The sequence below is a fragment of the Necator americanus genome, chromosome II (genome assembly GCF_031761385.1).
Source record: "Necator americanus strain Aroian chromosome II, whole genome shotgun sequence".
Lineage (NCBI taxonomy): Eukaryota > Metazoa > Nematoda > Chromadorea > Rhabditida > Ancylostomatidae > Necator > Necator americanus.
This window is the reverse complement of record NC_087372.1, coordinates 8,239,230-8,294,948: the sequence shown is the minus strand read 5'-3', so window position 1 is coordinate 8,294,948 and position 55,719 is coordinate 8,239,230. Positions and strand designations below refer to the sequence as shown.

Genomic DNA, 55,719 nt, shown 5'->3' with positions numbered 1-55,719 from the left:
TGAAGATGCTTTTAACGATGAACGCTGACCTTGATATAAGTGTAGGATTAGAGCGGAATTTTGTTGGATGAAAGAAACGCCTATAATTTGGCATAATAGAAAAATAAAAAGACAAATATGTATACTTTTTATATAAGAGAGGGAGTTTGCGCTATAAAATATTCAAATCGCCGTTTTGGAGGTATTTCGTGGTACTTATTACTTTTTATATCATTTTTTTTTTGAAAGTTACATAAGTTACTTGTTAGCTTCAACTTCTTCTCAGCTTTATAAGGTATTCACTGTTTTCCTCCCTGCTGGACTACAATAGTGCAGTTGAAAAATCGGCCCTCACTTTCTGATTATCGAAGAAAATCCTTTTACTCGCAAATATAGTTTAATCTCTTTTCAATAATTACTTAAATTTAATTTATAATAGTTTAGGATTTATTTTATATTTTCTAATATCTCTTATCTCGGCAGGTTCCCTGGTTCTGTCTAAAGCTAGTTGGGAAAAAGACTAAAATAGGAGGGAAATTTTGTCATTTTTCTCAATCAGGTTCCGGAAAAAACCTACGAACATTAGAAGAATTTTGTTCTGCAGAAACATAGACAAAACCTATCTCAACATTACTGCAAAATTGTACAGCATGAAATTTCCTGTGAATTCAGCATTCAGCGTTATTCAGCAACTCGTGCGCTCAACTTTACACTAGTTTTATTAGCAATTTTCAGTTGTAGATGTCTCTTTTTCGCAGAGTAATGGCACCAAAATCCTTTTTTTTTGACTGATGACGTGAAAAGTCATTGTTAAAGGAAAATATGCCTTCAATTAAAAAAAAACGCAAACAACTGCTTTCGACACAACTTCAACGTTGCATAACTCTTCACCAGCCACTCACAGCAACCTCGCTAAGATGTACTTCAACTATCCGAATAAGTAGACAGATCTTCAGTATATTGAAGTGGACGTAATGAAGGAGTGCTGGAGCCGTGTGGAAGCTTTGAATTGAATGAAGTTTAGTTAGTTTCATTTTTCTTATATAAAGCGAGTACGCAAGAAATTATAATTATTCTATTGCAATTGGAATTATAATCAGATTTGATAGTTGTGGTATTAAATTAGTTTTTTGAAACGATTGAAATTTCTGGGTAGTTACGCGTTTTATAAACGATTTATTTTTGATTTCATTACCTTCACAACTTTTATTAGGTCTTTTATTAAGATTATTATTATTATCATTATCAATTATTATATTGCATCGTATTCATAGATTGGTGTTCGATGGTTTGTACTCATATTAACAGCTCACTGAAGTAAACAATAAATACTGAATAAAGTTTCGCACAGTTTTAGCCAGCGAAACGAGTAGTTTTAGTCAAGTATAGCTAATAGCGGCAAGAAAATGCCAAAAAGTCATCTGTAGCCAAGACTGACAGGAAGAGCACCCGTATTCCATCAAAAGAAGATGTTTCTGAAAGGGAAGAAAGAAATATCTTTCTATCATTTTGTGGCTTGTGATTGCTTCCATCTCAACGAAACTGTTTTCGCTTTACAGACTTTCAGTCTTCCTCACTCATTTACCCAAAGACCAGATGGTTTTGTACGATTACGATGGCAGGTGTGTCAAATCTGACCTCTTAGGACCCCTGCTTGATCCCATCCACCTCTAACGACCCCCTATTGGGAAAATCCTTACGTACGCTTGATCCTTGTTCTGTCTGTGTTCCAAAGTTGCGCACACCGCAGTGAATGTAATAATGTGAAGCATGGATTATATATTTATTTATTTATATTTACTTACAAACGTTATAGTACGATAAGTTCCAGTATGTGAATGTGTTTTGAAAATAGATACGTCAAAAGGCACACGAGGGTGAGGGGCTGTGGACGTAGCTAGCTAACTGCTCGCAAAACTCTTACTCGTTTTAAAGAAAATCTTGAACGGGACATAAAATTTAAGAATTAAATAAAAATTGATTGAAGAAATCAAATCAAATTTTAAAATATTCAATATTTGAGTCCACTAATTATTTTGATAGTGCTTTCAATACTTCATTTGCTTTTCTGCTAAGGATTCCTGAATTTTCCGACAGACTAATTCAGTTCACCAATTAGAAGCTTTTCCCATATACCCTATAGAAAGATCATCGCAATTTTACTAAAAACTAAATATTATAACATGGTTTATTTACTATTTAGTGAATAATATTTTAGGTTTTCTCAGTTATCTCAAGAATGTTCTGCTCGGTCTTCTTCTTTGAATCCTTCTTTTTTTTTGTTTATGATCGCATTTTTGTTTTCAAGACAGCGAATTGATTCTGCCCCCGCGTTGGAATCCAAGAAGTGCTGCTGATCGATTTGAAAAATTAACGGTCAGCTCTTGATCGTTGACCATTGCAGGCTCTATTGCTGACTTAGGCACATTGTTTGTCAAGCATTATCCGCTGTTTTGCTTCATCAGTTCGATTTCCAGAATTAAACCCTACTGATCTATCAATTAGATATTAGATACGATTAGAATGTGGAAGATCTGAACTAGCGGTTGGAACCAGTTATTATTTTAAGGTTATTTTTTAGAAACAGTTCCACGAAAGGAGTTCGAATGTTCTCCTGTCTTGAAACCTCGACATATTCTGTCTGTGTTTTTTTTATAGTGTGCCTGCGAGGTTTTTAGATTTTTAAAATTTTAAAGTTCCACGAAATAATTATATCACTCCTGACAAGTTCTTTATACTGGATTTGATCAGATTTCCTTTCACATAGATTACAACTCGAATTATTTAGTTTTTTTTTTTTGCTATTCTTTGAATAGTCAACATTTGAAATTGCTGCATACTATTAGATGAACTTCTGAAAGGGAATAAGTATAGGTATTTACATAATAAGTACTTGCAAATTTTATAAAAATGAGGGAGAAGATTGTTTAATACTCATTTCGTACGTGAGCCATCATTAACTAAAGAATAATTTTAGTTTTCTTCCGCTATCTTCGGTAAGCTAGAGGACTTTTCTGAGGTATCAAGGATCAAAAGATAGTTAGGATGAAGTAATTTATTATATTAGCTATTATAGTTCATTCTAAAGGTTAACAAAAAAGCAGCACCATCCTAAAATGTGTGTAGGTCGTACACTATTCTTATAACATCTTAGTAGAACAGATAAATAAATAGTAAGCAAATATCCATACATATGTAGTATGTAGAAAACTTCATGGTCGCTTGTGAATTCTTCTTGTCACAATGATTATCGAAAAAAAAGATCAGTTGTCAAAAGAAACCTAAAACCCTGAATTTATTGCCATTTTCTAGGGGAAGCGAGTCTGATGCGTTCCTTTTATCTCTGTGACAGCCGAAAAACAGATTTATTTCTCGCCTTAGGAACTGTAAGCACCAGTCAGTGGATTGGTATTTTTTCCATAACGTCGGTGGCACTTAGAAGAATTTGTTCAGAGTTTAATCATAAGTGATTAGCTGCAAAGATTGTTTGCCGAATTTTGTTCTATGACCTTCTGCCATTCTTTTTATTGATTCAGTCACCTTCTCTATGAATTTGTTTTTTTTTGCTGTGAAAATTAAAAGTCCTATTTTTATAAATATCGTCGTTACATCTTTAATTTTTCATGCCTTTGATCTTTTGTTTTGGCGCGAACGTCTTGACGAATGAGGTATGTGATTTTCATTTTCTTTAATCGTTTTACATTTTTATTGCGGAAAAAGACTTGTTTACAAATTCGAATGTTTGAAAAATAACCAAGACAATAGGAAAAAAGAGAAGGGATTATTTCTTGAAGAGTTTTCTCGTTTCTAATCAAAGTCTCTTTTTGTTCCGTCGTTACTCGCTTTACGACATGCCAATAGAACGCTGAAAATTCTCGTGATACTGGAGAAAAAATGAATTCGCTGATCGTTAAATTCTGCACTGATTTGCCCACGAACCGGTGGTGGCATCATTCTCGAACCGGTTTTATTTGAATTGAATTTGCTCAGAGATTTTAACATTATGATGCGCATTGACCACTAATTATGTTCAATCAGTTCTGGATTAACATTGTTCTTTCTCCGTACTACCTGTGACTCCTTGGTTGCACGATTCGAATGCGCGTCGCGGCAAATCGGGTGAACATGTGATTACTAGGCATTTTACCTGACGATTACTGGACAAGGCGTTTTGCCAAATTCTGTTCAGTTGGCCTCTTACCTTCATACCTTCTCCTTTCTTCCCATCGTAGAGTTCTCACGTCTAACGATGTTTTTATCTTAGAGGGAGGTCACGGAAAAGTTTAATTTTTTTTTATTTTTCAATTGTTTTTAGTTAATTTCCTTTATGGTAAAAAAAAGTGTATTCTGACATTTTTCATCCTATAATCTTTAAATAAAGTCTTTCAGGAAGTTGCTTGACACAGCATCCTGTTGTTTCTAATAAATGAAACCTTGTTTTTTTTCCTCTGAAATCAAATTGAGCTCACAATTATGTCGGACAAATTCCTTGAAGGAAGCACAACATGCAATTGGCGATGTTCGAATCTCTTCACGATTAGATAGACGAATACATTCACGAATATTAATGTTATCGTTAAATTCACTCTAGTAATCAGAAAAAAGCGCGTGGAAGAAATTCTGTCTACCTAACAATGCAACTTATTACGGGTGATAAAACGCATGCTATCCGCAGCTTGGGCATGACTGTATGTGTGCACCAGACTCTCGTTCATATTTAAGTTATTCCAGTTGGGTGCCGGACGTTGGACGGCTAAGGAACGCGCGAGGCTGTTTCACATGGTTTTTTATGGATTAATGGAAAGGCAGGAGATTTATCACACTCTTGAAGTACACCCCCACCCATATGTGTTACTGAGGTGCCAACATCGTCAGTTTTGTGATACATTGCCTTTAAACGGTGTTGCCAGCAAGCAAGGACATTTTTTTCGGATTAAAAAGTCGTTTACACTGCTTCAGCTATTTCCGCAATGTCGCCAGCCGACAGCTGTTCGATAAAACCTTGATATCACTTTATTAAACCATGACCTTATGATTCCCGGCCATTTTTTTTTGTGGGATTCGTTTCAAATAGAACGGAGGCGGAAGAGGAAGCAGAATCAAGAAAAGGTCATAAAATAAGAAGGAAAAAAAGAGCTTTCGGATGCACTGAATGTAATTTCCTGGAAACGAAACTGTACTATGCCTTTGCTGCTATCAGTAGCTAACGATATAAGGATTAGAAACAAATTTTTGACGGAAAAGATTCCATTGTTCAGAACATGTCATTTTTTTCCAATGTTGTTTTTCCTTTTGAAGTGCACAGTTCCCAGTAGTGCAGTTAAAGGAAATCTCAAATAAAATAGACCGAATCCATTGATTCACTTATGAGCTACTTTTCTAATTTGTGTTCCTTTTTTTCTTATACAGCTTTCCTTTTTTATCGGGATATGGATATTTTCGGGGAAATCAGTTAGGAAGATATGTCCTACAATTCTGAAAGATTTGATTGTAGAACGATTCTGCTTGAAGAACACTTTATGACTGAAGACTCTAAGATTTGCTCGGATTTAATGAAATAGCAGAAAAATCCTCAACTTCCTATATCTCTCTAGAAGTTTCACATTAGTAAAAGCTCCAAAATGAATAGGGTTTCAGTGCAAACAGAGAAGTACATAGTTTTCTCTCGTACCACGTAAGTGAACACATCAATTTTTCGTTCAGCACACCGCGTATTTCTTTACATTTCCACTTTTTGCAAAATAGCAACATTGAAAATTTCATGCGAATGAATTGATGATGACATTCGAGCGCTGAAAATTCCACTCAACAAATACGTAGACGATTTGCCATTGAGGTCTTATTTTAACTCTACTACTCTTTTTTTATGGTCAATTTCTTATCAGTTTAACTGTCCCGAATCTTTACTGAACATTTCGAAACCTAAATTCAGGAAACATCTGCAGGAGCTTATTTTATACTTCTAATCGTGCTTCTGAGCTATTTGATGTAAGAATTAACAGGCGCCAACAATAAATCTTCAGAGATCCTATTTTTAAGAATTTCGTTCATTTATTTCTCATCGATTTTCTGTTTCGTTCCATCCACTTGATCCTGTTATTAAAAATATAAGGTTGATAACAAAGCATTGTCAGGATTTTTTTTTTGAAAATTCCTGAACTTTCGATTCTTTGTCACACCCATGATGCATCGTGTGGAAGTTGTAGAACCGGGTATATATACAATTCTCGAAGCTTCTCCGCTAATGGTATACAGCTGGGTACCCTTCCTTAACTTTAACCACAAGCTCATTTTCACAAGAACAGCCATCGTCTTTTGTGGAAGGCGCTGCGAAAGTGGAGCGACGACGGTAGTCGGCAACATGAACAACGAATTGAAAGAGGGGACTTCTACCATAAGGACCGTCCACCGCTGGCTCGTTCACTTAGCAAGAAGAACATCAAGAACGACATCTACAAGATCATCAGCGCAACGACGTGGGGCGCGACGACGAGCCTCACAGTTCATCGCTGGTTTACTCGTCCTGAGGAACCAGACTTAGAGCGTGAACCTCAGTCGGGACAACGTGGTTGTGCGATTTGAGGGGAATGCTGTACTTCGAGCTGCTCTCGCAAGGATACACAGTCACCCCTGTCATTAACGTCGCTCGTTCGCTGTCTCCAGAAACTCGTGGAAGCTGTTCGAGAAAAGCAGCAGAAACGAGCTTTGGCGCATCACCTTCAGGATAAATCGAGACGTCGAATTGCTACGAGGATGCATCAAAAATCGAAGAATTAGGCTGGAACACACTACCCCATTCTCTAATTCTCCGGGTATAGTCCACTCTGACTTATTCTGCCGTCTTAAGGTAAGGTAAGTTGGTAGGGGTTTCCTTGCTAAGAAAACCTTCAGCAAGTTCGACGATCACAGTCGAACCGTCGCTAACCTCTTTGACTCCTACCCTCCCCAATTTCGAGAGAATGGGATCGCTGACATTCCCATTATCTGGAGCACAGTAGCGGCTAGAAATGGCGGCTACAATGTTGATTGATTTTTATTCTATGCTAGATAGAAAAAATGGAAAAGACAAAAATTACTTAACTGACAAGACTTTCTTATCAACCGATTTATCAAATTAACATTCATTCCCCTAAATTGAAGGTCTACGGTTCTTATCATGTAAAGGCATCACCCCACAACCTGAGGTGATACGGATTTCAGATGGAGCATTATGCGGGATCGTAGATTATGGAGAGAATGGTGATATTGTCCATTTCTTCCTAATTACCGTAAAAAAAACGGCCCGGAAAACGACTTCCGGCGTTCCGGCGCGCTATTTTCTACAAGGTTTTCGATTGGAGCGCGCCAGCCTTGTGCCAGCACCGCATCTTCCGGGTTGTTTTTTTACGGCAGTTAGCGAGAAATGGACGGAGTCACCCAACTCTCCATGATCTACGATCTTGTATGCGAATACTCCACCTAAAATCCGTACCACCTCAGACTCGTGGAGTGATGCCTCAAAAAAGTGGACATGTTAGGTTCCTGTCATTCCCCTCCAGACATTTCCAGAAACTTTTCCCTAGCACTACGTATCATTAAATTGTAGAAGCGGAATTAAATTTCTGTTGATTTTTACTTTCACAACTATTTCCGTTTCTAAGAGAGAGGTAGGTTTAACAAATAACGGTAGCTCTAAAATTTCTGCTTCAATGCCTCTGGCATTTCCAGGGAATTTTTCCCGGTGCTACCTATCATTAGTGCTACCTATCATTAAATTGTAGAAACCGCATTTCTTCCTGAAGCCCTCATATTCAAGTTCACATGCTGTGTGGCGATGGTAAACATTGACGCCTTATCTCGAGCAAACAGATCACGCGTAGCAGCCATCTATCTGTGCTAACACCCATTTTCCGTGACTTTTGAACGATTAGAGCAGGAATTTTGAAACTACCGTTATTCGTTGGACCTACCGCTTTCCTAGAAACGGTAACTGTTGAAGTGAAAATCAACAGAAACTATATAGGCGAGAACTGCTGGTGGAGAACATGAAGATCTTGGTATTCTATTTTTCTTTTCATTCAGTTAAATGAATGTTAGATATATGAAAAAAGCGCTCAGAATTCCATAGGAAACCACCACAATTATCTCTAGACGAACAAAAATGTTTGAAAAGAGGTAGAACTCTAGAAGATAGGGTCAGTTGCTCAATTTTCTACTACTCTTCTCCACTTCTAAATTAGTGTATTTTTTTTAAATCTCGTTTCAGGTCTTCTAATGGAAACTTCTTGCTTCTTCATTTATTAATGACCTTCTCAACACACCCATTAGAAAAAAACTTCCAGAGTGCATTACGTGGTTATTGTTATTAGATAACGGAATAGGGAAAGTAAGCAGGAACGGGAGAAAAAAGTTTTTCCATGGTTTTTCGACATTGTTGATTCATAAACATATGTTGTATGCTTTTATTTAGCTGACCTGTTAATGTACTACACATTTTGTCATAACAACTGGAAGTACAAAAAATACGATGTAAATATTTAGTAAATATATGTCTTCGATGTTGGTTTGAGTCTCAGAACACTATGAGGAACAAAGTAAATTTTCAATGAAAAAAAACCTGAAATACTTTTAGAGGTGGATTTTTTTACCTTCACCTTTAAACCTTTAATCTTTTTGAATGCTCTCATGAAAAAAAAAAAAAAAGAATTCGTTGTAAGAACTTCAATATTCATATTTAGCAATTAATAATAATTTTAATATTTAGAAGTTAATCCTCTTGGGAAAATCAATACGTTGCCATCAAATTTTGAGAAATAAATTAATTCCATATGAGATTTCACCGGTTCAAGCTGTACTTCCATCTTCAAATGCGGGTGGTTTTCCGATTCCTAATTTCGTAAGGTTTGACTGTGACTTCTTCTTGAATCTGCCGCATACTTCAGGAGCTCATTGAAAACGAGCAGCACTCATACTTGTACTCCTGAAACTTATACTAGTAGATTTCATGTTTTCCTGTCCCTTCCCACCATAATTTCTACGTGATGAATCTTATAGTTCGTTTTATTTCCAGCTGCTGACGTTCTCGTCGAGATAGACCGCAACAAAGCTAGTAAATGTCATTGCGTAGTTCTTCTACACATTCAAAAACTTTTTTAACGAGTCTAAGAAAATAAAGCGGATAACGAATAACATTTCTGCAAATTTATAGAGTGCGGTGTAGTGCATCAATGTGAACTGTCATAATTCTCTCATTCTCGGATTACACTGGAAACTTGTTGCGTATATAATACATACATGACCGAAGAAACACGTATCACATTTCTTCGCTGCCACAGAAACGTCTCCTATTCTTTTTTAAATCCTTTCTCTCATAATCACTAACATTTGACCTACTCATCCCATGTGATGTGTTAAATAGTGTGTAAATTGTGTAATTTAAAACCACTAGTTTCAGTAAATAAAACGACCGGAGTTTGATCACCACAACACAACAATGATTAGGTTAGTCATTTCACAGTTCCCAGTTTCACAGTCTTTCAAAATTTCTTTGGAATTTTTTTTAAATTTCAGTAGCTGGTATGCGATGGTTAACCTCGTGAAGGCTATGGCCGGTGTAGGCGCGTTTGCGGTGCCGGCGGCATTTCAACAGGCTGGACTTTGGGTAGGCATTAAAAAAGTATTTTTAGGAACCATAAATAACCTATCTGGCCACATAAGTGCTTAGTCAACATATTCACAGCTTCCTGAAATTTTTTTTGAATATTCGACATAATATATTTGAATACTCGTACGATTCCTAGACTTATAGACTTGTACGACTGATCGGTCGAATGTCTTTTCACTACGGATACAGTTATAATGACAAGCAAAAGTTAAAAGGATGGGATCTTCGAAGGATTCTACAGATCGCTTTATGAAATCCTCCAAAATCATCGTAGTCTCTCTTTATTCGTGTGATTGTATGTTCATTCAAATAGAAACTTTTGTCATAATAGGGCAGTATATGGCTATAGGGAAAGTTATCACATTGGATTAAAAATAAGATAAAATGAGAGATCTACATTTCCAGATGGGCATAATCCTTGCTATCCTCCTAGGATTTGTGAATGCACAATCGTTTGTAAAACTGGTCCGATGTTCGCAATATCTTAGCAAAAAGTAAGTCGGATTAAACATAGATAAGCAATTATCCCTTTGAAGTTTTTAATTTTTATCAAAATAATTTTCATTTTAAATGAACTATTTGCTATACATCTCAATGTATTTAAGAAAACAACTCGAGCACACCGATACAAATAAGGTAGCGACGATGTCGATACCAATGACCAACTCTTCAGAAAATACTCGTCATAACACTTCAGTAATTATAAATAAGTCATATGAATCGATTCCCCCTGTCTACGCCAATTCTCTTCAGGACACCTCCAAAAATGGTTCAGAAAGGCGCACATTCCAGAAACAAGTCGAGGAGACAAAAGTGACGGAAGCTGAAGAAAAGTTCGTTAAATTGCCGTTATCAGGTGACTTAGCTACAGTAGACTTACTCAGTAGAGCTTCGGCGAGTTTGAGTGAGCTTACCATAAATTTCATAAATGCTACTATTGAAATAGGAAAAATGAGCACATATTTCAGGAGAGTGGCTCTAAATTATGGCGACATGGCAGAAGAAGCTTTTGCTACCAGGAAATCCAAGTACTTAAAGAAACTGGCGAAACCAATGAAGTGTGAACTTTTACACTTCACTTAATACACTATTAGTCTTCTTTGGAGAAAAAAAAGCGTTTATTTTTTTTACAATTTGCAGAATTTTAGCACTTCTTATTAGTTTTGAAGTTCCATGTTATTGTGGTCTTCTGACGAATTAAGTAATTTTATCGCAAGTCGGTCAAATAAGAACTTGTCGTCGCTGAACCCAACAATATCTGGGAAGTATCGTTGCTACCTTTTGGTGCGGATTATCCTGGATCGAATTGCTGAGTTTTGCGAAGAAACCACCCACAATGAACAGGCCGACATTCGTTCGATCGATCTACTTTTGATCAAATGTTCATTATCAAAAGAGTGGGGGAAATGTGGCAGGGATTCTTAGAGCCCATGCAGTTAGCTTTCCTGGATTTTGAAGCTGTCTTCGAGTCTCCAAATCGAAGCCTTCTTCTCAATATGTTCTGCGCAGCAGCATTCCAGGAAAGTTCGTTCGATTATCTAGCGGCATGAATTAAAGAACAATTGCGGCGGTGCTGAACACCAGAATAATTGAACGCAGTTTGAAGTGGCAGCCGGATTAAGGCAAATGGTCGTAAATGGACCTTTTCTGTTCAACTTTCCCGTCGATGACATCATTCTAGGAACAGTTGAGCAGTGTCCTGTTGACGTCGTTTTGGTACCACAAGGACGTCCTTTAGTCAATTTTGAGTACGCTTATGATGTATTAATACCCGTTTCAAGCAGCACCGGCAAGTTGCAACATTTCGTTAACCTTTTCTCGACTTCCCTCTGATGAATCCACACAGATGGAGGCCTCCTCGATATCTTCAACGGAAACTAGGAGAGACGAGGATGAGTTTTGCCATCTGAACTGTATGTTGAAAAACAAAGGCAGATAGTAACAACAAAAATGCTCTTAAGGGTAATTCTATATCCAACTTCACAACGCATTCTCTGTGGTCGACTTCTACCGCCAACGAAGTCACGATGCGAGTCTAACTATCTGCTACTTGCTCCTTCATGATTTGCAGTCTGGGTCCTGGACAGCACCGTCTACGGTGATGAAAAGGACAACAGTTTGCCTTGAAGGCATGGTATCACTGTTTCGATGTGATGCGGAACCCATAGCGAATGCGTAGAGTTAAGGTAGTGCACTGCGGGACTAAGCGGGGCTCCGCTCTTTCCCAAATGTGGTAAAAAAAAACGGCATTGAAGACGCCGTTTTTCACGGCGAATTCAGTTGCAACGCGACACCTTGCGCCCGCTCCGCTTCCACGTGCGAGCGATCGAAGACTAATGATGTCTTCTCTCTGGCCTAATGAGGTGAAACCTTCTGAGGGGATCCGAACGTGAGCATAGGATCGCTTTCTAGCGCACTTCATATGAACTTATGCGGTTCCCACGCCGCTTCTTTACAGCGATTAAGGGAAGATGAGCTGCTCCGTGCAAGTTGTGGATGCATCCACTCTTAGCTAGAAAAAGAAAAGTTTAAGAACGTTCTGGACGGAGACGGTACAAGAAAGTCTCGGGACACTTAGCGTTGACAGGCAACTCGTCAACGTTAAGAAGTAACTTTTCTTAGATCAAGGAGTGGGATGTGTAGACTTCTATAGGACTTAGGCTAGCCGAAAATCGACCAGGATGGCCTCACATTTGCACAAGGACGACTGCAGCGAATAGCGAGGAAACCCTATCTCCGCAAGCGTTTAGTGACACATAAAAAATGTGATAGATTTGAAAGAAAATAAACTTTGGTTCGTCCCCGTTACCAGTTAGTGGATACCAATTTTACTTGGCCACTCGCTTGCTTCGAGTTGATGTTGGGTAGTCTCAGGGCAGGTGCACCGTGTGGATCTAGCGTTGCTTCGGGCGTCTCCTTGGTTCCATTGGAGATATATTGAGATTGGCACTGACCACGAAAAAAGTAGTTGTCTTCGCAAAGAATGTTGTCGTGTCATTGAAGCCCAGCCCCGCTTAACTTATCCGTTTCGTATGCGTGCTTGATTTTTTTTTTGAATGAGATCGTTTTAGATATGCTCTAGACGTCCGACCACCTGACATAAGATTTTCATATCTAAGATTTCAAAAACATTCTTCTTCCGAAGGCCAGTACACGGTACCGTCGAAATACTTTGTGGGATGACGACTCTGTAGACTTTCGGCCGAAAAAATTCGTCCATAGCGAAGCACGATTGCCGTCATTTTTCTCAACGCAAATGGCAAGTAGTATTTGGCTAAGGACGGTAATTCATGCGCAAGGTTGCAGTCGAATGGGTCTTAGTGCGCACGCGCTTGAAATCACTTCTCGGAATGTCGATGCTATTCCTCTTGATCATGACTTTCTTATATGATATGAGGAAATATGAGTTATATATATATATTTATATATATATATATATATAAAAAATATATATATATATATATAAAAAAAAATATATATATATATATATTTATATTTATAAGCGGCGTGTGTAGTGTAGCGATTAGAGGTTCCGCTTCCTGCACGATCGATCGGAGGTTCGAATCCGCCCTAGTGCTCACAAAGCCTTTCATAGCTCCGGGGTCGACAAATTGGTACCAAACTTGTCGGGGAGGATAAAGACATTGACTTGACACATGGGCTAGTCCCCGCAAGTCATTGTATAGGCCAGTTACACGTTCGTAAACCTCAAACGATTCTGAATTGAAGTGAACGTGGGGGCGCATCCCAAGCGGATTGATTAACGCCAGAAACTTTATCCTTTATCCTTTATATATATGTATAAATATATCTGTCTTCTTTATATATGTATGCCCGTCGAGACTTCGCCAGTCGCAATACGAGGATGACTGCTCTCCGGAACCTGAAAGGAACAACCATTGGATTGAGAAGGCGAATGGAGAAAATCACGTCTTCTACTCTGATCTCTTCGACAGCCATGTCCACTTGCCTCCTCACCATCTGAGGAAAGTCGGACATGTCATTCCAGAAGTTCAAAAGAAATAAGACATGCTATCATGTTCCTAAGAAATCGTACGGCACCCGGTCCAGACAGAATAAGACCAGAACACCTTAACAATTTTCCACCAGTACTCATCAACATCCTGGCGAGGCTCTTTATACGTGTCACCTGTCACAATGCAAGGTAACCTAAACAGTGGAAGTCCAGCAGGGCTGTGTTGTTGTATAAGAAGGGAGATCCACATGACATCGGCAAATATCGCCTAATCTGTTTACTGTCCGTCATCTACAAGCTCTTTACAAGAGTAATCCTTAATAGGTTTGAAAAGTCTTGGATGAAGGACAACGATGCGAGCAAGGGGGGTTTCAAAAATGATCCAGCACGATTGACCACATTCACACTGTTTCGAAATTCATCGAGGTATCACGAGAGTACAAGACGCCGCTCTGTCTCACCTTCATCGACTTGAAGAAGGCGTTCGACTCACTGGAGACGGAAGCGGTCATGGAAGCCTTGGACAACCAAGGCGTCCCTACTCAGTACATTAAGGTACTTCGAGAGTTGTAGAGTATTTTTGCGAAATTCGCCATTCTACAAGAATGTCATCATTAACGTGAAGAGGATGAAGAGGGTCCTACAGAATCATACAATTTCATCCAAAATATTCACAGCCACCCTCGAGAACGCATTGCGAAAGTTGGAATGGGACGACATGGGAGTGAAGGTTGATGGTAGGCAGCTACACTATTCGCTGATGAAATCGTACTGGTACCATCTAGCATCAGCCAAGCGGAACGAATGTTGGCCGAATTCGACGAAACATGTGGATGCATCGGTCTTCTGCTGAATTTGCAAAAGACGATATTCATGCGCAACGGATGGGTCTCGGATGCCCCATTCACGCTCAACGGGACGAACATATCCGAATGCACCAGCTAGGTTTATTTGGGTCGGGGATTGAACATGATGAACGACCTGACCCTCAAGCTGGCCAGGAGGAGACGAGCGCTTGGGAAGCGTAAAAGAGCGAAGAAAATTATGATTATTGCCCATGTTCGACTGTCTTTGAATCTCGGCATGTTGAAACGTAGTTTTAACTGATTTCCTTGAGCTGTAGCCAAGATTGGTATCGATCTTTATTAAACAGCGGCTAACGTTTTGGCGATATCGCCTTCGTCAGAGCCTGGAAAACTCAAAGCCAAAGAAAATTATGATGCTCTTCGAATCCCACGCGAAAGGAGGAACCACTGGGCGACTCTGGCACGCGATCGGGACAAATGGAAGAATTACTGGCGCCCGCTCGACCACTTCGAAGATCAACGGGAGTCAAGGTGATCAAGATGATCATGACTTTCTTATTCACTGCAGTAGTCGTGTCCTCACTTCCTCTCAAATTCGGGAACCCGATGAACCGTGTCCCGAATCCTCGTTTGGTTGTTGCCGAAATGTTACATAGACTAGCAAGCTGCTGATTTCTGTGGATTTCGAGCTATGGTATTTACAACAGCCACAAGCGTAGTGAAACAAGCTTTTATGGGACTTAATTCCAGAAGTCTTTGTTCTTGGAAAGAATTATGATCTACCGTATGGATATTCGCCAATTCATGAAACCATGGTTTAAATAAAACTCAGTCGCTAGCCTTAAAAGGCTACTTGATCTATTAAGAATCGTACAAATGCCTTTTAATTTTTTTTTTGAGTAGAACACAATAACTAGAAAATTTGTTGTCGCATTTTATATCAGGATTGCTGTGAATATCTGCGTAATTGGCCTACAACTAGGGATTTGCAGTGCGTTCTACATTTTTGTTGTGGATCACGCTAAGGAGGTTTGTGAGACTGCTGTTAGAGACCAAGAATAAACTAAAGAAGTTCTTTTAAGGTGCTTGACCACCTCCTATCCAAGGATCTTTCGCGTGACATGTTGTTCTTTGCTATTCTGCCGTTCTTCATTCTTGTTGCCACAGTTCGAAGCTTGGTTCTTCTCTCGTGGATTGGTTTTATTGGAAATATACTTGTTATTGCCGCAATACTTATTATAATTGTGGTAAGGACCTACTTTTTCTCATTACGATGCAGAAGACTGACAGACTTGGTGGATTTGTTGTACAAAGTGACTTGTGGATATAAACATATTGTTGCTACACGGGGTTCTGTCCCGTGTTAAGGGGGCTCTTCTCCGATGGTCAGTGAACCTGCGCCTACTTTCCCTCTATGCTACCTAGGTGCTTCCTGTCTTTGGGCTCGGGCCGCCTGTCTTTCGTAAATCTTCTCCTGTTCCAGTATTGCAACATTACATGTTTATTATCTTCTCTATTATGACATACTACGCTATCTTGCAAGAGATGGGAATTCGTATGGACACTACTTAGAGCGAAAAGTATAATGTGTGTTTTTTTTTTTTTTTGTTTTTTTTTTTCGCTTCCAATTTTTATTTTTCCCCAACTAACCCTTTTATGTGATCATGCCAACTAGCACCAACCGCGTGCGACCAAGGCGTTACGCGACGGCGTAGCTCTCCCTACTACGTTGTGACAAATCTTCTTCACTCCCAAGATATTGTACCTTCCCAACACGTGTTACACACGTGCGCATTATATTCTTCAAACACACATACACACTGTAACACCACTGCATGCGCACGAGGCGAATACAAAGGCGATAATAATACCGAGATACCGAGCTAACTGTATTACGTAATTATTCGAAACAACAAACGGAAGCAGGCAGAGCCAGGTAAAACGGCCCCTTTATATAGCCGGGGCTCGAGTGGGCGGGACTTCGCGGGAGAAGGCAGCCAATGCGCCAGCTCGCTGGTGAGGGCGCGCGTTTTTGGCTGCTGAGTGCGATTAAGCAATCACCTCACCCCTGCACCAACTGCTGGTCCCAGAGAATTGTGAACGCCCCAGAAACATGGAACACTGCGACAAATATTTACGGTGAATACACCGACTTATTACTATAAATGTATAATTAACGAACTGAGAAATTGCAAAGGGTAACCGTGTGTGGAAAAAAAATGAGTAGCCAACATAATACCCCTGTTTTCGACCCCTGTTCACAACTACCCAAATTTGCCATCCCCATATTTCCCCTATCAGCGCCCAAATTGGTGCAGAGACAGAGGTGCTACGATTCCTACGGTGATAGTCAGAGTCAGGGAGTTAGAGTCAGGAAGGCTGCCATGCCTATTTTTCTAGGTTTAAGAACTTTGTATCTGTACTTGAAGTACGTATGCTTACATCTATAGCTACACTATAAATGTAAGCATACGTGCGTTAGGGAGGAGCCGGCTCCCACTCAGGAGATCTAGGTCATGGGGTACAGCTCAAGTGATAAGAATCTCTTTACCAATCATCTAAAAGTAAGGGGGCCCCTTCGCCAACCATCCAAAAGTGAAAGGGTCCCTCCCCCAGAAAATTGATTAGCGGATCGGTGCACCGGCTCCGACAATCGATGAATGTAAGAAATAATTGTTTTTCTTTACAGCAAATGGTTCTTATGAAGCACATCCCTCTCTCACAGCTACCAGCTTTCACAACTATCGAAGGTGCAACACTAGCTGCTGGTAGCATTATTTACGCCTACTCTGCGCAGGGAGTGGTGAGTTTGCATTAGAAAAAAAAGGATCCGCAGAAAATTACCTCTACTGATACAACCTTTTAAAGGTGCTACCAGTGGAGAACAAAATGAAGAGACCGCAGGATATGCTCGGATTTTTTGGTGTTATATCATTATCATGTGCCCTTATTAGCGTTCTGTATTGTACCAGCGGATTTTTGGGCTTTATTACTTATGGAGATAGTTTGAAGGGCAGCATCACTCTTAATCTTACTAATTCACCGTAAGTTTCTTCACCAATCCTTATGACTTTGTCCTTCACGAAGACCAATTAAAGACCAATTAAAAGCTGTTTATAATTGCGTTGGAAAAAAAAGGATAACGCATCTAGTTCCCAGTCTATCCATGATAAACAGCTGCTGTGCAAGATTTTCTAGTGGTGATCCTACGCAAGTTAAATGTTTAGCTTATCAAACAGCTCTTCACTTGATATAGAATTTGCTTTGACGAGGATTTTTTTTTTCAAAATAGCTGTTGTGTTCAAGCAGAAGTACTATGGCTTGTAGCTCATCGTGTACTTTCATTTCTACTGTTAGTTCAGTGATCAGGTCACCATTATACTACTTGTCTATACTGTTAGCTTGATGAGAAAGTCTTGTCACGTTTGCAATCTTTTCTTTATGTTTTATTCAACATACAATGGAAATCAATCGACAATATAATCGCCATTTCTATCCACTACGGTGCTCCATGCCCCCTGGGCGGGACAGAGATCCCCTTTTAGCACTAGGGAACTGCGAGTCGAAGAAGTCAGCGACGGTCTGACTATCGTCATCAAACCTGGTGAAAGTTTACTTTAAGCCAAGAAAACTTAAACCTAAGGGGGAGGAATAAGTAGTAATCAGAGGTGAGCTTGTCCTGAGAATTTGGGGAATGGGGTGGTGTGCTCCAGCCTAGCTCTTCGATGTTTGACTCTTCTATAGGGGTTCTCGCGTTATCATGAAGGAGGTGCACCGAAGTTTGTCCCTGCCGCTTTTTCCGAGCAACTTTCTCGAGTTTCTGTGGCTGAGTAGCATAAATAACATTGTGTCCTTGCGGAAGTAACTCGTAGCACATTTTTCTCTCCGAATCCAAGAAACACTACCGACCGGCCTGGGGTTGTCTTCACAGATCGTGTCTCTTCTTGCTAAAGGAGCAAACTAGGTGGACAGTCCTTAAAGTACTAGTGCCCTTCTCCAATCCGCTGTTGATGTTGTGGATTTCGTCGCTATCGTCGCTCCACTGCCATGGCGCCATTCATAGAAGATGGCTCGGAACTGCTCTTGTGAAATTGACGCCGTGCTTAAGGTTGAGTTTGTAGGATACTCGACTAGGCATACCTTTTGCAGAAAAGCTTCGACAATTTCCACAACTAACGCATGATATATAATGTGTATCGATCAATGATCGAAGGTTCTGAACGTTCCAAAAAAACCCTGACAAGACGTTCTTATCAGGCTAATACTTATACATCTCTATAGTTCTTCTGTTGTGAATTCGCAGTGGAACTCCACGGCGACTTCAAAACTGGTATCCAAATCATCCAAAAATTATCATTACTTAAGTCAGGATTCAGATCTGTCAATATATTTGATCTTGGATTTTGAAGGATTTAGGTTTCAGTTTTGAGGATGTGGATGTGGAGAGCACCACATAACTCACCAGTACATAAGAAATTTCTAGGAGCTGTCCAAACACTTTGTTTTGAACAACGTATTTTCTCCCGAACATTTAATTCTAATTTATTTACTATCAACAACATTCATTAACAGAATCTACATATCGCTACCACCGTAAGCGAGCGACTTACCCTTTCTCATCTTTTTTTCTTTTTCGAAAGAAAATAATTTGCCTGCGACGAAAAGTGGTCCTCCAATACAGCTGAAAAAACGATATTGCTTATGGGAAAAAAGAAACTTAATATATGTATCCAATAATATATATATATATATATAAAACTATTACGTCTTTTTACCATTTACTTCTTGTCACTGAGTTGTACACCTATGTACAACTTAGTGACAAGAAGTAAATGTTGATTATACGGCCTTTACACAAGAAATGTTTGGAAACCAAAGAAACACGAAGTTAATTCCGTCATTTCGGAACGTAATGCATATTTTTATATTAGTTCCTAGAAATTTCTTATTGACATGATGTGACTTACATACTTTACTTAATCGGCGGGCTGATGTCATCGCCTGACACCTCATCTGTGGTGTGCCGTTTTTGAACACAGCTCTGCCCAACCTTCTCGATCTTCTGCGAGAGCTTGCATGGAATCAATCCATTCGTCGCTGTTCCATATTCTGCGAAACCTTACGTCTCGCCTGAACTGCCTATCCGCGCCGAGTGTCCTCAGGTCTTCTTTCACCACCTCAGTTCGGCCAGGCTTCCAGCTCGAACCCGACGAACTCCTCAGAATTCGTTGAACAAGGCGATCTGCCGGTCTCCTTAATATATGACGAAAGAAGCGAAGACGATTTACTTTAGCCACTTTCGATGGCGGTGCAAGATGTTGATGTCTTGCACGTGTCATCCGCCGGTATACCACATCAATTTCTGTGTAAAGATCTTCATTGTGACATACCCTAGGCCAAAAGTAGCCAAGTAGCAGTCTAAGCCGCTTTCGATCCGTGCAGTCAAGTCTCTCCATAACCGTTGATGGTGCTGCCCAAGTCTCCGATCCGTACATCATGATGGGGCGAATTGCGGATAGGTAGACTCGCAGCTTGACTTCGTGGGTGATGGGGGTCGACCACAGGCATTTCGTTAAGGAGTTAAATGCAGAAGTGGCCTTAGCGCATCTTTGCTGAACATCTCTCTCGTAGCTGCCATTGTTTTTCAGCGTACAGCCTAGGTAACAGAACTCATCGACGAGTTCTATCGGTTGTCCGTCCACCCTGATTCCCGTTCGTGGTCTCGAAGAGATCCATATCTGCTTGCATTTATCAGGGCGTAGGCGTAGTCCATAGGCTACAGCCAGCTTCGATACAACGTTGACAACATGTTGAAGTTTCGTACTGCTTTCCGCGAATATAACAACATCGTCGGCGTACTCGAGGTCAGTCAAGGGGCACCATCATGGTGCCCCTTGACTGACCTCGAGTACGCCGACGATGTTGGCAGGACACTGGTCGACTGTTCTTCGCATAATGTCGTCGATTGCGAAATTGAACAAGAAAGGTCATGTTGTTGTTAGTTGATTCATGTCATCAAGCAAGCGAACGAACTTCCCTGGTACTCCGTCGGCGCAGTGCGCGTTGAGAAGACGGCCTCGGTGAGGAGAGTCGAACGCGGCTTCAAAGTCCAGAAACGCTAGTTGCATTGGCTTCGAATACCGCTGCCAGATTTCGATCACTCTCCTGACGACGAAGTCAATCGTAGATCGGCCAGGACCAAAGCCAGCTTGCTCGTCGCGCGTTGTTTCTTCGCGATGTTTAATGAGTCGGTCCAGGATAATCCAGCGCTCCAATACCTTGTACATGCAAAGAGATTCCTCGATAATTCCTGAGGTCCGTGACGGATAACTTCTTGTGGAGGGAATTATAATAGCGTGTCTCCACGAATCAGGTATCCTTTCGTTTATCCATATTGAACGGATGATCTTTGTCATCTCACGGATCCCAGACGGAAGAAGATATTTTAGCATTTCTGCGCTAATCCCGTCGTCTCCACCAGATTTTCCATTCTTCATTTTTTGAATACAGACCAGGACCTCCGACTCGGTCGGTGGCTCCTCATTAACCAAATATGTCGGTCTATGAACGTGTTCGAGTTCAGGAGCTGACGGTGCTAGCCGGTTCAGCAAGGTCTTGAAGTGTTCCTTCCATATTGGAAGGGTTGCTTCACCGACAGCTACCCCATTGGCAGTGTTGAGGACAGGGGAACATCTTTTCATTTTGCCGCTATACTGTTTTAGTAGAGCATAGGCTTTCCGCGGGTTCCTGTCCTCCCACGCCTTCTCAAACTCCATCGCTCTTGACGTCCACTCGTTATCGCAGTCTTGTTGCAGTTGACGACGCAGCTTCCTTCTAAGACGCTTTTCCTGGTTGAAGTCACCAGCGCTGCGCGGGACACATACAGAATTGTATGTGGATTTTGTTTCTGCAGATGCAAAGGCAAACTACTTCCGCGGCAATAGAATCGGGAGCGTTTCCCTTGCAGCGTCCTGGATGCACTTTGTGAAGGAATCCGCACCGCTAAGCTTCTTCCTGGTCCGTACTCCAACATGAATAGACACACGTTGGGGGGATTTTCTTCTGCATTCATCGTCTTTCAGACCTGCCAGTCGATTTTTGGTTGAAGAGGAACTCCTCGGTTTCTCTTGTGGAACCGTATCTTGAAGCTGAGAAGAACTGGAAGGTGGTCAGAGTCGAACGCGATGTCCCAAACAGCTCTAGATTTTCGGATATCTAACTGAGGAATGTTCTTCGCCAGAACGTAGTCCAGCTGAAGTTTAAGAGTGCTCATCTTCCACTTGCGCTGCTCTTCAGGCGTTAAAAGGGTTGACCCCTGCCACGTGAGCTGATGTTGTCGATGATTCCTCTTAAACGTGGAAGCTATGATGAGGCCCGTCTGTTCGCATAAGTGGATCAGGCTGTCACCGTTGTCCGACGTGCGCTCCGCCGCATAGTACCATTTTCCTAGCACATCGGATTGCTGTTCGAGTCCCATCTTCGCATTTGCGTCGATTCCGACAATGACCACTTGCTGGCTTGGTATTTTAGACAACGCATTGAATTCATCTAGAAGGCGTCCTTACTGTTGTCCTCAGCGGTTTTCGTAGGTGCGTGAGCACAGCAGAGTTTACGTCTTCTGTGATCCCGCAGTCGTAAAAAGGCGCATCTAGACGACGTTGAGCCAAATTCCCCCACCAGGTTCTTGTAATCGTTCCTCACAGCTATCGCGCAGCCATCTACTTTGTTCTCATCAGCATCGCCGCAGTATATGGTGTAATTTTCGATGCTGATGCGGGCCGATCTCTCATGCGTGTTTTCTGCAGTGCAGCAAAAGGCACACAGAGATATCGCAGAAGTCTGGATAGAGCGACTTGTTGGAGTTCACTCGATAGTGTTCGGCAGTTCAGCGTGACGAAACGAATGGTTGTTGCCAAAGATTCCATGCTCCCTTCAGGCAGGTGACCTTTCAGGTTATGGGCTTTGGCGGTGTGCTGGACGACAGCACCTTTTTGCAATGTATCGGGAGCTTTCGTCATATAACAGTGCAGGTTATATAGCTCGTACGTGCCTAATGCGTACAATCGAACGCCTGATTGCGTTTAGTTAAAGCAGGGCCACCACTTGCAGGTAGCAATCAGACTCGTATACGCGGCTCCGCACATGCTGTATCATCAACATTTATTTCTTATCATTGAATTCTGTTGAGTCTTTTGGTCTTTTTATCTGTTTAGCTGCCATTGACAACGGTTGCCGTTTCTTTTTCCTTTTTTTTCTGGAGATAACTCTACTAGAGCAAATTCCTAACTGATAAGTGAGTGTTAATGGGAGAGTGGTGCTAAGTGACAAGCCTGTTGTCAGGGAGAGGATATACGTCAAGGAATCGAGCTCTATTTAACAACATTCAGGATTTCCTCTACTTTCATGATTTTTGCCAGATTTTTAACGAAATTAATAACTAAAATAAATAGGGACAGGAAACTAGATGGTAAATCGAAACATTTGGTCGAAATAACGAAATGATACAAAATCAAGTCCCTGGTTTGAGATATCACGTTCCAGCCAGGCGGATTTAATCCAACAGTTCTTTTTCAGTTTGGATTTCTCCGTTAAAGTGATGCTGCTTTTGATGACCTATTGTGGATATCTTATTCAGCACTATCCGGTGGTCGATATGCTTATGAAACCCATAGAACATCGTTTTGAGAGTTCTCCACGCTATGTGATCCTGTTGGTGGAGTACATAATTCGATATGCGGTCGTATTCCTAACATGTAAGTGCTACGGTACGAGAATTTCTCGAGCTGTGGCGATTTTTTCCTTTTAGTCGGTCTCGCCTACGCTATACCGAACTTCAAGGAAATTATTCCCTTTGTTGGTGTTACGACAGGAATGATGTTGGCGCTGGTTTTCCCGCCACTACTTGAAACAGTTGTATTTTTTAATCAATGGAGAAGAGGAAACACCTTTATGCTGGTCTTTAATGTCACTATTAATATTTTCTACATAATACTTGGAATTTTGTTTGTGATTGTAGGGATTATCTCGAATGTTCGTATCTTATCGGATTCTGACAGGTCCTCATAAAGTGTAATTCTAGATTCTAGATTGTTCATAGAATTCACAAAAAAAAGAATATCTGGGAGGGAAGCGAGAAGTAGTCGGACCCATATCCAGAAAACATAAGTTTTTATAAGAGGGTTTTTAAATTTTACAGGATTTTTTAAATTTCTCTGACCAATATGTATCTGCCTATCAATCGCACAGAAGTTGCACCAACGTGATTATCAAAATCCCTAAAAAGGTTTGCATTTAACGTTTATAGTCGGCGCTGAACGCGTTCAACCAGACCGACGCGACGCATCCGCAACGGACGTGGGCGCTGATCTCGCGATACTTTACCGGTCTCCCGTATCCACATATCAGTGACGCGGTTTGGCTGCGAGCACCAAGGCCACCAAATGGCACTGTGAATAAACTGTGATTTTAGATTGTTAGTACGTTTTGTCGTGGATCTTTCATTATCCATCGGTGTGCCATGCGTAGTGGAACAACACGTCCACATGAGAGAGCACAGACAATGAAATGAGTCTAGAAAGTGTGGGGCAACAGGAGATCGGTGTTTTTAAAAAAGAAAACGAAACAAGGATCACGGGGATGGGGGTCTACCCAAAATATTTCCTAGCGAAGTTTTTAAGCGATTCAATCCCGATGAAATGGATTTCTTCTCTCCGACCATTTCCATGATACTCTTTCTTTATTTCGTCATTTTGTGCTTCGGATCTGGGCGATACTTCTCAAAGAAGAATTTTTCTAAACTGGTTGTTTACGTGATTAGTAGTTTTTTTTTGGGGAAAAACCAAGAAGTGGAGAATTTATGGATTTCAATTGCTAATTAATTAATTGGTAATCAATTTCTCTATGACTGATTCTTTTGACGTCATTAATTTCCATCCCTCGATTAGCGTTGACACATCCGTGCAACAATTGACAGAATACTAAACATTGCCCTCGTTTGAGGAAAAAAAAACGAAAAAAAAAGACTGCGATAACGCTACGCTTTGTGTTACACGTTGCTGTTGAGATCTCAGGGAGAAACAGAAGACTCATTCTGGTAATGTTCTGGAACTCGGATTTTTCGAATATCGTACGCAAAATAATCTCGGGTTACGAGACCAACTAGCGAGTTGGAATTCACAATTACTTTCTAAAAGAAAACAAATGAGAAAATATGAATAAAAAATGTGAAAAAAATGGAAATAGAAAATGATAATAAAAAAAAATCCTGGGTATTTTGCTTTGTTTTGTTTATTGTTATGTCTTTTTGTCTCATTTATTTTGTTTTTGTACTTCGTGCATAGATTTTCGTTCTTTAGGAAATATTTCTCCATTCGCATCATTTTGATGCAACTTTCCAGCAATTTTTTATTTGCATTTATCTTTCACTCTTTCTTTTCTTTCTTCTATCTTATCCTTTTACTCATAACCAATTCAGGAACTAACTTCTTTGTTGAATTTTTGCAGTTCCTCTAGAAAAATCTGTAACATGTCAAGAAAAAGTTTGAAATTTCATTCTTTTTGGAATTTTTAAAATTTTTTGCTTCTTCTAAAAAAGTGCAGCTCAATTGATCAAATTTCCAGGGAAATATACTCAGTGGGCATCGTCAATGCTATTCTATCTAAACCTTGGCCGTTGGTGTGCGTTTAATTTTCTCCATGAGTCCGAGCCGGGCTTAAGATTATAGTCAAATAGCGCTCGGATGTGAATAACTAAGGGGCGGTAATGAATTGACGGAAATCGATAGAAACCAAGAGGTTGAGGCCGGGCTACACGCTCACATATATCTGTACTCGGACCAGGTGTTGCTCATAGATCCTTTCGAGCGTTCATTAGGAGTATTTGTTGACGAAAATCCACTGTGCAATACCAGAATATTAGTGCTGTTATTTAATCGTAAACGTGTTTGTCAACAACGCTGTTTACTAACAGGATTCGTTTCGGTCGAACTCCTTCCACCAAAGAAATCAATTTAACTCGAATTTTAATCCCAATGGCCCAATAAGCCGCAGAAAAGTAGGCTTAATGGTTCTTTTTTTGTTTACTTGTGGCGAAATTTCTAGTCGAATAGGCTCTACACAAACAATCAGATTGCCTTGACTTTACCTTCAGAATCCCTAGCCACTAAAACTAGTTGGGAATTGTTATCGGTTAAGCTGTGTTGAATCCATACACCTTAAATTATGCATATGATAAAAGTTCACTGATATTTGGAGGTATTTCGGGAATTTTAGTGATTTTTATATCAAACTAAATTAATTTACTATCGTCCATTTTAATTGATTTAATTCAATTTTCATCTCAGTTTTTTTAAAAGGGAATTTTTGAATTATGTGTAAACGTGACGTAAAATGTTTGAAAATAATTTCCGGGTACGTGATTATATGGCGAAAAACATAAAATGCTTCCGCTTTAGCTTCCACAGACAAGGAAAAAAAACGCGGAACTGCGATTTCATGGATATAAAAGAGTTCCACTGCAAATTTACTCACGAATTAATTTTTGCGGTAAGATATTAGGTGGAATTTATGTAATATGAATTGTTGACGGTTGAATATTTACCTGTTGACCAAGAATATCTTCTTCTCCTTCACACTTCACAAAAATCTAAGGTAAAGCAATTCTAACACTTTTAGATGCCGCGTTAGTGATTTTTGTTTTGATTATTTATTTTTGTTTTGATATTTCGGTGCAAAATTGTTGGCCAATGTACTTTATGTACGCAATAATAATTTACCCCTTTTTCTCCTAAATTGAATAAATTTAGTTATTGATTAAAACAAATTAAAATAGTTCATGTCTCTTCTTTTTTTCTACTTGGTTTCTTGATTTTTTTTTCTTTTTTCTTGGATAACAGTGGTTGTGGTTATACATACTACAAATCAATCGATAAAATCAGCTGGTGAATGCTTGTTGCTCATTAAACAGTTTTTCTTTTTATTTGTTCTTTTTGTTTTTTTCTCTTTTTCTTGTCAGGAATTCTTTTCTTTTTTTTTTGCTATTTGTTATTGCGGGGAAAGAAAATCACCAATGTCGACTGAGCTATTCTAAGGATTGAGTGTACGTAGCTGAAGAAATGCTTCAGAAGGAATCAAATTTTGTTGACGAATTCAATCTACGTACATACGTATTGAAGAGACGTATTGTTTACCGATACAACGTTTTCTTTTTGTTATCCGCCTCTGTCTAACAATAACGGAGCCAATTTCTCTGCCGTCTCTTCACGTCAAAATTATACTCATTACGTCGGTACGAGCACTCGAAAACACTAGAGAGTGTACGTCATCGATTCCATCCATCCATCCATACATACATATGTGTACAATTACGGACGGCTCGGCTACTCACTCCATCCAGGACCCACACACCGGGACCGAGCCATTTGATCGTTGGCTTAGTTTTTGGCTTGCACTCAATGTGTTCGTGAACTTCACGTGTTTCTCTCTGCCTCGTTGGATTTGTTCTATAGAAGAAAAGCAAAACCTGTATATGGAAATTTGATCTATGGGAAATATATGGAAATTTTATCGGTGAAATATCGAAAATGATCAATGTATTTGTATGTAAAATGTAAATTGCTGTATGTAAAATGTTTGTATGTAAAATCAGTGTATTTGACCCGGAATACCTACTTTTCCTTCACAATTCATGAAGAAAAAAAAACTCCAAGATACAGCAATTTCAACTCTTTTAGATGTCATGTTAGCGCTGATTTTTATCATTGGATTTTATCGTTGAAAATGCATGGAAATTTGATCGATGATTTATTGTCGAAGAAATTTGTTCGATGAAATATTGTCGAAATATCGATTAGCCGGGGAATCTCCTTATTCCGCACGGATTTCCGGCTTGAATTCACACTTTTCAGTGTTCGGATTCGTTGTTTTCTGCATAAATTAGAATAAATCAACTGATAAACTGATGAAATACTATAAGGGAAGTTAACTTATTTCAATTTAAGACCCACAAATGAATGTGGAAATGCGGAAATGTGCATTCATTCGGTGTGAAATATCGGGATTGAAATTCATCCAACCGTAAAATAATGAAGAATTTCTTCCTCTTTAACATCCATTAACATTGCGAACAAAGGCAGTGGGGAACCGTGAAAATTGTTGACAGATGTTGTTCAGCACATCTCATTTGCATCTCGAACGTGTTTTTTAAATCTTTTTTTTTTTCGATGTAGCTGCTAGAAGCTTTCAGACCAGCGCTTAAGTGCTCAGTTTCGTTGCAAATGCTGATTAGAAAGAGAAAAGTCGGCGAATTGCTAAATTGCTGTGAGAAAAAAAGCTGATGTCTGAATTTTTCAACGAAGGCATCGGTTGATTCGAACGCATAGGACAGCTATAAAGATTGAAAGGCGAAGATTTTCTCTTTACCTGTAAACCTTTTTTGAAAAAAAATCACTCTTTCTCTTAGAGAAAAATAATTTTAAAGGATATTTCAAGAGATTCTCATACTTCTTAAATTCAGTTTTTCAATACGAATTTTCGAAAAAGAGTGTTTATCTTTTATTGCCAATAATTTCGATTGATTGCCATTAATTAAGCTCATTTTCTCGGTTTCTTGAAATTTAGTATCGTCTTTTAGTCTTTTATCCATTCAATATTTTTCTTCTCTCTCTTCTCCTTTCTGTCGCGATCTGATGGTTTATTGTAGCAAATTTAAAGAGTGCGAGCTAGAAATGATCAACAAATAAAATTACTCTTCTTCGTAGAGAAAAATAAAATTGTTTTCGAAATATTTAACTTTTGAAATGTAATTTGCGAGTGATTTTTTATATTACATAGCAATCAACAATCATAAAAAACGCATATATGTTTTTTACAAGAGAAACCAGCGTGATATTCGTTGTCAGACAACAGCGTCATCATGTTTACGATTTAAAAAAAAACTGGTTACGTTAGACGCTGAAGCGAATTTTTGTCATAAATTGTATAGTAATAATCATTCGTATTCTATGGGTCTATCGTTTTACAAATTCAAAATTCGAAATTTTTCGGTATCTTCGAGTTAAATCGTCCTATTTTGTTTGCGTTATTGAATATGCTTTCATTTTTTTCATTGCAACGATGTTTGATGAACCAGTTTTTTTTTCGTTTTTCTTTTCGCCAACTTTTAGTTGAGAAAAAAATTCGAAGCTACTCAGGTGGTTCGCTAATTTGAGGTGAGTTCACTTTGAAATATTCCTAATTTGTTGGATGAAAACCAAATAACGGATTCTTCAAGTGCTGACCGGTTTTTCAAACAAAAAAAGGAGAAGGAGAAAAGAGAAAAAGTTGAACAGCTGCATCCTTGCGATCCTAGAAGAACGAAGGCACATTTTTTTTTCCGTTAGCGTTTCTCTTCACGCTTTTGCCGCTTCGCCGCTGTTCAATGAATAAATTATAGGGGTTTTCCCTTGGCTCACCTAAAAGTTGTACATACATATGTATATCGCATGTAGCACGTACACGTATGTACATAGCTGCTAGATGATATTTTTTACCTCACTGCACTCAATCGACTGCAGTTGAGGACATTCTCTCTGTCTCTATTTTTTTTCGTACATACTTCCATGCCAACCATTTGTCCTTTAGCATATACTTTCTTTCTGAATACGAAAAGAAATATCTAGAAAAAGTCCGAGAACGCGTTTTAAATAACAAAAGTGCGTTCGTTCGGCCAGCAAATTACTTTAAATTTCACATGTTTCCACGCTCTTTTCGTTTCCGAACATATGTCATTATCTAATCGTTCCATCTTGTCATTTGTCACTTTTTCTATAAGATCCTGTTCGGCATGAAGAATAAGTGGATGGCTTACTGGAATTATTCCTTTCACAGTCGGAACTAGCTTCATTTGTCATTTTTTTAACGCTTTCTGATGGTGAGCAGCTTTTGGTAGAATATTTTATTTATTTATTGATTGATGAACGCGGGCGAACTCACTCACTATTCACAACTGATTCAAAGGAAAAAATCCTAATTTTCAAGCTCTATTTCTCATGCTTAAGTTAAGTCTTGAAAAAAGAATTTAAAAAAAGAAAAGAGGGCTCATTTTGTCCCATTCTATTATATTTTTATTCCTTCTATTTGTTTTAGTGATTTTATTGACTAGAGGAGAACAAGATGATCCAAATTTTCAATTTTCTCAGGATACTGCGCGAGAGAAAAAACCTTTTCAATTTATGGAAGTAAAAATAATCTCGATATCGCAACAAATTTTCTGCACATATCTGTCGCGACTCATTATATATTAGTGGAAAGGAAAATGAGAGAGTAAAACATGCCTGAGCAGTGAGTAACTGAAATTTCAATCCTTACTTCTTTAGCTATGGGTGGGTGTAGCGCAGTCTTTTAGGTCTGCTGCACCAGCACGGTTTATGGTTCGAAACCGCCCTAGTGCCAACGAAGTATTCGAAACCTTCGGGGTCATTGTATAGTCATTGTATAGGCCAGCACGCGTTCTTAGACCTGAACGACTACGAATTGCAGTAAAAACGCGTTGGCGCATCCCGAGTGGATTGAAACCCCAGTGACCTTATATTTTTTAAATTTTCATGTCCTTTGCTAGCAATTTTGTTCGTTAAAGGCATCACCCCACGAATCTGAGGTGGAATATTCGTATATGGGATCGTAAATTAAGGAAAGATGGATGGTTCCGTCCATTTCTTCCTAACTGCCGTGAAAAAAACGACCCGGAAGATACAGCTTCGAGCGATCCGGCGCGCTATTTTCTACAGCGAGTTCGACTGGAGCACGCCAGCCTTGGACGCCCGCCGCATCTTCCGGACCTTGGAAATTAGGGAGAAATGGACGGAATCACCCCCCTCTCCATAATCTACTTTCTCGTATACTCCACATATAAGAATACTCCACCTAAAATCCGTACCACTTCAGATTCGTGGGGTGATGCCTTGAAACTTTGCTGATGACCGACCAATTTTTACTTCATTTATAGACTCTCTGCTCCCATTGAGTCCCTGTGAGGCTCTGTGTGAGTTTTAATAATTAGCTAAACAATGCTTTCAAAAAAAAAAAAACACCATGTTCATATTTTTGCCTGGACAACTATGAATAAGCACATTTTTTCTTCGCAGGAACTCTTTCTTTTTATGGATGTGTACTTCTACACGCTGCAGAATTTTACACTTCTATGCACTTTGGTGGAATCTGAAATGAATTCTCATGAATATCAAATGCTGAGCAGTAGAGAGCTATGTACGTAGAGAGGCAGCAATGATAGCACACAGAAGCTGTGGTGTCCTGGAACGATTTATTTCTGGAGAATTGCTGACAGCGGATATAAATGAAGCTGGCAGGTTAAACGGATGCGAACACCACCATACGGACACGCATTTCTTGCACTAATCTCTCATTCCCTTAATAAAATCTGTTCTGCTCTATTTTATTCGAAACAAATTTCACTTTTTGAGAGATTTCAGTAGAAAAAATGAACCATAGTTTCATATTCTCCGTGCAGCGCTCTCTTCCTCATACAGTAATCACGGTAAAAAAAAAACTCTTGATGTTCACATTTTTGTTTTTTCTTCTCCGCAACACGATTTATTTCGCCTAATATCACTAGTTCTGGACATCAATCGATACGTAATAACGAGATCTATCCATGTGGCTTGTTTTTTTTTTGCTCTAGAGGACTTTTGCAAACAATCTACATTTATTTTCTAAATTTTTCAGCGACTATAAATTAAGGGTTAAATTAAATAAGGGAGTAATTAAATTCAGGCTTGGAGATAATGGTAGATATAATGCCTTGAGGTTATTTAACACATGGTGCAAAGAAGGTGCTTGGAAAATGATTCCACGGTTGGATATTCGTAAGAAAACGTCATCATAAAAATTTTGTTGTCTCATTCACATGTACATACATTCGAGAATCTCAGATTTCCTGAAATTGGTGGAAGAAAAGGGTAAATTTCAAATTGATTAAAAGACTTGCATTTCAGATAGAAAGGATTTATTTGAGGATTCTCTCAAAAAATGTTTTTATTTTATTCGTATTCGTAATTTCGTACTCGTATTCGAGTAATTCGAATATTTTCGTATTCCTTCACGTTTTCTATACTATATCTGCCACAAACTATGAACTTTGCGTCCACTTATCCAAGCAAAATTCTTGTAAAATTTCCTTGTTTATAAATTAGATTTCTTTATGTACTGAAAATTTCCGTCTCATCTTCTTTTTTTTTGCCATGCTTACAGTAACTGTTGCGGCTATGTTGTGATGATAGATTATTCGATTTTTTTTTGCAATTCAGACATTTTTTCGGAAGAGAAAACTGCAATATTTTGTAGATTTTCTCATTTCTATGTCTCTTTTTCGTCGATGACCCAAGAGCAGTCTATTATTAGATGTGCGAATTGTAAACAAACACCACGTAGTGGAATGAAACTTATGGTGAGTTCGGTTTCAACGCATCATCAGTATTACGGTAGATGTCGTCACATACAGTAATTCTTGTAAAATTTCCTTGTTTACGAAATTGATTTCTTTATGTACTGAAAAATTACACATACGGTACATACGTCTATCATTCCTTACTGTCATTCTGAAGCTTCCACTATTATTTACTGTTTGCTATTTATTTACCTCATACACCATAACGTGTGTGAGTTTACGACGAAAATGATCGAAGCTCATCGAAAAACCAGATGATCCAGACAAAACTGAGACCTAATCAAACTTATATGGTCTAAATAGGTAAACTGTAGGTGAACAAAAAAAGGACTCCGGTTAAGAAAAATTTTACTCGTTTTTGTCCAGCGGTTATCCTGTAGGGAAAAAGATGGAATCCAGCACATGCAGCTGGTGTTCCTTTTTTTCACGAAATTTTCAATGCACACTATGTTCGTTCTATGGAAAAGTTAAGGAAATGACTATTTCCCCTTCGTTTTGCTTGGTGAATTTAATTAGTCGCACAGCTTTTCCCAGTCCTAATTATGTTTTCCAATTTTTGAGCTGCTTGATGAGAATGTGACTTACTGAATTTTTCTTCTTAGCTGAACAGGATCCGTGTTTTAGGAGAACGGAGAAGAATCTAATCATTAAAGGCAGCATGTCAAGAAGCTGACGTACAATAGTTGCGGAAAATCTGCTGTGAAATATGGAGTTCGCCGTGATTACGGAGATTACGAGTATGACACGTGATCCCTTAATTCCTCCTAATCGTTCCGAAAAAAAACGGCGTGGGAAAGTGATTTGTTTCTACGAGGCACGTGAAAACGCGCCACCCATCTCCTCAGCAATCCATATTCATTGGGTTTACTTGCTGGCACTGCTGGCAAGGAGACTTCATGGACCTCGTCGCCCGCTCGCTTGTAGACGTAACGTTTGCACATAAAAGTGTGACGTTTTCACGTACGTCGTAGGAACAAATCCCGTTCCCACGCTGTTTTTCAGAAACACTAGCGAGGGTTGAGCGGGGCTATGATCATACACATAATCTAAAGTATACATTGATCCCAATTCTTCAATTCTGTTGGATTATTCTTATTCATACAACTCCAAACAAGATATCTTTCAACCATTTAACTTTTTATAATTAAAGATAGACAGAAGAACAAGCTTAATGAAGTGTATACATAACCGTTTAAAATTTTAGTATTTAGAAAGAAAATTCTAGAAAGTACTCCGGAAATTTCGCTTGCTTGCTTGCTTGAAGGTATCACTCCTCGAATCTGAGGTGGTACGGATTTCAGGTGGAGTATTCGTATACGGCATAGTAGATTTTGGGAAGGAGAGTGATTCCGTCCATTTCTTCTTAGTTGCCGTAAAAAACGGCCCTGAAAATACGGCTTCGGGCATTCTGGCGCACTTTTTATTACATGGAGTTCGAGTGGGGCGCGCCAGCCTTGTGCGGTGCCGCATCTTCCGGGCCGTTTTTTACGGTAATTAGGAAGAAATGGATGGAATCACCCTCCTCTCCGTAATCTACTATCCCTTATAAGAATACTCCATCTAAAATCTGCACCACCTCAAATTCGTGGGAGGATGCCTTTAATCTTAGATACTCTTACATCTATCTGGATAGATATTCAACGTGCCACAAACCAACTCAACGTTCCAATGAGGTCAAAAGATCCGGGCCGTGTTTCTTTGAACAATTGCGAATGTCTCAGTCAAAAACGACCAGTTAACGATCAGAGCGCAGTGCCTGCGGTACTTCCAATTTTAAAATCATTCAGTTTTCTCAAGTACTGTTCGTTTTAGGTCTGCCGTGTGTGTCAACAATATGGTCGCCACAAGTTACCACAATACTTCCCATGCCATTTCTGTTCCATTAACTGTTATCTCAGTAAAAAATCCACACATTTACTATTACATTCTCGTTTGGAGAACTTTGAACAGTTACTTCAAACATAATCCGATTAGTTGAATTGTCAATACGTGTACGTGCTATTTCTTTCTCTAGAGAAAAAATCGATAAATTTATTCACATGACCTTCTTCTGTCTGTATGGATAAAAATTAGTAGTAAAACGGCAACAGCCAGTATAAATTATACAGTTAACAATATGTACAGTAATTAGGGGAATGGATGGCTTCACCATTTCTCCAGATGAGCGGCATCGATCTGAATCTTTTTGATCGCACGACGCAACGATTTCGCTTTGTCGCACATAAGTCTCGGCTTTGCCTTGTCGATGAGTTTCTGGATAAATGCCGGAGCTGAGATGTTCAGGTCGCATTGGAAATACATCGTGAACTCGACATTATCTGAAATTCGGGATAAATATTCAAGAAAGTGCTAAAGAGTGAAATTTTCGTTTGTATTCAATGAGTTAAAGAGAATTATTTTACAGAGGTACGTACGTATTGATTTCCACATTTTCAATACAATTATACAGTAATTGTTTCCAAAACAATTGTAAATTACACAACTGATTTCAGAGCAATCATTAACTAGAAGAAAAGATAGGAATCGATTAGTTGAAACTTTCCATAGCTTTCTTTTCACGCTGTCTCCTCCTCAAATATTGCTATATTTCAGATCACTTTGAATTTAATAATCACTTGGTTGAAAAGTATATACGAATTAGAGCCTGAGTCAATCTATTCCTAAGGATTTTCATAGCAAAAAAAAAGTGGTCCTCACTTTGATCCAATGGTATTCACATAATTCAAAAACCTATAAGGTCATACAGGATCTGCGAAAACTGAGTTTGGTTGATCCTATATGAAAAGTGGAACTTGAGTTTGTATGTGAGGAAAAATAAGGGACTCACGTTCTCCGCTTACGCAGAAACAGTACGCGCCCAAATGTTGATACGTTCGAATGATATCGGACGTCGGAGCCGGACCGGCTGTGGGAACACTTCTAGCACTTACCAGTACACGATTCGGCTCGCATACGGTTGACACCACATCCACCTAAATGCCGAAATTCCGGAGAATTTCCCCATAAATTCTCTTTTGCTATCCAGAAATTCGTGTGGCCTACTTACCGAATCTCTTGGTGAAAGTGGAAATTTCTTCTTGGTAACATGGTGCATAAGTCGGTAACCCTTGTCTAGTTCTTCAACTAGTTCACATTTCTGAAAGAAAAAGACGTAGACTGAAGCAAAGGAGGCCGCAGATGGGTCCTAAACAGATCCGAGAGTTTTACCTGCAATATCTCATCCCACTGCATACGGTACGGTAGCCATGGTGTGACCATAGCTTTGACGGTGGCGAGATCAGTGTCCTTAATAGGCTATCGATTACGGATTTTTCCAGAAGAACAAACTTTGTCGAAAGTACTTATACATTGAGAAAACGAGAACATTTCCCACATCCACAGGAGAATATTATAAGGAGGAAAATCCTAGTTTTCCCGTGAACCGCTTTCTTGTTCTCTTGCTAGCTATGCTATTTACGAATTTCTAGGCTATCGTTATTCCGGAAAATAAATTTTGTCGAACGCTTACATGAAGGGAAAGACATTTTTCTCAGCCACAGAAGAATCTAAAAAGTTTCTTCCGCAGCATTTATTGTTCTGAATTCGAAAGCATTAAACACAAACCTCGAGCATAAATCGACACCGAATGATGTCAACCAGACACGGTTCAACACCCTTTTTTGTATGAAACACGATCCCATCGTCTGTCCATAGCTCTTTCCAACCGTCCTCACCGCTTTCCACCAACGCTATCAAGTCCTTCATCGCCTCATCGCCGACCGCCACAGCATCCAGAGAAGCCATCTGGAATGTAACCCATATGGAAAGACTATGAATATAACACTCAGCAGAAATCTATGACAATATTTGACGCAGAAATGAATGGAAGGACATGAAGAAGAGAAAGAACTAATAAAATTCTTGAATTAAGTTGGAATTCCCCAAAAAGACCCAAGAACCTTTCAGACGGAGAGAACTCCAGCAACTAAATCGCTGTGAACAGACCGACTCGACAACGGTAGATCAAACAAAAAATGGCGGGACGGAGATAGTCGATAGAGAAACTGAACAAACTAGGCAGCTACCTGGAATTCAGAAAATCGAATGTCCTAGAAAGTTAACGAGACAATTTTTGGGAGAAAGTACAATGAATTCACTCGAAACGTTACAAGTTTCCATGATATCATCCGATGAAACCATAGAATCCGAGAAAACTCCGCAACGAATCATTTATGAAAACGTAGTCGATGATCCACCACACCACCTCGTACATCGTATCAAAATATTTCTTCAGATTTTTAAAATTTCTAACTTTTCGTTTCTATCTTATTTTACAGCAAATACAACTTTTTCTTCTGGATAGGGTTTTGTTTTTTCACGATCAAAAATCTTCTTGAAATCCAATGATGCATCTCCTTGTTGAAGAAAACGCATGTGATTCTACATATTTTCTATGAGAACATTTAGGCCAATTTTTCCAGCATTCCAGCTTTTCCAGATCGATTTCTCTTCTTGAAAACTTCCAAAATTTTGATCTATGATGCAGTCTTATGGAAAAATGAGTAATCTTCCACAGCTTAATCAAATCCTTCAAGGATTTTTGGGCTGTTTGATGTTTTGTGATTGTTATTTCGAAACCAGGGTTTTAAATGAGTGAGGTTTGCAGGATTTGAGTTTTTGTTGCACAAATGAGATTATAGTTATAACTTATAACGTTATAACTTAATTTATAACTTATAGTATCTTTATTATATTAAGGATAATAAATAGAGCAATAAGTCGTGTGAACTAAATTAAGTAAGTGTGCTCGCCTATCAGGTGCATGGCGATGGTTCGGCATCTCACCGGTACAGAGTTTTGCATCATTATGGAGTATTTTCGTGACACACAGACAAACAAACAAACAAACAAACAAACAAACAAACACACACACACACACACACACACACACACACACACACACACACACACACACACACACACACACACACACACACACACACACACACACACGCGGACTAAGCGCATTATTATATAGCATAATGTTAGTTGGGTCAGTTACTGGATTACTGGCAGTCCAACGAGCTTTCCATTGTTTGTATTTATATATTTACGAGAAACTTACGGGAATCCACTAAAATTTACCTTTGAATAGGTTTAAGGTCTCGAACTTAAACCATGGTACAGTAAATCTACTGAGTATTTTAAAAAAAATTTGAAGCCATAGTAATGATGGGGGGATTTTCGAACGCTCCGAATATTCAGATATTCGAAATATGTCTTTACAACATAATAACGAAATCAAACATTAAGCGTCGCATATTCTTACGGGCATTTTCAGAAATTTTAGCAGTTTGAAATTTGAGAATTCGAATCTCTCAACGATTTTCTACTCACAAATGAGGAGTATTCTCACTAATTTTCATTGAATTTTCAATTAACTTGATTAGATTTATTTTCACAAGTTCACTAACGCAAAATCTTCGGATCTACATTTTCCTGGTTTGCAATCGATTTAAGAATTGAGATTTTAATCAATTCCAACGTTTCATATGTTGGCTTTTCTGCCTTTGCAGAATCGCTTTGTAGAAAAGGATGGCGAAAAATGATGACCGTATTTCTACAGTCGTAGATGTTCGTAGATAAGGGTCAACAGTGCTCCTCAGAACCTCCTCAGAACCTTAAAAATAACTTAAATGGATAGATCTAAAAGAGAACAATCTCCTGAGCTAATGGTATTTTTCATCTCTTCAGCACCAAGCAGAACAACACAATAACAAGTAGGTCCTGAAACGTTCTGCTCACTACCAGCACAGAGCAGTTCCACTTCACTAGAGTTCATATTCAACAGATCAAATTGGTAACGTAGAAATGGATGACCAAACATTTCGTACGACATCAGTGATGGTACAGTTTCGAGGATTGATCCCATTGACTTCAGGATTCGAAAATTCTCCGAACAAAAAAAGGCCTAAAAGAGCGGGGTAGCGTTCATCGACCGGCACCCACCCATGTAGGTTTTTTTTGCTTTTCTTCATCTCCTAGAAATCTGCGAAACAATTTAAGGATTTCTAATGAACAATGTACATTCTAGCACGGATTGAACCCACTGGCACTTTGTTCATTTGTTGCTTATCGATCGCCAGATGGCGATCAAAGTGTTCAACGAAAACGAATACTGCTAATCATCCTACAATGCTAATAAATCGATATGGTTTAGAGTGGTCGATATTTTAATTACATGCAAACAAAAACATGAATAAATCGTGCAATAACGGTTCATTATGCAAACCTTAAAACATATTACATACATACAACCAACATATATTTGGTTTGCTTTAATACCGTCATGAATTACGATTATTGCCTTGTTTTCGGATATTTTCGTTCATATATCGCATCTTTTTTTTATATTAATGGTGATGAGAAGTGGTTTAATGTTACTTTTTCTCTACCACTTTTTCCCCTTTTTTATCGTCCTTATTTTCCTCTCTTTTGTCGTTCTTGTTGTCTACCTTCTTATCCTCTATTCTTTGCTCTTTTTTCTCTTCTTTTTTATCGTCCTTATTCTCCTCTCTTTTGTCGTTCTTGTTGTCTACCTTCTTATCCTCTATTCTTTGCTCTTTTTTCTCTTCTTTTTTATCGTCCTTATTTTCCTCTCTTTTGTCGTTCTTGTTGTCTACCTTCTTATCCTCTATTCTTTGCTCTTTTTTCTCTTCTTTTTTATCGTCCTTATTTTCCTCTCTTTTGTCGTTCTTGTTGTCTACCTTCTTATCCCCTATTCTTTGTTCTTTTTTCTCTTCTTTTTTATCGTCCTTTTTTCCCTCTCTTTTGTCGTTCTTGTTGTCTACCTTCTTATCCTCTATTCTTTGCTCTTTTTTCTCTTCTTTTTTATCGTCCTTTTTTCCCTCTCTTTTGTCGTCCTTCTTGTCTGCCTTCTTATGGTCTGTTTTTTGCTCTTTTTTCTCCTTCTTTTTATCTTCCTTTTCATCCTCCTTTTTATCCTCCTTTTTATCCCCCGTGAAAACATGACCCGCTTCTGCTTTTTCAATGTCTGGTTTCGAATTCGCTACAATTGACTTTCCACTAACGGACTGAGTCCTAGACGATGCATGTACGGGCTCCTTCGGATTGCTCGAAGGCTCCATCGGAATGCTCGAAGGCTCCATCGGAATGCTCGAAGGCTCCATCGGAATGCTCGAAGGCTCCATTGGAATGCTCGAAGGCTCATTAACATTCTCTCGCGATTTTTGTTTCTTCTTTTGCCACAGCAAAGCTAGTTTTTTTCTCGCATCTTCCTCCCGACGTACCTCCGGAGTTTGAGCCCTACCGCGTAAATTCGTTCCCTCTTTTTCACGAATCCTGGACCTACGATCTTTAGCCGTGTCGGTAGCTTCCTCTTTTTTTTGTTTTCTTTCCACAGTCCTACCACCTAAATTCCTCTACTGCTTTTCATAAAAAGAACGCACCACACCATTTATATACCTCTCTTTTGCCTCAGCGAAGCGCTGATCACCTTTCCCTCACAATACATTTCAACCTCTTCATTTAGAACTTTCAGTGGCCTACTTGGAGCTTCAATGTCCTCAAATTTTGTGAAAGAGTCTTCCTAAAAGTCGAAAATTATTGCGCAGACAGAGTTATATGTGGAGCGCGAAGTCAAGCAGATTGGAACCTGAGACATGCGTATCACTGCTGTCTTCGGTTGCTTCTCCGAATCCTCGGTTCCTCTGCTATCTGTTTTTTTCGCTTTTCGTTCCTTATTCTTCTTCCGACTACCTTTCTTGTTCTTTGAGGTAGTGGTGCCTTGCTCCTCTTCTTTTTGTTCAAAACTTCGACTTCCTTAGAAAAGTGCACAACATTTTAATGTTAATTCAAAAAACAGAATCAAAAAGCGAAAAGATCCTCAGTGGGACCAATTTCTTCATCTTCTGGTTGAAGTGGTGACACATTTACCTTTGCCGGTTCCTTTGACTGACTTTTCTTGAGTCAGCTCTTGACTGAAAATGGAAAATGAACGAACAAAAACAAACATAAACAAAAACCCAAATATAATTCTTATGGATTTGATTGTGAGGTAATTTGAGGCGCGCTATTTTGGTTTGCGAGAAGTCCCAGTGGAAGAGTACCAACCGCAGAAAATCCCCTATATGCACGATCAGAAGATACCTATTTTCGCTTGTTTCCACATGAAATTTGTTATTGTTTTCTAAATAAATGCGTAAACGTAAGTAAGGTGAGTAATGAAGAGCAGTATATTCACGCATACCGTTCCCAATGTCCTGACTTTTTGCTGCTTTTTTTAAAGTGACGTCTGGTTAGCCATTCCGCACAGAAATTCTTTGTCGGAAGAGCAGCAGTATGCGTTCATTGGGACTGGGCACAGGAAGGATTCCAATTCTACGATGCTTCCACCTTTTGCTCATAGAAGGGACTAATAGCGAGCACTTAGAGGCATCACTCCATGAATCTGAGGTGGTACGGATTTCAGGTGGAGTATTCGTATACGGGATAGAAGATTATAGAGAGGAAGATGATTCCGTCCATTTCTTCCTAATTGCCTTAAAAAACGGCCCGCAAGATACGGTTTCGGGCGTTCTGGTGCACTGTTTTCTACAAGGAGTTCGATTGGAGCGCGCCAGCCCTGTGCACGCGCCGCATCTTCCGGACCGTTTTTTACGGCAATTAGGAAGAAATAGGCGGAATCACTCCCTCCCCCCTCTCCATAATCTACTATCGTATACGAATACTCCACCTGCAATCCGTACCACCCCAGATTCGTGGGGTGATGAATTTAAAGGTAGTGCATCAAGAATTTTTCATAGTAGGGAAACCCTTGGGAACATGGAGAGTTCGATTTGCGGATTACAGAACCCAGAATGGCTCCGCTTAACTCCCCCTAATCGTCTTTAAAAAAAACGACGTGAGAACGGCGTTTGTTCCTACGAGATACGTCAGAACACGTCACCTTGCACAGTCTGCGGTCCCCCTCCCTTCTCCAGCAGCCTATTCATTGATGATGGTGATCCGATGAGAAGACCTCATAAATCATCGACACCTCGCTCGTGGACGCGGAGCGTGTACAAAGGTGCTGCGTTCCAGCTTACCTCGTGGGAAAGATCGCCGTCTTCCACGCGGTTTTTCACGACGATTAAAGGAAGTTGAGCGAAACCACGCTCGTTTCCATATTCTACAACCCAACGCTATAGCTTTTCTGGGGTTTCCGTAGCACGTCAATATGCCCGGCGTTTGACCTTCTGCTCGGGGCTAGTGGTTTGTCTTGTTCGCTGGCAGAGCCCGCTCTAACCTTTAGATGAAGCAACATGGTCCGCTAATATGCTGGTCAGGGTGAATGTCTGTTATTTTGATGTCAATGTAAGTTTCGTGACGTGTGAGTCGTGTAGAATTACCACTGTATTAGCCCACTTATTGAATGCCTGCCGTATACAACGATATCCAGGAAATCAAAAGTAAAGACGATCGAATACTTCTCGCCCGCTGCGGGAGTCATTGTTCATCTGTGTTGAATGTCGTCGTTCCAGATTTGATCAATTAGTGCGATGTCAATAGTCAATCTTCATCTGAATGACCTCGAAACGAAATACTGCTTCCTTCATCGCGGGCAGCACATGAACTCACAGCGGGTGCCACGGCAAATGATGGTTCCGGTGCCTTTGAGCCGAGGATGTCGGTCCATTTTTTAAAATCGTAGGACACTTGGGTTCTAGATCGCCGATTTAACCATGCTACGTTTACTCCAATAGTAACTACGCATCCTATTCTGCCATCACATGTGACCACTAAGCCCAACTGTGCGTCTCTCTCCTGTAACCTGGGTTGTGTGCTGAAGAGCAACGGCAAATATGAGAAAGATATTCAGCAAAGATGCGGCAAGGCCACTCTGCATTCAACTCTTTGAACAGGTGGCCAACTAGCATCACCTAAAAGTCAAACTGCGAATCTATCGTCCGTCATTCGCTCTGTCACGAAGTAGGGATCGGAGGCTTGCGCAGCACAGTTTACAGTAATGGAATATCTTGACTGCACGAAAAGAAAGCTGCTAAAACTGGTATTTTTGGGCTAGAGTATGCTACAGTGAAGATCTTTATGCGCAGATGTACCTGTGAATGACACGCGCATACTGTGAAGATCTTGTATCGGCATCGAAAATAGCCACAGAAAATCGTCTTCTCTTCTTTGGACACATTCTTAGGAACCACCAGACAGCTCCCCATAGTTAGGCATTTCAGAAATGGATCGATTCTGACCAACCTTCTAAGAGAAGATCGAGAAGGTTAGGCAGAGCTATGCTCAAAGGCGACATACCTCGGCGGAGATGTGCGCTATTGCGTAAGGTGGCAGTTACCGATATCGTGTCGATAGCCCGCCGATTAAGTGAAGTGAGTCAAGTTAGTCTCCTGTGATGCCATCTACGAAGAATACGATGGTGAATGAAGATAGGGGTAGACACTGGAGAATGACGGGAGGATAGAAATATCAGATAAATCAGATAAGATCAAACCGTTCCATATCTTCCATCGTCGTGGATTATATAGAGAATAAAGTCTCTGGCTTATTAATCCGCTTAATATGATACCACAGAGATTTCATCATTCTTGGCAAATCTCGTACCAATATGTCGACGCCAGAAGGATGAAAAGCTTGCTTGCGACTAAGGATATTCAAACCATCGACTCTGTGAGCACAGCGGACCTTTTACCAACTGCGCTACACCCTCCCTGTGCAATATATCGAACAATTTGATCAATTCCGCTGTTTGTGTTCTAGAATTCACTCGTCCAAGATACTGTCGAACGCTTTTCTCAAGTCTAGAATAAAGAAATGAAGTGTCTTTTGGGTCTCTCGACGCTTCCTGATCAGAAGTCATGTAGTATGACAGTGGTGACGTGTGATAGTGGTGGTGAATCACTTAGTGAAAAACTCCAATGGTTAGTGGTCAGTTGAACAGCGATTTGGATTCTGCGATGATTAGTGATATGTTCGAATACGATGCCCTTAACCAACATCGAATTATCTTGTCATCAGTCCGCAGGATTTCCGCTCTTCTCCAAGATATTTTTCGCTGTAGATTGCCGCCATTTTCTTGGCCTTTTTTCTTGCTACGACATAGTTTTAAAGCTGTGTTATTCATTTTGCAGAATTTTGGTCCTTTATACTTGATGCCCTTCCACAATGGTATACCGCCTCATTGTGGCGGTGAGATGACTCTGCGCATCCAACTGCGATGCACAGCGGAGGTTAGTCCTCCGCCAGGGTCTCCTGAGCTAAGAAGAAGTTCGACACATCTGACATTCTTCTCGGAATTGGAAGCCTAGCTAAGAGTAAGCCGTTGCTAAGACTCACCACCGTCTCAGCAAAATGTCGCAAGGTGGCTTCCTGATCCATGTAGGTTACGAACGACTTGTGGTGAAGGCTAAATTCGCCATGGCAGAGCTGTTACTTTGGCGAAAAATCCTTTTGCTACTCTAGCATATTCACTCCCTCAGTACCCTGGTCACTAGGCCTTGTCCCCTCACATTTCGGACGGCATGTCGACTGGTGAGGGACGATCAAGTCTTTGATTGTAGACAAAGGCGACACACTCACGACTCGCCATAAACACTGTCTCCGACTCTGTACATGGAACGCGAGAACAGTGTCCACAGACACTGACCTGCATGCCCTTCTCGGAGCTGCAGAGCGTATCAAATTTCAAGTGATTGCTCTGCAGGAGACCAAGTGCAGAAGAAGCGACGTACTCGTCATTCGTGGAGAGAAGCTTCCAACCTGAAATGTAGGCGGTGTTGGTTTTGGTGTGCACCCATCTGTCGTCCATCCTGTCGATTCTCACCTTTTACCTCGTCTGGCTATTCTTCGCCTCCCTCTTCTGTTCCAAAAACCCCTCAGTATCATCAACTGCTACTCACCAAAATTAGCAGCTGATGAGTCCGTATTGGACGCGTTTAACGAGGACCTGGAGGAAGTAATCCGCAACGAGAAGTCGTTCTAAAAATTCGTTGTCGGAGACTTCAACGCAAAACTAGGAAAGGCCACAGAAGAGGAATACAGGATCAGAAGATTTGGACTAGGAGACCGGAATGAAAATGGCAATCGTCTCGCCGGGCTGTTGTCTGCCGCTCGCCTCTTTTACGGAAACTCTCTTTTCATCAAGAAAGATCATCATCGGTGGACATGGGAATCGCCCAATGGTGCGACTCGTGCGGAGATCGACCACATACTCACCAACCGGAGGTAGTGTCTAGTTGACATCTCAGTTGTACCATCCTTTTGTAATGGTTCTGATCACTGTCTCTTTCGTGAAATACGACTTAGCCGCACCATGGAAAAGAACATCTGCTATCGAAAACGAAGGAGAAAAGAAGTCGTCTACGACGATTTCGTACTCGAGGACTCCTTGTCCCAAGGTGATTGGCACATCGACGAGGACCCAAATGAGATGCTGCTCAGAGGATTACGAGCCTGTGCTGAGCGTGCCTCGAAGCACGACACACGGCTGCGCACGACAAACTTGGATAGAATTTTGAAGACCATCAATTAATTCGCCGAATCTGTTCACGTCTGCATTACAGCGGGTCTTCTTAGCTCGAGGGAGACCGCCCACAAGATGGATTTGCTATACGGAGGGACAAGCTGAGAGCTCAGCTGGATACGGTGCAAGGACTCCGTAAACGTCACTAAGGAAACTTGAGAACATCTCGAATGATTAAACGAGTGGAAGAGATGCTGGGGCCCTCACTTCCAGTGTAGACGGGTCATCTAAATATCTAAGTAAGTAAGTATACTTGGTGCCAAGTCATCTTTTTCAACGATTTCAGAGTTAAATTAGTTTCGCTGGTGCTTATCTGTTGAACAGAACCAATGCTGACGAAATTTAGCCGCTTGGTGAATGTTCGAATCCCTTTGCTGCTCTCAGAATAATAATGCCAGTCTTAATGCCTTCTTCTGATGCACCTTTAAGGCTTGTCGTCGTTGTTGAAATGAGCACTACATCAATGAGCATACTCAGACATTACTTCGTAGGTTTCCCCTCTTCTTTGAAAGAGTCTACATTTACGAAGTCCGCACTTTGAAGTATGTTGGCTTAGCTAAAAACACGACAACAAAAATGATTTCGACCACGCGATTTGCTACAAGGCAGCCGAATGATCTGGACAACTTTGCTTCATCATTGGAAGATCGCTGCAGATAGGATAGCTGAAAAAAGAAGTGGGATCTTTGTAATTGTTCTCCAACTGCGTTTGTCTCATGAAGCTCGCCCATGTCGATTCTGGTTGCTGCTTTCCTATGGTTCCACCTCACATTCATTAAGAAAACAAAACAGTAGAAGTTGAACGTTGAAAGAAGCTGCAGGTACCAAAAAAAAGAGGAGTTAACTTAAGTGCTTCCGATTATTAGTGTCCTATTGCCAGCCTTCGGCAACAGTGCTGATTTGACAACAATGAATCCCCTCAAAGTTTAGCGAACAATACATTTGGGTTTGAACATGATCTGATAATTAAATCCATGGATAGCTTACGCCTTCTTTCCTGCGGTTGTATCAGTTCTGCGACGATTATTTACAGGTTTTCTGTAGAGTAACTGTATGTTACAATGGAGACGCATGGTCAAGGGGATTTTTCCTCAAAAAAAGTAGCACTGTCACCAAAAAGTTCCCCTTTTCAGATATTATCTGATCGTGTTGTCACGTAATTTTGAGACGAGTACTGTGAATTCACCTGGTTTCAGGAAGAGGTGAAGTTGTAGGAGTCGAATTGTTTGAGCTTGTGGTTGAGGGAGTGCCAGCTTTGTTCAAACGACGGCGTAATCGATGAGATATACGTGAATCTCGCACGCTGGTTCGGAGTTTTTTGTATATATTACGGCTGTAAAAAGCTTTTGCTCACTTTTCGGTTTGTTGACATCGCTTGACTGACGTAGCTTACCTCGGCTTCGGCGGTACATCCGGACTAACTGGTGCTTTAGTGTCCATGATACGTAAAGAATAAACCACACCGCAGGAATAAGGATTATTTTGATGGAATGAAATGAACGTTTTTTGCTTTGCTATATGATAAGTGATGGGAAGTTAACAAGTGTTACGCATTGTTTAGTATGGCCGAAGAAGTGAAAGTAGCAAGTCTGTCGGAGCGTCATAAACAGTAAGGTTTATGGTCACGTTTTGATATGTGGTAGTGAGAAAGATCAACTCAAACATTCATAATCACATTTGTTCCCATGAAAATGGACTGTCTATTTCAAAATTTCAAATCGATTTTACATTCCTACAAAAGAGTCAATATTGTTGAGTCCCGTTTCATTCTACGTCTAAGAGATCTACAGCAGACATTTCTGTAACAAGAGCAACACGTCACTCCTTCGGTGCGCGCTTCCACGCTACAACTATAAAGATGAAGGATAAAGTGTCTTTTCGAAATAGACCCTCAATGCTCGTGCACACTCCTTTGCTACTGCCCCTTCCCACCTGATCAGCTTGGAAATCAGGTCGTTCATCTTTTTTTGCTTACAAACTAGATATACACAGCTGGAGCACTCTGATAGATTCGTTTCGTGTCATTTTAGCACACTGAACTCCGCCGCTTCTTAGGTGACAAGTAAGCAATTCAATATGGACGATCATTGCAGATCATATCCCTTATCATATTGCGCATGGACATAGCCATATCTCAAAAGATTGCTCAATTAGATGCTTAAATGGCCCGCCTTCACTGATCGTGTCTGCTCCGGCATGGTTTCTAGTTGTTCGTTCCTCTCACAATTGTCACCCCGTCACACTCTCATGCTCTTGATCGCAGTTCGTCCTTTCAGAAAAAGAAACCGAGGTACACCATCACCGGTGGAAATATTCGGACTTGACACATGAGTTGATGAACGGAAAAGATTTGAGTTGAACCTCTTCGTAATCATTCCTACCACACGATTAGAAGAGTCGAATCACATCCTTGTTCAACAAAGCTGATAACGGAATATGTATGTTTCCGAAAATCGCTGCAATATTTCGATAAATTTGCCATTCTTCATGCTGCTTCCAAAATTTTCTTCGGCCTGCATTAAAAAAAAATCCTAGTTTAAAAGTTTTTTGCAGTTGATGTTCGCCACTAATCGTTGTGTCATATATTCCGTTCAACATTCAGAGCCATTTCATTTTTTCAATCAATTCTATGGTAGCTTCCGATATTTTGTTTGGGTTTGGTGTGCACAGCTTTGAGGCACACCCGGCGACGCCTTAGCAATTCTTTGAAGTGCAAGTTGTAGTCCACGTTTGTGTCCTTCTCGATATGTCAGTCATTTTGGAACAGGTAGTCCTCGAAGATGCAGTTATCGTAAATGACTTTCTTTCTCCTTCGTTGTTCATAAATGGCGTTCTTTTTCATCTATAGCTGAGTCGTAGTTTTGCTCGAAGAAAAAGGTGATGAGAACAAGTGAAAAAAATGCTACTCTTGAGACATCAAGTAAACACCACCTCCAAATGTCAAGTGTATGGCCGATCTCCGTGCGAGCTGCCCTGTGGAACTGGACGATTCCTGTGTCCGCGGATCGTGTGATCTCTTCATAGAAAGAAAACTACTGAGAAGGAGAAGAACGGCAGACATGACTCCAGCGAAGCCATTGCCGTCTCCATTGCGTTCCTCCAATGCAAATCTTCTGATTCGTATTCTTCTTCTCTAGCACTCCCTACTTGTGGGGTTAGCCTGCAACAGTGAGCGTTATGAGGCTCAGTTCAACGCTCAGAGTTTTCTCCACACTCCTAAGAAAGAGGAAAGTAAACGCACACGCCTAACTTAAAGGCATCACTCTGCGAATCTGAAGTGATACGAAATTCAGGTGGAGTATTCGTATATCGGATAGTAGATTATGGAGAGGGGGTGATTCCGTCCATTTCTTCTTAGTTGCCATAAAAACGGCCCGGAAGATACGGCTTCGGGCGTTCTGGCGCACTATTTTTTTTTCAAGGGATTGGACTGGAGCGCGCCAGCCTTCTGCATGCGCCGCATCTTCCGGGCCGTTTTCTACGGCAACTAGCAAGAAATGAACGGAATCTCCCTTCTCTCAATAATCTACGGTCCCGTATGCGAATACCTCACCTAAAATCCGTACCACCTCAGATTCGTGGGATGATTCCTTTAAGTCGGGACAATTAAAAAAAACTGTTGGCTCAGAGTTATCTGACTTTGTGTTGGTTCCTTTTTTGTTTGCGGAGCGTTTGCGGAGTCTTCGTTGCAGACGTCGTGTTGCAACGTAATATGTATATATTACCACAATTTTACAGGAAAAAATCGGAATCGAGTGTAAATTGTGATAGTAAGGTAATAGTACATCGTCGTTCTCGTCGGCATGGTAACGCAATAACGTGAGTTTCATCTTCTCTGTTTTTGGAAAATGTTCATGATTTATCATTTTCACCCTATCTAATCAGTATTATTTCAGGAAGAGTAAGAAGAGCCGATCACAAAAGAAGGTGGATTCTGTGATCTTTCTCTCCTTGTATCTTTTTTTTTAAATGGAAATGAGCTAGTTTTGTATTTCAGCGAAGAGGTGGGAGAAAGAGATCACAAAAGAAGTTGTCTGCAGTCTCAGGTTAATGTTATTCTTTACAATTTCCAGAGGTTTTATGTTCAATAATGACAAATTGACGAAGTATCTGGCATATTAGTCCGTTTCGTATCCGCTGAAGCGTTCGGCCATAATTCAGATTCGTTTCGAAGATCATGAGTTTTTCCAATTTGACGACGTCCACAAAACTTTTTTTTCGAACGTGACAATGATCAAAAATAGAAAAAAGTTGACGAAAGAGGAAAAATGACCTTCTAGAACAAGAAAACAAAGATACAATTATGTGTTTGATTTAGAAGATGTGGACGCGCTCAAGCACAAATTTACCATCATTTATCCAGTAGTAGTTGGAAACGCACTAATTTTCTCGGAACCGTTTTACTATTTTTCCATATCTTATCATTGGCCTATTATCCTTGTGGCTAGGTAGGATAAGGAAGGTAGAACTGCTGATGAATTTTCTCAACTGACGTGAACTGATGTTGACTAGGGGAGCAGAGATGGAGGAGAAAATGTGAATTGCGGCAGACGCGCCGCGGTCGCGTGGTTGAACGCACTCGTCCTCGACTATGTATATACACAAAGAGAATCGAATGAAGACTAATCATTATTTTTCTCTAACTATCATTTCTCTCGGTTAAAGGAAGATCAGGAAAAACACCAGTATCAGGAAAAAAAGTTTCTCACGTGAAAAATCATTCCGACAAAAACAAAGAAAAAAGTCTTTGGACTAAGAAGATGTCGAAAATGTTGGTGAGTTGGATGTGAGCAAAATTTTTCTCTTTTGATTTTTAGAAACGTATCAATTCCCTTAAGAATGTAATATCCAACATTTTTCACACAGCAACTACAAATTTCAGGCCGATTCTGTTGTGAAGGCCACCGCTGTTAAAAACGTGAAAAGGGGAGATGAGGAACAAGATGAACATAAATTACAGGTCATAGATGTGATTCAAAAAGACGAAAATGAGAAAATATCCTCCACAAACTCAACTTTCCCTAGAATTTTCCATAGTTATTAATCTTAAATTAAATTTCGTCAGAAATCGAAATTATTTCAGTCTACACCACCAAGTGACAGCAGATCAACGAGAAAGAATAAAATAAATCAGAAAGTCGAGAATGTTCAGAAGATTGGTGCATTTTTTTTTTGTTATAATCGTTCGTGCTTAAAATTACCAATTTCTAATAATCAAATCCACGAGAAAAAGTTGTGGATCGAATGCAGATTTTTAATTTTCTTTTGATATAAAAGAGGACTTATCCACTAAAGGTGTTGCTCTGTGTTCTATCATTTTCGCCCGCATTTTAACATCATTCCTACCTTCTAGTTATACATAAACAGTTATAAAAAACAGAAAATAAGAAAAAGAAAAATAAGAAAAGGATTACGAACAAATACCCATAAAATAAAGATCAACTCCATCAAAGAATAGGGACGGAAAAACAAAATAAGGCAAAAAAAAGAAGCATACAGAATAAAAGATATGTGATTCCATTAAAAAATATTGCACCTCTTGACTTAATTGAGTTTCCGAGTTTCCTGACGCGATTGTCCGCATCTTCATCGAAGCGTATCGTCCTTGAACACAGCTTTGCGTGACCTTCTCGATCTACAACAAGAGCAGTTCGCACAGAACTTATCCATTCGTCACTGTTCGTTCCATAACCTGCGATGAACTGCCTACTGATATCGATTGATCCGAGTTCCTTCTGGTCGACAATATCCAGCAGTTCAGCCTAAAGAAACGGGGGTTGTTACTGAAAAATCTCAATCTCTAAAAATTTCGCCTATTCAGGTTGGTCTTTGACAGCGTATTGGACAGCATCACCTTTCCGAAAGATCTGGATAACTTCCGCCATACAACTGTACAAGTTATGTAGCTCGCGTATAGTCAAATGTCTGATTGCAGTAAAAGGAGGTCCACCACAAGTGGGTGGCAATCTGACTCATGTACGCGGTCCCATTGAACCCCTACGACTACAATTTTAAAGGCATCACCCCAGGAACCTCGAATCACGAATGGAATGGATTTCAAGTGGAGTATTCGTATACGGGATTATAGATTATGGAGAAAAGGGTGATTCCGTCCATTTCTTCCTGATAGCCGTAAAAAACGGCCCGGAAGATACGGCTTCGAGCGTTCCGACGCGCTATTTTCTACAACGAGTTCGATTGGAGCGCGCCAGCCTTGTGCACGCGCCGCATCTTCCGGACCGTTTTTTACGGCAATTAGCAAGAAATGGACGGAATCACGCCTCTCTCCATAATGTACTATGCCGTATACGAACACTCCACCTGAAATTCGTACCACCTCAGATTCGTGGTGTGATACCTTTAACTAAAATCTAAAATTCAGTCTTTTTCCTTGCCGCTGCTACTTCAGAAAAACCCTTTTTTAAAAGTGTTGGAAAAGATCAAGTCAGTGTTTCTATCCTCCCAGACAAGTCTGGTACTAATTTATCGACCTCGCATGGATGAAATGCTTGGTTTGCACTAGGGCGGATTCGAACCATCGACCGTGTGCCCTCAACGGACCTCCAGCAGACTGCGCCACATGGTCGATGGTTCGAATAACATCCACCTCTCCATGGTTATCACTCATCGAATAAACTTTGTTTTGGTCAGAAATGCTTAAATATCCTACTTCACAGCTATAGCTTTCCTTTAGTAGGAAAAAGCAAAAAAAAAAAAAAGGATTTTTATGAAAGAAAAAGAAAAAAGAAAAAGGTTTTTATGGAAAAGAATTGGATTCTCTGCCCTTATAAATTGAATTTATATCCAAACAAAAAATTATACTTTAGGAGGGAGAATACACGAAATTCGAAACAACAGCTGCAAAACAACGTCCTGCTGTGGTGATCGAACCAGCAAACAAAATCACATGCGAAATAGAACAGATCAATTTGTCATATCCACAGGAGGAACAGAGTACGTGCGTTGAGCTTTTGTTTTAGCAATAACGACTCTATTTTTGCTCAAATATCCACTAATTATTGTAGACGCCGATGAGTCGATGAAAAGGAAAACGAATGTGAAAGCTGAAAAATTAGAAAGCCCTGAAAATGCTGCCATACCGTAATGCTAAGAAAAATTATAACTGCTTCCATACCAATCCTAAGAGATTATTATTTTTAGGGATCAAAATCACAACGATGAACAAAATCACAACGATGAGCAAAATCACAACGATGAACAATAAAAAAAGCAATAATCACGTCATTCTATCGATATTTTTGAATTGATGGCTAATTAAGCTTTGTAAATGGTTTAATCTGTATTTGTAGAAGATGTACTTTAAATAATTTTAATAAAGATATGATCTTCTTTGAAAATATCCACATGTCTCTGCACTGATAACTTTTTTTTTCGTGAAAAGTAACTCAGGAGAAGCTGAGGTGAATATTATGATCATCGTATAATAAGTGGGTATACAAGCTGAGATACTCACATAGCACATTATTTCACCCTCTTACAACTCGATCCTCTCTGGAGATGGAGCCATTCAAAATCATTCAGCATTCCTGCATCCACTATAATCATTTCTTCATACACTCAGCTCGAACTTCTATTACACAGCCAATCTTTCATAACCGAAAGAAGGAATGAAATAGAATTCTACGACCAGATCCTGAAATAATGGCGGTAAAATGTTTTCTATTGTAAGAAGCGTAAACGTTTGACCTTTCTTGAATCTTGGCATAATGATACCACTTTTTCGATGGACGATGTCAAGCAGTCTTTATTACGGCTAATGTTTCGGCGGGCGGGTGTAGTGTAGCGGTTAGAGGTTCCACTTCCTGCACGATCGATCGGAGGTTCGAGTCCGCCCTGGTGCTCACAAATCCCTTCATCCCTCCGGGGTCGATAAATTGGTACCGTACCTGTCTGGGAAGATAAAAGCACTGACTTGACACATCGGCTAGCCTCCGCAAGTCATTGCATAGGCCAGATACACGTTTGTAAACCTCAAACAATTCTGAATTGAAGTGAACGTGGGGGCGCATCCCAAGCGGATTGATTAACGCCAGAAACTTTATCCTTTATCCTTAATGTTTCGGCGTTGTCGCCTTCGTCAGAGCTTCAGAAAGTCAGAACATTCGCAACATATCCTCTCAAATGTCTCGCTCACAACAAGTCATCATTCCCTAAGATATTACCTACGGATCCAAGAACCGAAAGAGCCTAAGGCAATGTGCATAGCTCAGTAGCTGATCCTAGCGGACCTCTGTGTGGTGGAATCGCTCGGCTAATACTAATTGGGATGCGACCTGCGTATGATCCTGTAGATCAAAACCCGAAAAGTTCGATACAGAGTATGATTAAGTTAATTAGTGTAATTTTGTGCTAAACATATGAGGAGCAACACATCGGCGAAACAGTGGGAGTATTTTTTGTTCGTATGAAGGAACATTTAAATGGCATGAAAGGCGGCGCAGTCGGCTAGAGGTCCGTTGTAGTCACACGGTCGGGGGTTGGAAACCGCCTTAACGCAAGCCAAGCCTTTCATCCCTCCGGGGTTCGTAAATTGGTACCAGACTTGATCATCGGCTGGCCTCCTCAAGTCACTATATAGGCAAACACGCGTTCCAAAAACCCCAACGAATACGAATTCCAGTAAAACGCGTTGGCGCATCCCAAGTGGATTGATACGCCAGTGACTTTATCCTGACTTTTTAAATGGGATGAAACACTCGAATGCAGCGACCCCTCTCGGAACTCATCGCAGAACATGTCATGAAAATGCTGCTTTCTCTGCCAAGTTCATATCGTACGAACCCGAAATTGTGGTTCGCAAAATTCTAGTGGCGTTTTGGGTAGATGGAAAAGACCCAAAAACGAATGGAAAGAAAGAGCGCATTAGTATTGGTCAAGCGATTCCACTATGTGGAGGTGTGCTAACGTCATTGCAACGCAGCTACGGAGGTAATAACAACAATTTGGACTCTTTTGGTTCTTGGTTCCGTATTGTGACATCTCAAGAGGATAATGACTTGTTCTGGCTAAGGCGTTTGAGAGGATCTCTTGCAAAAGTTCTGCCTTTGCAGACTCGGACGAAAGGGGGCAACGCCGAAACGTTAGCCACAATAAAGAATACTATTGAAGGCATCACTCCACGAATCTGAGGTCGGTACGGATTTCAGGTGTAGTATTCGTATACGGGATAATAGATTATGGAGAGGAGGTGATTCCGTCCATTTCTTATTAAATGCCTTAAAAAAAACGGCCCAGAAAATGCGGCGCGTGCACAAAGCTGGCGCGCTCTAATCGAACTCGTTTTAAAAAATAGCGGGCCAGAACGTTCGAATCCGGGCCGTTTTTTACGGCAATTAGGAAGAAATGGACCATAATCTACAACACTGTATGCGAATACTCCACCTAAAATCCATACCACCTTAGATTCGTGTGATGATGCCTTAAACAATTTTGGATCTTGCTTGATCACATTGATAATCGACAAGTTGCACTAGTTATGAGAACATTCAACAAGGTCCAACTTCTGAAAGATTCCGCTACGACCACGACTATATGTCCTAATAATGCATAGTTCCACGAAAAAAGCGCAAAAATATTATACTTATTGAATTTTGAAGAGCTAAAAAATATCAAATAAAAAAGGGATAAAAGGATAAAGTTATTGGCGTATCAATCCACTTAAGATGCGTTTTACTGCAATTTATAACCGTTGAGGTTTTAAAATGCGTGTTGGCCTATACAATGACATGCGGAGGTCAGTCGATGATCAAGTCAGTGTTTTATCCTCCACATAGGTCCTGTACCTATTTAACTACCTCGAGAGGATGAAAGGCTTGGTTGACATTAGGGTGGTTTCGAACCATCGACCGTGCCGTCAAAGCGGACCTCTAACCGATTGCGCCACACCTTCTCCACATCAAATAAATAGACGAATGTAAATACGTCTATTTAGTTGATGAGATAAATAATTTTTAAAAAGTCAAATTAATTGATAGAAAATTATTAAAAGAAAACAAAGATAAAAAGACTCCATGCGGTCTTTGGCACCGTCGACCTATCGATTATCGTCCTATTGACCGCTGACGTGGGTTGGTGTGGGCTCCGCGTTTGTCTGGCGACTATTCATATAGGATTGCGATCATGGGAATGAAGAAATACAGTGTGTTATAAATGACAACATTCACTTTTATTTTCTAATTGTCCATGATCTGCCTATTTTTGCTTTTTTTCTCCATTGTGACGAAATATTAGGGTTAAAAAGTTCCACTTCGTCAATTTTCTAGAAATGCTTCTGGAATTCTGTTCAAGTAAAATGTAAAGGAGTGTATTATTGTATTTTCCCTAAATAATGGAGAACACAGTATTCAAAAGCGTGCAGAGCCTGAGAAGAGAGTAGAAATTTGAAACTGAGATGATTTTCTAGAAAAGGATATTCACAAAGTAATTTTTTTTATTTTCCTCGCTTTCTTCTTTTGTTTGCTGTTGTAGGAGAGGCGAACTCTTGTTTCACTGTTAATATACCTTTATGTTCATTTTAAACTGCCAATGGCCTGAATCTTATCTTAATTGCCAATGAGGTGAAGAATGCTCACCTGATTTCACAAATGATCTCATGGAGGGGCCCAGTTTTGCCCCGTGCTGGTCCTTTAAAGGCATCACCCCACGAATCTGAGGTGGTGCAGATTTCAGGTGGAGTATTCGTATACGGGATGGGAGACTACGGAGAGGGAGGTGATTCCGTCCATTTCTTGCTAATTGCCGTAAAAAACGGCCCGGAATTTGCGGCGCCGCACAAGACTGGCGCGCTCCAATCGAACCCCTTGTACAAAATGGTGCGCCAAAACTAATGAAGCCCTATCTTCCGAGCCGTTTTTTACGGCAATTAGGAAGAAATGGACGGAATCACCCCCCTCTCCGTGGTCTCCCATCCTGTATACGAATCCACCTGAGATCTGCACCACCTCAGATTCATGGGGTGATGCCTTTAATCGGACTGTTTCTCCAGGTAGTTTATTGATGCCCATTTTTATCGTAATAATCCTACCTACAGCAGTCACGGTAGTTCTTCGCCAGAAAACAAGAGAAAAAAACGCGAATCTGCTTTTTTTTCGTTTTTTTTTTCTCTGTAACTTGATTTATTTTGCTCCATAGCATTACATGTAGACATCAATCATCGATCCGTACACAAAAGTACTTATTTTCTAAATTACCAGTAGCAAAAAGTGAAGAAAGCTCTGAGATAATTACGCCTTGTGGTTGTATGAGACTTGGAAAACAGGAAGATTTTTTTTTGCTTCACTTGGCTTGCTGAAATCCACTTTCAGTTGTAATTATTTGCTGATTCCG

The 55,719-nt window shown here is 40.1% G+C and overlaps 8 protein-coding genes across 13 annotated transcripts; 4 read left to right on the top strand and 4 right to left on the bottom strand.

Moving 5' to 3' along the window:
• Window positions 1–9,451: 9,451 nt before the first annotated feature.
• RB195_017151 (uncharacterized protein) lies at window positions 9,452–23,867 on the top strand (the record flags this gene model as incomplete). 3 transcript variants are annotated; one of them, XM_064184017.1, is made up of 12 exons in its annotated part: window positions 9,452–9,459; window positions 9,529–9,619; window positions 10,028–10,116; window positions 10,228–10,318; window positions 10,376–10,455; window positions 10,591–10,680; window positions 15,349–15,433; window positions 15,487–15,651; window positions 17,094–17,207; window positions 17,273–17,448; window positions 22,979–23,157; window positions 23,211–23,470. In XM_064184017.1, 12 exons carry the CDS (start codon window positions 9,452–9,454, stop codon window positions 23,468–23,470), a joined length of 1,428 nt encoding a protein of 475 aa, XP_064039899.1. The 3 variants fall into 3 exon arrangements, with proteins under 3 accessions (XP_064039899.1, XP_064039903.1, XP_064039898.1); XM_064184019.1 differs by lacking the exons at window positions 22,979–23,157; window positions 23,211–23,470 and having other exon boundaries at window positions 17,273–17,452; XM_064184018.1 differs by lacking the exons at window positions 9,452–9,459; window positions 9,529–9,619; window positions 10,028–10,116; ... (5 more) ...; window positions 17,094–17,207; window positions 17,273–17,448 and adding an exon at window positions 23,709–23,867 and having other exon boundaries at window positions 23,013–23,157; window positions 23,211–23,290.
• On the bottom strand, window positions 19,414–20,358 carry RB195_017154 (uncharacterized protein; the record flags this gene model as incomplete). The annotated part of the gene is made up of 2 exons (XM_064184022.1): window positions 19,414–20,262; window positions 20,308–20,358. 2 exons carry the CDS (start codon window positions 20,356–20,358, stop codon window positions 19,414–19,416), a joined length of 900 nt encoding a protein of 299 aa, XP_064039902.1.
• On the bottom strand, window positions 20,392–21,180 carry RB195_017153 (uncharacterized protein; the record flags this gene model as incomplete). Its single annotated transcript, XM_064184021.1, has 1 exon — window positions 20,392–21,180. One exon carries the CDS (start codon window positions 21,178–21,180, stop codon window positions 20,392–20,394), a length of 789 nt encoding a protein of 262 aa, XP_064039901.1.
• On the bottom strand, window positions 21,483–21,881 carry RB195_017152 (uncharacterized protein; the record flags this gene model as incomplete). The annotated part of the gene is made up of 1 exon (XM_064184020.1): window positions 21,483–21,881. One exon carries the CDS (start codon window positions 21,879–21,881, stop codon window positions 21,483–21,485), a length of 399 nt encoding a protein of 132 aa, XP_064039900.1.
• Window positions 23,868–31,772: 7,905 nt separating the features above from the next.
• On the top strand, window positions 31,773–33,809 carry RB195_017150 (uncharacterized protein; the record flags this gene model as incomplete). Its single annotated transcript, XM_013440721.1, has 2 exons — window positions 31,773–31,844; window positions 33,657–33,809. 2 exons carry the CDS (start codon window positions 31,773–31,775, stop codon window positions 33,807–33,809), a joined length of 225 nt encoding a protein of 74 aa, XP_013296175.1.
• Window positions 33,810–33,989: 180 nt separating this feature from the next.
• On the bottom strand, window positions 33,990–45,813 carry RB195_017149 (uncharacterized protein; the record flags this gene model as incomplete). Of its 3 annotated transcripts, XM_064184016.1 has the most annotated exons (13): window positions 33,990–34,162; window positions 34,672–34,816; window positions 34,891–34,980; window positions 35,052–35,129; window positions 35,448–35,627; window positions 38,279–38,338; window positions 38,423–38,590; window positions 38,675–39,255; window positions 39,309–39,432; window positions 39,499–39,665; window positions 39,780–39,823; window positions 45,560–45,706; window positions 45,767–45,813. In XM_064184016.1, 13 exons carry the CDS (start codon window positions 45,811–45,813, stop codon window positions 33,990–33,992), a joined length of 2,004 nt encoding a protein of 667 aa, XP_064039896.1. The 3 variants fall into 3 exon arrangements, with proteins under 3 accessions (XP_064039896.1, XP_013296174.1, XP_064039897.1); XM_064184015.1 differs by lacking the exons at window positions 33,990–34,162; window positions 34,672–34,816; window positions 34,891–34,980; window positions 35,052–35,129; window positions 35,448–35,627 and having other exon boundaries at window positions 38,264–38,590; XM_013440720.1 differs by lacking the exons at window positions 38,279–38,338; window positions 38,423–38,590; window positions 38,675–39,255; ... (3 more) ...; window positions 45,560–45,706; window positions 45,767–45,813.
• Window positions 45,814–45,935: 122 nt separating this feature from the next.
• Window positions 45,936–51,598, top strand: RB195_017148 (uncharacterized protein; the record flags this gene model as incomplete). Of its 2 annotated transcripts, XM_064184014.1 has the most annotated exons (11): window positions 45,936–45,982; window positions 48,112–48,192; window positions 48,270–48,300; window positions 48,371–48,419; window positions 49,039–49,148; window positions 49,256–49,333; window positions 49,457–49,532; window positions 50,195–50,328; window positions 51,201–51,327; window positions 51,399–51,474; window positions 51,535–51,598. In XM_064184014.1, 11 exons carry the CDS (start codon window positions 45,936–45,938, stop codon window positions 51,596–51,598), a joined length of 873 nt encoding a protein of 290 aa, XP_064039894.1. The 2 variants fall into 2 exon arrangements, with proteins under 2 accessions (XP_064039894.1, XP_064039895.1); XM_064184013.1 differs by lacking the exons at window positions 45,936–45,982; window positions 48,112–48,192; window positions 48,270–48,300; window positions 48,371–48,419 and having other exon boundaries at window positions 49,134–49,148.
• A 1,483-nt stretch (window positions 51,599–53,081) lies between these two features.
• On the top strand, window positions 53,082–53,522 carry RB195_017147 (uncharacterized protein; the record flags this gene model as incomplete). The annotated part of the gene is made up of 1 exon (XM_064184012.1): window positions 53,082–53,522. The coding sequence occupies one exon, from the start codon at window positions 53,082–53,084 to the stop codon at window positions 53,520–53,522; it is 441 nt and encodes a 146-aa protein (XP_064039893.1).
• Window positions 53,523–55,719: the final 2,197 nt, after the last annotated feature.